General features: G+C 42.1%; 1 protein-coding gene and 1 long non-coding RNA gene across 3 annotated transcripts; one reads left to right on the top strand and one right to left on the bottom strand.

Moving 5' to 3' along the window:
- Positions 1 to 11,229: 11,229 nt before the first annotated feature.
- Positions 11,230 to 12,854, top strand: LOC112250023. The gene is made up of 3 exons (XR_002953473.2): positions 11,230 to 11,345; positions 11,635 to 11,777; positions 12,624 to 12,854. It is a non-coding gene; the product is annotated as an uncharacterized LOC112250023 (long non-coding RNA).
- A 315-nt stretch (positions 12,855 to 13,169) lies between these two features.
- Positions 13,170 to 57,901, bottom strand: LOC112250024 (beta-1,4-galactosyltransferase 6-like). Of its 2 annotated transcripts, XM_042320814.1 has the most exons (9): positions 57,098 to 57,900; positions 40,238 to 40,354; positions 31,489 to 31,602; positions 28,042 to 28,166; positions 26,485 to 26,601; positions 23,156 to 23,343; positions 22,357 to 22,479; positions 22,158 to 22,259; positions 13,170 to 18,810 (listed from the first exon to the last, which is right to left on the bottom strand). In XM_042320814.1, exons 1-9 carry the CDS (start codon positions 57,210 to 57,212, stop codon positions 18,663 to 18,665), a joined length of 1,149 nt encoding a protein of 382 aa, XP_042176748.1. In that variant the 5' UTR covers positions 57,213 to 57,900; the 3' UTR covers positions 13,170 to 18,662. The 2 variants fall into 2 exon arrangements, with proteins under 2 accessions (XP_042176748.1, XP_042176749.1); XM_042320815.1 differs by lacking the exon at positions 40,238 to 40,354 and having other exon boundaries at positions 57,098 to 57,901.
- Between the last annotated feature and the right edge of the window lie 3,047 nt (positions 57,902 to 60,948).

Below are 60,948 nucleotides of genomic sequence, written 5' to 3' on the forward strand. Positions count from 1 at the left end.
GTGTTTACCGAAGTGTGTATGCCCGTTCTACTGTGTGTGTGTGTGTGTGTTTACAACATTATTAGCATTCTAAGGTATGTGGTTGTTTAGGGAATAATCCACTTAATCAGCAAATCTTTCAGTGTTATATCTACACTGAGAGTAAAATATTTAACACTGGTCCAGTGTCTATATGGGTCCACACTTTTCAGTGATAAATAAACACTGCTCAGTGTAAAGCCTTATTTCCATATTTCCAAGAGTTCCTTGTGGAGTTACCACCCATGACAGCATTTGCTAGTGACAGAGACATGGTTGTTGCATTTATCAATATCTTTCCCCAAGTGAGATCATAACTAAATTCAAATGAAATTATTTGACTTTATTTTGAGGGACTATTTTTACCCTAATACAGTGGCCTGACACTCATGGTTTACAGGCCACATCAGGCCTGCCAGTCACATTATGCTGGTTGGCAAAGTGATGTGTAATTCCTATTGGAATCCAGCCAGTGTGGGGATATCCAACATTTTCATTTTTATTCATCCACAACCTGCATTTAGGTTAGGAAGACTAAAATATGAGAATACCTAAACCATGTAAACTGGAACAACTATTTTAGTAACGGGTGCAAGTAACAAATTGGATTAGTTTAGAAAAATGTATGCTATTTATATTTGCGCAGCATAAGACTGCTTGATTATTATTATTTTTTAACTAGGCAAGTCAGTTAAGAACAAATTCTTATTTTCAATGACAGCCTAGGAACAGTGGGTTAACTGCCTGTTCAGGGGCAGAACTGATTTGTACCTTGTCAGCTTGGGGGTTTGAACTTGCAACCTTCCGGTTACTAGTCCAACGCTCTAACCACTAGGCTACCCTGCCGCCCCATTAATCAAGCAATGTACTTGCAAAAAATGTATATTAAACAAACAATTATAAAAATCTACCTGCAATAAAGCATGCTTAGAAATATGCTAACGATGGGCTTGGTTTTGGTTTAACACTGGTTACTAACACCAACAATGGGGATTATTTTACACCAATGAGACACATGAAACAACACTATAAATGTTACATTACAGTTACATACAGAAAAATCAACACTAGGTAACACTGGCCAATTGCTGTGTATTTATTAACTCTGCCACTAAATGGAGGTTGACATTTTCTGTGTGCTGCCTGACATTTAGTTTGACATTTCACTTCTTTGAGGCTGCAGAAGTCTGGCTAGGGCTGATACACACACACAGAGGTCTGGCTCTGGCTACGTCTCAAAAGCCACCCTATTCGCTATATGGACTGAACGAAAATATAAACGCAACATGCAAAAATGTAAGAGACTTTACTGAGTTACAGATAATATAAGGACATCAGTCAATTGAAACATATACCTTAAAAAAGGTAGGGGCATGAATCAGAATATGAGTCAGGATCTGGTGTGACCACCTTTTGCCTCATGCAGCGCGACACATCTCCTTCGCATAGAGTTGATCAGGATGTGGATCTCCTTCGCATTGAGTTGATCAGGATGTGGATTGTGGCCTGTGGAATGATGTCCCACTCCTCTTCAAAGGCTGTGCAAAGTTACTGGATATTGGCTGGAACTGGAAGACCCTGTCGTGCACGTCAATCCAGAGCATCCCAAACATGCTCAATGGGTGACATGTCTGGAGAGTATGCAGGCCAGAACTGAGACATGCAGAACTGGGACATTTTCAGCTTCCAGGAATTGTGTACTGATCCTTGCGACATGGGGCCTTGCATTATCATGCTGAAACATGAGGTGATGGAGGCGGATGAATGGCAAAAATCTGTGCATTCAATCTCTGTGCATTCAAATTGCCATCAATAAAATGCAATTGTGTTCATTGTCCGTAGCTTATGCCTGCCCTTACCATAAACCCACCGCCATATGGGGCACTCTATTCACAACGTTGATATCAGCAAACCGCTCGCCCACTTGACGCCATAATTCCTGCCATCTGCCTGGTACAGTTGAAACCGGGATTCACTCCAGTGTGCCAATGGCCATCAAAGGTGAGCATTTGCCCACTGAAATTGGTACGATACAGAACTGCATTTAGGTTAAGACCCTGGTGAAGACGACAAGCACGCAGATGAGTTTCCCTGAGACGGTTTCTGACAGTTAATGCAGAAATTCTTCAGTTGTGCAAACCCACAGTTTAATGAGTTGTCCGGGTGGCTGGTCTCAGATGATCCCGCAGGTGAAGAAGCGGGATATGGAGGTCCTGGTTTGGCATTGTTACACGTGGTCTGTGGTTGTCATTTAACACCCACCTACTAGAGAGCAGAGACACACTATGACCAGCTAATGATAACTACCACGCTCACTTATCATTGCTGTAACTTAGACAGACATGCACACGCAGGCACACACACACACACACACACACACACGAGAGAGAGAGACAAGTCTGCCAAGACAAATTCCACACTCAGCTTTCCAAAGAGCTGCCTCTGAATTATAACAGTGTGAGCATATTATATTGGCATCATTAATCTTTCTGTCAGTGTCTCAGCCAGTATCTCAGTCTGTAGTGCTCTCTCACTGTAGCAGTATTTTTGTTTGTGTCAGTCGAGTAAAAGACAAGAATTGACACCCAAAAAAGTGTTGACTAACGGAGTAATAGCATACCCATTAAATAATTGGGAACATACACTATAAACACAAAAGTAGTGGATTCGACTGCGTCAGTCACACCAGTTTCTGACAGGTGTATAAAATCGAGCACACAGCCATGTAATCTCCATAGACAAGCATTGTCAGTAGAATCGCCTTACTGAAGAGCTCAGTGACGTTCAACGTGGCACCGTCCTTGCCACCATTCCAACAAGTCAGTTTGTCAAATTTCTAACCTGCTAGAGCTGCCCCGGTCAACTGTAAGTGCTGTTATTGTGAAGTGGAAATGTCTAGGAGCAACAACGGCTCAGCCACAGATATGTGAACATTTTCATATTTGATTGTAAAACCTTAGAGATAAATTATTGCAATTCAAGATAATCCATAGGATTTACTACAATCCTGCCAGAATGCATGCAGTGCACCCAGAAATGTCACATCTCTGTTGGAGATGCAAAAAAATATAAAAAGAACTCTATTACATATGCTGTGGTCCTGTGACAAACTGACACCATTTCCATATGGCACATTGCTAATGGTGGCCAATATCAACGTTTTGTAACTTAGGTCTAATTGCTGCAAAATAATGTATAGCTATCAATTGGAAAGCATTGTACTCACCGTCAATAACAAACTGGAGGGCTGAACTACATAGTTACGTTCCAATACATTCTGTGTTTTATAAAATTAAGCACAACAAATTATGTTTGATATAATCTGGAAACCTTACATTGACCATCTTGAGGAGGTTGACATTTTCCCAACAGATCAATAATCAGGTTAGAATTTGATTTGTACACTGTGTGTACAAAACATTAGGAACACCTGCTCTTTCCATGACATAAACTGACCAGGTGAAAGCTCTGATGACTTATTGATGTCACCTGTTAAATCCACTTCAATCAGTGTAGCTGAAGGGGAGGAGATTGGTTAAAGAAGTAGGATTGTGTATGCGTACCATTGAACGGAGTATGGTAGTAGGTCCCAGCCACAATAGTATTGTGTGTGTATCAAGAATGGGCCACCACCCAAAGGACATCCAGCCAACTTGAAACAATTGTGGGAAGCATTGTAGTCAACATGGACCAGCAAGCGTGGAACGCTTTCGACACCTTGTAGAGTCCATGCCCCGGTGAATTGAAGCTGTTCTGAGGGAAAAGGGGGGTGCAACTCAATATTAGGAAGGTGGTCCTAATGTTTTGTACAGTCAGTGTACATGTGTATTGAGAAGAGAGGCAACAGTGTGTTTTTGTGTGTTCATGGACAAGTGGAGGCATGTTGTGGTGTGTGTCAGGTGTGGTGGTTGTGTTGTTTTTGTGTTAAGTTCTTTTTTTATCAATAAAAGTAAGCAATACAACATGTTGTAGTCCTTTGTAGCTCAGTTGGTAGAGCATGGCAGTATAGTGGATTCGATTCCTGGGACCACCCTTGTGTAAAAAAAAAAATGTATGACTAAATCGTTTTAGATAAAGCATCTGCTAACTGGCATATGTTGTATAATTTTAAAGCAATACAGAATAATTGAGCAAACAATTATCTGAATACTTTGAATTTCGCCTCCATATAGAAGGCATCATTTGATGTGGCAATCAACAGTAGAAACAATAACAAAGTGTCCGGTTCGGTTCAGTAAAAAGCTGAGGGATGGGGCCTGGAGACATATAACCACTCTCATATTCATAGACAGAGCTATGGATGCAGGGACTGAGCATCCATGATATCAACATTTGTTTACATTTGATCTGTTCACAAATATTGGAATTATATTTTGGGTTCTGATGGGATAAGACAGTTGAACTAACCTCATGAGGCATTTATAAGTTAAGTTAAATTCTTCAAGAATCAATGAGTACATACCATTAACTGCTGATTGCCCCTTTAAGCGATAGTTCACCCAAATTACAAAATGACAATTCCATAGTTCATAGACTGCTTAAGGGCAAGGAAACCAACATGTCATTTGTGTGAACTTTAACTTTAATTTTGTGGGTTTTAAAACTTCCCATTAGTGCGGCATGAAAGTGTCCCTTTTGCACTTGTTTTTAAGAACACAGCTCAATATTGCCACACCTCCCTCAGCGCAAGCAAGCGGATATAAGACAGGTAAATTGACAAACCTGTCGTTAGGGCTGGAATATGCCAGAGATGGGATCAAGTCACTATTATTTGAGTCACAAGCAAGTCTCAATTCATAAGGGCCGATTCTCAAGTCGAGTCCCAAGTAGAACGGGTCAAGACTCGAGTCAAGTCCAAGTTGTGCAAGTCAAAACTCAAGCACAGTAAAAGAAAAGAAAAAATGATACATGCAGTGCCTTGTTCAACTACAAATCTTTGTCTATTTATTGAGGCTACCGACAGACCTTTTCATTATTTTGTCTACAACAGATTTCGATTAGCCTATGTAATTGCAAAATAGGGACCTTGTAGCAGTCGTAAGGGCATGAAATCAGCAGAAGGCCAGGCAGGTTGATGGGCTCAGAGTGTAGATTTATTTACAGGTCTTGGTGATCCAATGGTGAAAGCGTCATATCATACAAAACATACAAGTAGGTTTACCAAATATGCAAGGTCCTCTGTATCGGGCTTAACCTGTCCAATCTGAACGGACAAAGGTAGAGGGCAAGACAGTGCAGCCTCCCATTGAGAAACCAAATCGAATCTATCCAACAGGAGCTCAAACAGGTAGGCCTACATTAATATACTGTAAGCACTTGGCCCCCAGGACCATACAATTACCCAAAGTTTTTTTTTTTTTTTTTTATGTATTTAACCCTTGCGTTGTCTTAAAAGGTCGAAAATGACCCGCCACTATGTTTAACAGCAGAGAAAACACTCAAAATTATGTTTTTTCAACTTGAAATTTGATGACTTTTCCTAGAGTGACCCCAACATTAGAAAAAGAGAAATATCGCCTTTGTTCATATTTCCATGAAAGCTGTACACCACCAGGTTACATAGATTGTCTTCGGGTCATTTTTGACCCGGCATTTATAAAATAATTTACACACCACAAAAACAACAAAGACACAAAAACCACAAAGACACACACACACACACACACACACACACAATGAGAAATAAAGATGATGTGTGCTACTGATTGAACTCAGACAAAACTAAAACTTTCTTGTGCATGTGCAGTATCTTTCCTCCACGACCCCAGACATGTGACTCAAGTTCACAGACAAAGTAAACACAATTTCAGACAAAATAAACATTTCTTGAAAGCATTGTTTACTAATGGGAAATGCAGTCCGATGCTATAAAGGTGCTGCAGAAGACAGCCCCCCCAGTTCTCTCTTTGCTGAAGCCATGAGTGCACGTTTCAGTGCCCAACAGGTCGTAGATCAGATTTTTTTCAGATGTCCAGGAGGAACAAGAGAACGATTTAGAAGAGGAGGGAGGTATCTGAAGAAGATGTTGGGGAAGTATACAACCCAGAGCATGATGTGTCATCTTCTGATGAAGAAGAAATCCCCCAAGCTGAAAGAGAGACATTTTTGTCAAAGAACAGTAAAATAACATGGCGCTTGTTACTGTATGCCAGCAGCATACCACCCTGCATCCCACTGCTGGCTTGCTTCTGAAGCTAAGCAGGGTTAGTCCTGGTTGTTGTTCCCTAGATGGGAGACCCGATGCTGCTGGAAGTGGTGTTGGAGGGCCAATAGGAGGCCCTATTTCCTCAGGTCTAAAGAAAAATATATATATATCCCAGGCGACTGACCTGTGTATGGTGCAGTCTTTCAGATGGGATGTTAATAAACAGGTGTCCTGACTCTCTGTGGTCACTAAAGAGCCCATGGAACTTATTGTAAGAGTAGGGGTGTTAACCCTGGTGTCCTGGCTAAATTCCCAAGCTGTCCCTCACGCCACCTAATCATCCCCATCTTCCAATTGGCTATTCCTCTCCCCTGTAACTATTTCCCAGGTCATTGCTCCCACAGTTGATTTCTTCAAACCAAGCTGCTTACCTATTGCAGATTCAGTCTTCCCAGCCTGGTGCAGGTCTACAATTTTGTTTCTGGTGTCCTTTGACAGCTCTTTGGTCTTGGCCATAGTGGAGTTTGGAGTGTGACTGTTTGAGGTTGTGGACAGGTGTATCTTACACTGATAACAAGTTCAAACAGGTGCCATTAATACAGGTAACGAGTGGAGGACAGAGGAGCATCTTAAAGAAGAAGTTACAGGTCTGTGAGAGCCAGAAATTTTGCTTGTTTGTAGGTGACCAAATACTTATTTTCCACCATAATTTGCAAATAAATTCATTAAAAATCCTACAATGTGATTTTCTGGATTTTTTTTCTTCTCATTTTGTCTGTCATAGTTGAAGTGTACCTATGATGAAAATTACAGGCCTCTCTCATATTTTTAAGTGGGAGAACTTGGACAATTGGTGTCTGACTAAATACTTTTTTGCCCCACTGTATATTGTACAACAGCTGATGAAACTAACCCTATAAAAGTATGAACACATTTGATCAGTGTTATTTCCTGATAGTTGCTAGTTGAAAATACAATCTACACAGACACTTCAAATCAGCAGGTTTGCATGAGTGGGAGTTTTGGCGTTCCACGGTGACATCACCATGCAGAAAATTGGTTAATAGACCAATAACAAAGTGAGTTCCAGACCTCTCTGCCAGTAACAGTTGGTTTCAGTTCCCTATCAGTCGGTCAACTTGGTACAACTACTATGCGGAACTGGAGCGGTAGCACCCTTTCTTGAAGAACCTTAGAATCACTCATGACAAGGCCAATGAACACTGTGCCTCACCCGGAAGCCCCACCTTCCACAGGTTATGAACCAGAGGCACAGATGAATTCCTTCCACTCTTCACCTTGAGCGGAGTAGAAAAATGTTAAGCATTCTTTCAAATAAGCATCGGAATGCAAAACCTATCAGACTTTACTCCAACTTAACCGTTCCACTTAATGAGGGTGTGTTCATCCTTCTGCATGTTGTGTGTTGGTGAGTGGTTTTGTGAGTTTCCTGCTGAATATGTTAGTTAGACTTCTGCCTATTCAGCCTGGCTAACTGGCTGAGTAACATGGCTAACACAACCAAAACAAAAAACGGTAACACGCCGGGTTCGGGTTCGAGACCATGCCCAAATAAATTAAAAGCTACTCAGGTTTTGTCGGCGCGGTGCATGCTCCAGCTGCCCCCACTCAGGTCAGCTTGTGTGCGGGATGAGTAATGTGTGTGTGTCAGTAACAGTGGCTTGCCCACGGCTGGCACTGGGCAATTCCACTCTTCTGTGGACTGCGGCAGGTACTGTAGTGGTTAAGAGTGTTGGGCCAGTAACTGCAAGGTTGCTGGTTCAAATCCTCAATCCGACTTGGTGAAAAATGTGTCAATGTGCCCTTCAGAAAGACCCTGTTTGCTCATAAAGTCGCTCTGGATAAGTGTCTGCTAAATCTCCCTAAAAATAGGGAGGTGCAGAGTTGTCATAAAAGGTCATGGCTGTCAAAAGAGAAGCAGTAAAAGAAACACACAGAGACCTGCAGTAACTTCACACACTCACCACAAAACATGTCATGAGTCAAGACAATAGCACATTGTGACGGCCCTGAATTTTTCTGAACCGTCTCAGTGTTTCTCCTTCCAATAGGGCGCTTTCCCTTTAATTCCCAATTAAATAGCCAGCATCAGCTGCGCAAAAGTGGGGGTTGTGATGGAGACGTGAATGAGGATGTGTTCAACACTCAGTTCCGAAGCTTCTCTATTCCGGTTGTTTTGTAGCCTAATAGAGTTTACCCAGGATCGGATCCACTCTTTGCGTCCGTGGACTACACCTCTCTGTTCTTCGTGGCCTTTCCTTTTGTTGGCGGATTGGATTGTCTGACTGACCACAACCTTTTTGTATAATTTGTTTTGATGTATACTGTGATGATTTATGTAGTTAGTTGTAGTTGAGGACTTAGTAAGAGTTGATACGCTTTTAAGATCTGTGGTAAAATAATTGTTATATTGATTGTATGATTAATATTGGGTTTACGCTACACTTGAATGAACGGACAAACATTGCGTGACAAAGGTCACTGGAGTTCCCCGAACTCCTTTACCGGGCTGGACTCTTTTTAGGCCCGAGGTACAGGACATTTCTGGAGGAATCAGAACTCATTGTGTTATATTATATGTGTGTGTAGTCATTTATGTTGGTAATACAACCCACGCAAAAGAATAGTTGTTTTTGAAGTTCTTTCCAATGTTTTAAGGGTTTATGAAAAGTTTATTTCCATCCTGACTTTTACATAAGTTTTTTGTATTGGTGTAGACTTAACGGACCAGATGGGACTCATTCCCTCCCAAACCAAAAGGAGAAACCAATGTTTTCTCTGGTAGGCACAACCTACCTAGCACCCCTATAAATAATTACCTCAAGTCAAAACCGTTACAACATGCACCTGTTTTATTTGCAAATACTCTGATTCATTACTTCACACCTTCTTTTCCAGTTTGTTCTTTAATTTGTCCTCCAGCATTTCCTACTATTACAGCTCATCTAGTGGTTAAGACATGTCATGACAGGTTGAAGAGGCCAAATGTATCTATACTGAACAAAAATATAATTGCAATATGCAACAATTTCAAAGATTTGACTGAGTTACAGTTCATAGAAGGACATCAGTCAATTTTAAATAAATTCATTAGGCCCTGATCTATGGATTTCACATGACTCGGCCAGGGCGCAGCCCTGGGAGGGCATAGGCCCAACCACCCACTGGGGAGCCAGGTCCAACCAATCGGAATGTGTTGTTTTCCCCACAAACAAGCTTTATTACAGACAGAAATACTCCTCAGCACCCACCCCCACCCACCTCAGACAATCCCGCAGGTGAAGAAGCTAGATGTGGAGGTCCTGGGCTGGGGTTGTCACACGTGGTCTGCTGTTGTGAGGCCGGTTGGACATACTGCCAAATTAACATTAAATTCTCTGGCAACATTTCTGTTTCTGCAGTCAGCATGCCAATTGAACACTCCCTCAAAACTTGAGACATCTGTGGCATTGTGTTGTGTGAAAAAACGGCACATTTTAGTGGCCTTTTATTGTCCCCAGCACACCTATGTAATGACAATACCGTTTAATCAGCTTCTTGACATGCACACCAGTCCGGTGGATGGATTACCTTGGCAAAGGAGAAATGCTCACTAAACAGCGATTTAAACAAATTTGTGCACAACATTTGAGAGAAATAAGCTTTTTGTGCTTATGGAACATTTCAGTGATCTTTTATTTCAACTCTTGAAAAATGGTACCACTCCTTTACATGATGCGTTCATATTTTTGTTCAGTACATTTTCAGTGTTCCGCAGAGTAGTGAACAGTCAAAATTACTGCTTTATGAGCCAACATTCAGAACTTGGCAAATGGGGAATAGAGATCAGTGTCTGAATATAAGTCTACCCTCGGTGGTTTATGACTAACCAACATGAGCTATACTGTACATGCTTTGGCTCCATCTTCAGGCTAAATGTAGGATACCCAAACCTGCATCTCACATATCGTATTACAGTAGGTTGGCACACTAAAATGCAGTAAGCCTCTATCAATAGCCAAGAGGAGATGAATTATTAGAACAGGACAATTTTATGAACTCAAATAGATCTCTGAAGAGTCAACAGTTACCTAGGGCCTTGAATGAATTCTAGAGGAGCCAATCTGTCAATTACATATTTAGGAGGGGGGGAATCATAACTTCAATTGATTAAGGTGTTATTTATTTATATACGCTACTGGACCCATCCATTGTTGTTCCAGATCAGACTAATCTGTACTCTGAGAAGTCAGGTACACACACGTAATCATTTCATCCTCTTCCTAATCTCATTTTTATAAAATGGCCAGAAAGCGTGGTTTGTGTGCAAGAGTTTCTGATTCCTTCATTAGTCAATAATGGGGGATATAAAGGTACCAGAGAGGGGTGTGTTGCCCAATTCCATGCTAGTCAGTCAGCCTGTCTACAGGGCTGCCCGTGTTAGAGCTGTCAACCAGTTGTCGCTCCAAAATGGACAGATCATTGATCTGTGTGCTACTAGCCACTGCTGTCCTGCTCTGCAACACTGCCCCAGTGATGAGTAAGTGTGTGTCTGTTTTTGTTGGGAGGGGGGGGGCACAGTGCCATTCTGTGTGGGCTTGTCATGGTATGTTGTCAGGGCATATTAAACCAAAGAGGTGTGTACAGACATATGTAAAGGTTGCACTTCACTGATCGTATACAGGTGGTGGACACTGTACTTGTACTGTGTATCCTCCAGAACACAGGTCTAACATGATGTGTGTATAAAGAGCATGCAGGCCAAGGTGCCTATGGGTATTAGAGCAAAAGGGTGTATGACACTAAATGACCTAGAGTTTTGTGTCCTATTTGAGATTGGTATGAGGGAAGTGGCATATATAGTGATATACAGCAGACACTTTTGCTGACATTTTATATTTACGTCACTTAGCAGACACTATCCAGAGCAACTAGGGTTAATTGACAGATTTTTCAGCTCGCGATTCGAAACAGCGACCTTTTGGTTACTGGTCCAACCACTAGGCTATCTGCCGAAATGACTCGGGGGTTGTCTTTCCACTCCATTTTACTTGGGAGCACAGGAACAGACACATTTCCTGTTATTCCTTGCCTAGGCTTACCTACAATTTTCTATCCTCGAAATCCAAAGCTCAGACATGAGAAAACGGCACAGTTGAGAGAGAATGAGAGAATGCATACAGTAGGTTACTTTCATTCTCTAGGACCATGGTTGGTGTGTTGCCATGTCTGTATTTCTGACCTTGATGGCTGCATTGTGTCTGGCATAGCAACATAGATGTGCCAATACTTGGCGCCAACTGATGGTGAAAAGTGTTACTATTTGTCTATATTGGTGGTCAGTTTGTAGTGTTGGTCTTTGTATACCAGGCCCTGTGTTTTGTGTATGGTTGGTTATGACTGTGTTACTGTGTGTGACTGTTCATGGATTGGTATTTTAGTTATATCAATGGCAGTGGTTTGTGGTCCAGAACAGGCACGGTGAGTCAGACGCTCAATGCCCGTTGATGGTGAAGATTTTACATGCGGTGAAGGGTGTACCAGCAGGCTCCATGGCACGAAGTGTCTCCCGACGAGAGACCAATGGAATGATCTGGGCACAGGTTGCTAGTAGGTATGTATGAGGATGCACTACTGTTTGGTGTGTACATGTGAAATGTTGTTCATTACTAATATAAAATGTACATTCTACTATGTGGACATTTTTAAACCAATTGCATTATTAAATGAGATTCTACTAATCTAGAAAAAGTTTTCAAACTGTGACAGCACACTCTCTCCTTCAGAAAGACAGATGTGACAAGTAAATAATTTGATCTCAGAGCAGGACTTCCAGACAGGGGTGTACCGTGTTGTTTGATTCTGAAGCCTACTGGAAGTCTCAGGGAACCACGCATTTTCACAACACTGCCGAATTGAGTACAATCCCTAACCCGCTCAGAGACCTAGTACACAAATGTAGGTTATGTAGCATGATGTAATGCTCGAACTATAACCGGTTTTGTTTTACTAGGGTGTCCCCTTTCCTTATTAACACAGGTTGTACAACTGAATGGTTGTGTGAACATTTTGTGCAGAGAAATTCTGTCAAATCTTGTACATCAGTGCCACTGGAGTGTGTAATAAGCAAGAGTGGACATTTGTAATAAAGGAATGTGCCTAGAGACTAGAGTAGACAAAACATGTAAACATTTGGAACTAAAAAAAAAAGAGAAAAAAAAATATTAGTTGGGTAGAGGGAAAATAAAATGTGACAGTATAAATCGCATGAAAAGTGACTAAATTGCTTATGACCACACACTGGCTTTGATTCAATAGCTTTTTCTTTGCTACTCTACAAATTTGTTTGTCCTCGGTGAAGAGGTCACAGACCTAGTTGGCCAAAGGTTATCTGCCTTCCTGAATGTTGGTCTGTGGGAGTGAGGTGAAAAAGCAGTAAAAACTGATGTGCCGTGTACAGGTGGTGTTCGAGGTCCGCGCGGAGGGACATCGTCACAACACCCTGGCCCTGTTGCGGAGTCCCTTCTCCTACACTACCACGGCTGTCGTGATAATCGCACACACACCTGACCAAGCTTAACAAATAAAGAGCAGGTAAACGACTGAGTGAGCCTTTTGTTTAACGAACACTGCCACACACACACATTACTACGTAAAGTGGGACAATTGTCTGCACTGGCCAGTTAAGGGATGAGCGTCTCGGAGTAACACAAACTCCTGGGAAGAGAACACACATGAATGATTTAGCTCAGCTCCCTTCTATAGGCTACTGTGTAGGTTTACTAGTGATAAAAGTGGTTCATTGTAGGGAAGGTGAATCCATGGGTAGCATATACCTGAAGCCTACAGGTAATGTATAATGTAACATGTTATACGCATGTATTAGCCTGTAAGATGTCTGTGTTTCATTTGTGTGGGACTATGTATTACTTTTTCAGTGTCCTACTGACAAGAGAAAAGTTGCTATAAAAAGCAATGGCGAGAGATGCAGAAAAAAGACGTGATGTTTCAGAGGTGTTTCCCAGAACATGGCAATGAATGTGTTTTATTAATATTTTGTTGACAAAAAAAACAAAACTTTACAAAGTCCAACAGTTCAACTCTAGTCTTTTACTGGCTGTTATACCAAAGATTTTGGAAGATTGACAAGATGGCTAACCGTTCAGCTTCACCATGTAGAACGTTGTCTGCGTTGTCAGGGGGGGGGGCAGGAACTCTAGCAAAATGAAATTGCTAAACTAGACACAAGAGGCGCATTAGTAGGCGCTACATCGAATTAAGCTAGTTTTTTGGGGCCAAATCGACAGTGTCTACAGTTCATATTTCTATAAATGCATCTTCCGAACAATCTAGTACAAACCCATAAAGTCAAATGAATATGCCTGACATTGAACGAGCAAATATATTATTTGTATACCAGATTTGACACTTCATTCCCATAGATTCAAAAGTCACTGCTTCCTGTCTGTCATCCTCCACTTCCTGATGGATGGTAGTAATGCAAGAGTCTGCACTCAGGCTCCAGCTATGACTCTGTTTCAGACAGAGCAGAGAATAGTGAGAACCGGAGAGCTGAGGATCCAAGAGGATTGTACATGTCATGGTCCAAGCAGCCAGAGTAGAACAGGCCTCTGATTGGACAGCAGGAAAATTTTAATACAGCCAATCATTGATACAATAGACAGACACTTGAGTAGGAATCCTTCTGGAAACCTACACAGCCTGTTGTCATGGAAACTTTGTGCCAGAGCTCCATTCTAGTTGGAAAATAAAAAAGCAAATACACTAACTTCAGTTTAAAAACAATCCAAACCTTTACTGTATCTTTCAACCAAGAATGCAAAGTGAAAACAGTTTGGAAAAAATAAAAATAATAACTCAAGGCACAAATATGAATACTGCAAAAACGTCATACTATACATTACAAATTATGTAATGGTGATTATACTCATTAGAAAAATTGTATATCTATTTTTGGATATTCGTACAACCAACAGAGGCAGTAGGAGGGGAGAGTAGGGGGGTCCCTTGCCCCCTCCCAATTGGGCTGGGGGTGTAAACCAAACCACTAGCGACCGGGTGTAGCCAGCACACTGCCCAGCCGCCCCCTAAACTACCCTTCCTTCCATACCTCGCCCCCTACTCCTCTCAGAGGCAATAACAATATGTACAACTCTGAGTTATGTCCCAAATGGCACCCTATTCTCTATATAGTGTACTACTTCTGACCAGAGCCAGTAGTGCATTATATAGGGAATAGGGTTCCATTTGGGACACAGAAAATAATGACCCTAGATAATCTTCAGTGATGGGTGCTTTCTCTAATTCATCTCTTTAATACTCGTCACACTGTTCCCTGAACAGATTGAAAGACAGACACTATGACAGGGAGAGAGAATATAAAGAAGCGGAATCCCTTCCAGCGAGTGAGATGCCGGGATCCAGTAAAAGAAGCTACTGACTCAGAGTGCATCTCTCTGCTACAGTAACTGATAGTGCCCTCAAGTGGGGGGACAGCTTGGCTGCCCATAACTTCTACAGTGTATATAAAAACAATGACAGCGGTTATCCTCTTATGCAAAATCTGTTACTGGGCAAAAGGCATAGCAAAAGAGAAACCCCCCAACCCAGTCCCTAACACTGACCTATACCCAGAGACATATACAGAGATATATAGGTAACTACCAAAATAAAATAAACACTTGACTAAATGAGGGCTACAAAGTATAGAAAGCAGATGCTTCCATGCAGGTGTGGTTCCTGAGTTAATTAAGCAATTAACATCCCATCAATGTTAGGGTCATGTATAAAAATGCCCAGTTGCCCATTATCAGACACTTGTAGAATCTATACCAAGGCGCATTGAAGCTGTTCTGGCGGCCCAACGCCCTATTAAGACACTATGTTGGTGTTTCCTTTATTTTAGTCGTTACCTGTATGTTGTGTATATGGCTCTTTTAACACTTTCACCCAGATGCCTACTATCAACACTAGTCTATCTGGATGCTGAAACACCATAGTGGAGCTCATGGGAGGAGAATTAATTTTAAAAAAGGGAAGGAAGGAAAGACAAGCAGAGAGAAGAAGTGTAGAAGAGGCAGGTGGAAGAATTAGGATGGGTAGGTATCAGAAGTGGAACTTTGGCACAGTTGACCACCTCCAACAGAATGTCTCATCACTACCGTGTTTTCTTTGATTCCGTCTCACCTCACCCGATTGGTCAGAAATACACCATTGAGGTCTTATGTAACCGTAGCAAATGCCTGTTAACCAAAACAGACAGCCTGGCACTTTGTTAGCCACTTTAGCTTTGGAGCGAAAGTGACTGTAAACATCTTCAGGCCGCTCCTCCACAGCACTACAAGAGTGACGGGACAGAGAGAGCTAGGCTACGTTCCAAATTACCCTACTCCCAATATAGTGTACTACTTTGACAAGGACGCATAGGACTCCAGTCAAAAGTAGTGCACTATATAGGACTCAGGATGCCATTTTGGACAAACCCCATGTTTGGATCCGGACAGGAGGTTCCCAATACTGCAATACTGTGATGGAGAAAACATGGGTAGTTTGAATAGAGCAGTTCTACTTGAGACATACATTTGATAAATCAACATCACTAGCAAAACACCCAGACAATTTAAATATGAACTGTATGGGCAAAATATATCTAGAAGAGAAAACGCTAATCGGTACAAAGGAATTAACTGCTAATCTTTGCAGTGCTCAAAACTTTAACAATTTAAAGTATTCATGGCCCAAATTTCAGTCTGTGCCATTCAAGAACAGGGTTAACTGTAAGCTTTAGCTGCTGTTCTTTCATTCTGGCCCCTAAATACCTCACCAGCCTATTAGGACCATATCAGAGTTCACACAAACACACCAGCCCAAACCACAAGCTCATGCGCATGGTCCACTTACCTAACACACGAGACGCACATGAGCCACAGACACGTCTGAAACATAATCCTGTGCCAAACACGCTATTCACACTGCATACACTCCTCCTCCATAATAGCAAACTACCCACACCAGAGGAAGATAGAATGACATCTCAGCTTACCATTTAGCAGCAACAGTCCTTAGCTCTGGTCCAGGGCGTTAAGTGTGGCTTGCTGTTGAAGGCTCAGCATCAGAAAACTACACATAACACCCTGGACCAGAGCTACGACAGTCCTTTGAACCCTGGCCTCCATCTGTCTCTGTACAGGAACACACTCCATAACGTCCCTTAATCTATTTTCACACTGTGCGCCTCGAAAAAAAAAAAACACTAAAAAAAGGCAAAACTGAAAAAGTTAACATCTTGAAATTATCAAATAAATTATGCTTAAAAAAAACATCTAGTAACAAAATAAATCAAGGCATGCAAAAGATAGTCAACCTAAGAGATTTTTTCATTTTATAGCCAAATGTCCATCTATTGTTACATCTTCCCAGTGAAATGGAAGAACCACTCACTCTGTTAAGTCCTTTAAGTCCTCAGGAAGAAGGTAGCTGCCAAAACAAAATTCAAATCCACTGGAATAATTTAACAGGCTATGAGCGTTTAAAAAGGCCAAATATGTACATACGTGTTCTGTGCTCAAGCTTTTAAGTGGCCAGTATTTACACGTGTTCTGTGCTCAAGCTTTTAAGTGGCCAGTATTTACACGTGTTCTGTGCATCATGCGTGTCGGCAGTGCAGCAAAGAAACAGCAAAACGCTCATCATGTGAAACACAGAGAAGTAGGATCGAGTGATCTAAAACATCCGTTAAAAAAGGGAACAAATAAATACTAAGAAAATAGATCATATCAGAAAATGTACATCACAATAAACACAAGTCGCCCCTCGCTTAGCTCCTCTCCTATTTCCTCCTCTTTAAGGAATATGTTTGAATACATGTTTCATCTTTAAAAAATGACGGTGTAAAAAAAAATTATATAACATGAAGACAAAAATGTCTGTTGGCTCGTAAGGTGATACTGAGACGTTAGAAGTTAAAGCTATGCTGAGAGATAAGGTCAGAGTCCCAAATGGCACCCTATTCCCTATATAGTGCCCTACTTTTGACCAGAGCCCTAAGGCTTTAAATCGAGTTACATATAGCAGTATTATTTTTTTTACGATATCAATACCTGATTCTACGAATCGATTTGTAAAATAACAAAAATATATAACTTTTTCCCTCTCGTAACTGTAGCTAGCGCTAGTCGGCTGTACCTGTGCCAAACCTATTGGATGAAAAATTCCATAGCTTGTTCTCCATCTTTTTAAATAGGGATCCAAAAGGTTTTTAGCACTTTCATTTCCCTGACCGATCAAAACTCGTCTTCTCACGCCCTCTCGTCTCTCTGCAGCAGACGTAGACTGAGTGTACAAATCATTAGGAACACCTGCACATTCCATGACAGAATGACCAGGTGAAAGCTACGATCCCTTATTGATTTCACTTGTTAAATCCACTTCAAAATCAGTGTTGGTGAAGGGAGGAGACATTAAAGAAGGATATTTTAGATCTTAAGACAACTGAGACATGTATTGTGCGGGCCATTCAGAGGGTGAATGGGCAAGACAAAAGATTTAAGTGCCTTTGAACGGGGTATGGTAGTAGGTGCCAGGCGCACCGGTTTGAGTATGTCACTGCAACTCTGCCAGGTTTTTCCACTCTCAACAGTTACCCATGTGTATCAAGAATGGTCCACCACCTAAAAAATATCCAGCCAACTTGACAACTGTGGGCAGCATTGAGTCAACATGGGGTGACATCGCTGTGGACAGCTTGAGACACCTTGTAAGAGTCCATGCCCCCAACGAATTGAGGCTTTTCTGATGACAAAAAGGGGGTGCAACTCAATATTAGGAAGGTGGTCCTAATGTTTTGTACACTCAGTATATAGTGAGCAATATATTTTGAATATCAAATGGCAATAAAAAAAAAAAATCCAATAAAAAATAAACGAAAAAAAATTGCAGTACCGAATAGCAATACATATCGGCACCTAAGTATCGTGACAATATCATATTGTGGGGTCCTTGGCAATTCCAGCCCTATAGGGAATAGGGTACCATTTGGGAGGGTACCATTTGGGAGGCAGCCAGAGAGCCGTGGTTCTGAGGCTGAGCCTGACACTAAGGCGTTGCAGTAAACATCAGATGTGGGGGAAAAAACTAATGCTGTCCTTCCCTCCTCATACTGTATTGTGAAGTAGCTCAGTAGCTAAAGCCGGCATGAACACACTGACATGCAGTGACACACAAACACAAAATGTCAGACACACATCCTTGCAAGCACACACACAATCACAGAAACATACACAATCAATTGTTCGATTAAAACAGACCCTATATGCCCCTTCCTCTTTCATGTTTTTTTTTTTTTTGAGTAAAGTTTCTTGGCAGCGTTACATGGTGTGCCTCCGACTCCCACCCCCAGCCCCTCTTTGCCCAGCTTTGGGGTATTGTTTGATGCTTGAGGGAGTGTGAAGGGTTTAAGGGGTCAGGTGGGAGTCAGAGTTCAGTAGTCTGCGATGGGTGCCAGATCAGGGTGCAGGTCCACGGTGATGTTCTTATACAGGGAGCTCAGGGAGATCTCAGGGGTGTAGTTAAGGTTGTTCAGGCCATCCAGGTGCTGCCTTTCTTTGGAGTACCTCAGAAGCTTGTACCTGCAGAGAGAGGAAAGGAAGGAGGATTAGCTAGCAGTTCGCATTCATACCAGCAGTCACAGCTCAAAATGCCCTGATCAAAAGTAGGTCACTGTGCAGGAAATAGGGTGCCATTTCAGGTGCAGTCACAGGGAGAGGAGGATAAGCTAGTAGTTGGCATTTATACCTGGAGTCACAGTGACGAGATGAAAGGGGATTAGCCTAGTTAGCGGTTAGCATTGACAGTAATGAATCCAATTATACACACCACCACAGGGATCCTTAGTTAGCGCTAATGACATTCGAGAGATCCATAGTTAGCATTTGCATAATGAAACCAGGAGGATCCTTTAGTTAGTGTAAGCTGATTCATTAGCGTTAAAAGCTGTCTGGGGGAGCTTGTGCTCTAGTTGCAGATGGAAAACCTTTACCCAAAGAGAGAAACTCTTCTGCCCCCCTCTCCTCCTCTGTCCCTCCCTCCTCTGTCCCTCCCTGATCTCTGAACATAGCCCTCTAGTGCAGAGTTACGATGAGGACTGTAATGCGGATGAGACCTGGTTGACTTGTGTTAAAAAGGGACTGTCAACTGTCAACACGGCGAAAGGGACTTGGCCAATGAATGGGGAGTTAACAACTCAATGCTGGCACAGAAAACACCCACGCACATACAGTAGCACAAACCACTGACACTTGGCCTGGAAGGGTAAGCAACTCTTATTCTATCAATCATAACTCTGTGGTTGCACCAACGCTAGAGTGAACACAGAATTGTGTTTAAATAAATATTTAAAAAATAAAAATGTATTCCAGTACCTGGGATACGTCCCAAATGACATTCATTACATATATAGACCACTGCTTTAAGTACATAAAATGTACTTAAATGTTCCTTCGTTTGGCCCTCTCCGGGGGTATCATCGGAAGGGGCCACAGTGTCTCCTGACCCCTCCGGTCTCAGCCTCCAGTATTTATGCCGCAGTAGTTTGTGTCGGGGGGCTAAGGTCAGTTTGTTATATCTGGAGTACTTCTCCTGTCTTGTCCGGTGTCCTGTGTGAATTTAAGTATGCTCTCTCTAATTCTCTCTCTTGGAGGACCTGAGCCCTAGGACCATGCCTCAGGACTACCTGGCATGATGAATCCCTGCTGTCCCCAGTCCACCTGGCCGTGCTGCTCCAGTTTCAACTGTTCTGCCTGCGGCTATGGAACCCTGACCTGTTCACCGGATGTGCTACCTGCCCCAGACCTGCTGTTTTCAACTCTAGAGACAGCAGGAGCGGTATAGATACTCCTAATGATCGACCTTGAAAAGCCAACTGACATTTACTCCTGAGGTGCTGACTTGCTGCACCCTCGACAACTACCGTGATTATTATTATTTGACCATGCTGGTAATTTCGGAACATTTGAACATCTTGGCCATGTTCTGTTATAATCTCCACCCGGCACAGCCAGAAGAGGACTGGCCACCCCTCATAGCCTGGTTCCTCTCTAGGTTTCTTCCTAGGTTTTGGCCTTTCTATGTAGTTTTTCCTAGCCACCGTGCTTCTATAGCGGCATTGCTTGCTGTTTGGGGTTTTAGGCTGGGTTTCTTTACAGCACTTTCAGATATCAGCTATATAAATAAATTTGATAAAATGTGAAGTAAAACATGCGTGCAGATGGCTGGATACAGCGAAAAGTTAAAGGTACTGAAATAAAATAGAAATGAAGTTACTTACTCCTGCCCGCAAAGGTGCATGCTATTCAATCAATCACTGCCCGCACCTGCTCGCCCGTCCAGCATCACTACTCTGGACGGCTCGGACTTAGAATACGTGGACAACTACAAATACCTGGGTGTCTGGTTAGACTGTAAACTCTCCTTCCAGACTCACATTAAGCATCTCCAATCCAAAATTAAATCTAGAATCGGCTTTCTATATCGCAACAAAGCATCCCTCACTCATGCTGCCAAACATACCCTCGTAAAACTGACTATCCTACTGATCCTCGAATTCGGTGATGTCATCTATAAAATAGCCTCCAACACTCTACTCAACAAACTGGATGAAGTCTATCACAGTGCCATCCGTTCTGTCACCAAAGCCCCATACACTACCTGTACGCTCTTGTTGGTTGGCCCTCGCTTCATACTCGTCGCCAAAACCACTGGCTACAGTTTATCTACAAGTCTCTGCTCAGTAAAGCCCCGCCTTATCTCAGCTCACTGGTCACCATAGTAGCATGCGCTCCAGTAGATATATCTCACTGGTCACCCCCAAAGCAAATTCCTCCTTTGGTCATCTTTCCTTCCAGTTCTCTGCTGCCCATGACTGGAACGAATTGCAAAAATCTCTGAAGCTGGAGACTCACATCTCCCTCACTAGCTTTAAGCACCAGCTGTCAGAGCAGCTTACAGATCACTGACCCTGTACATAGCCCATCTAAACAGCCCATCCAACTCATCCCCAAACTGGTATTTATTTATTTTGCTCCCCAGTATCTCTACCTGCACATTCATATTCTGCCGATCTACCACCATTCCAGTGTTTAATTGCTATATTGTAATTACTTCGCCACCATGGCCTATTTATTTCCTTCACTTACCTCATTTGCACTCCCTGTATATAGACTTTTTGTTTTCTTTTATTCTACTGTATTATTGACTATGTTTTGTTTATTCCATGTGTAACTCTGTGTTGTTGTATGTGTCGAATTGCTACGCTTTATCTTGGCCAAGTCGCAGTTGCAAATGAGAACACCCCTTCAAATTAGTGGATTTGGCTATTTCAGCCACACCTGTTGCTCACAGGAGTATAAAAATCAAGCACACAGCCATGCAAGCTCCATAGACAGTGCCTTTACCTCCCTTATCTCACCTAATTTGCTCACATTGTATATAGACTTATTTTTCGACTGTATGTTTGTTTTACTCCATGTGTAACTCTGTTGTTGTATGGCCAACTCCATATTAATGCCCATGATTTTGGAATGAGATGTTCAATTCGGGGTGGGAAATTCCAGTCCTCGGGAGCCTGATTGGGGCCACATTTTTGCCCTAGCCCCAACTAACAAACCTGACTCCAATAATCACCTAATCATGATCTTCAGTTTAGAATGTAATTTGATTAAATCAGCTGTTTGCTAGGGATGGAGAAAAAGTCTGACACCAATCAGGCCCCTGAGAACTGGAGTTTCCCACCCCTGCAAGGTGTCCACATACCGTTGGTCATGTAGTGTATTTTCATGAATACCACATATAACGAGGACTTCCTGGAGCAACGCTGTATTGAGAGCTAAGCTAATGTGATGTTTGAGGTTAAGTTAGGTAAACATTCTTTGACATGGTTACGGAGCCTGCTATGGACTGCTAGCATGCATGTACTGACCTGCCCAGGAACTGCACCTCTCCCCGGTGGTGGTGTGGGATGGACTTGTATTTACCCATTTCTCCCTCCGGCCTTGTGATGTTCAGACCAGCATAATGTACTCTATGAGAGAGAGAGGGACAAACAAAGCCTTTCAATAAGTTACCCAATCAGATAACCGATTTGTCTCTTTCAAACACACAGACGCACACTGACTGACCTGTTCCAGAGGTCGTCGTCCTCTCCTCCCCAGCCCCAGAACGCATTGGGAAAGCCATTAATCTTGCGGAACTGTTCCACTGTGAGTCCACTCACGCCCCCAAAGAACTCACTATATGGTAGTCTGTGGACAACACACACAGCGTTACACACACCTGTAACACGCGCAACACACTTTCAACACGGACAGAGGGACAGACACAGACAACATAGCCTAGCTTTGCCTGGGGAAAGACTGAGTTTTCAACAAAACGACAGAAAGGGAAAAAAGAAAAAGGGAGAGACCTTACCAGTCAGTATCACAGGAAAGCAAACAGGTAACAAAGAATGAGTTTGGCTGTGATACAACACACAGACACACAATTATGTTTTCAGACAATTTACCATTCAGTCTGCAAATTTAGACGAGACACACATAGGCAGACTGGAAACTCTGTTCATAAATTAAGCCTTAGTCCGGGACCAGTGTTTCCACTGTATTCATTTAGCAGCAGCAAGACCAAAAAACGAAAAGTAATTATAATTTTTAGAAATACATTTTTGGGATTGTAAAAACACTAAGTGTAAACTTAAATGACTAAAGAGGATTACTGATGGTGCATGCAGGGTACATGTCCAGAGGTCCCAATTTATAGAAGAAAAAAAAATTGTGTAAGAACAAACCAACCATGACAAAAAAAAAAAAAAAAAAAGAATTCTCTAAGCTACATTGAGAAATATATAGAATTGTAGGAAATTAGCTGAAAAACAGCATTTTGCCATTTTCCGCCAATTCCGGACTGATTTAAGCCGTGACTTACAGGTACATGTACTTGTCCAGTTTGGCTGCGAAGTGGCGTGGCATCTGACCACAGCCGTAGTAGTTACGGTCGTTCTCTGGGATGTGGTCGACATCGTGGAACACCAGACAGTCCCAGTCCAGATCCTTCATGGCTTCCAGGAAACCCACATTAAACAACATTGCTCTGTTGAACGGCTGGGTACCAGACTGATGGAGGGAGAAAGAGGAGTTAGACTAACCCCAACCCAAGTTAAACAACATGGCCCTATTGAAGGGCTGGTCCAGTGTTGCATTTCGTCAACAAAAATAGTGACAGAACTGACAAGACTAGAAAACAGACTTAAAGAGACCCAGAAAAAAAAGACTAAACAAAAATTATTTTTCACTTTGCTTGAGGATAATGAGACAAGACTAAAGTATGTCTGTGACTAAAATCTGCCTAGTAAGTGAGAGTTTTTGGAGAGCTGTTCAGTGTCCTTTGTTTTGTCCAATCAAAAGCATGCATGACATAAGCAGAATTGTAAGGCTTTCTTATCGCAATGCGGTAGAAAATAAATACCATGCCCAGGTCATTCATGAGTCACCTCTCTGCCCAGCAACCGTTCTCCAATCTGGCGGCAACAAATCATTGATGCAAATAAGGCACACGCCATGGCTACTCTCCCGATGGTATAAGCTCCCGGTAGAAAAAGGGGCAATGTTTGCGAGTGACTTTACTTATGTTTATTCAAACAAGACCTAATGCAATGTTTCCATGGGAGAAAAGACAGTGCTTGCACCTACAAGATGACGGGAAAAAAAATACTACCAACCTCACTAGACATCTGAAAGCACATTATTCCAACATATACGCTCAGGAAATAAGAGATCGATAATCCTAGCTAATTATCTTGCTGCAACCTATCAGACCACTACTTATGACAGAACTTGAATTAGAATATAGCTACAGTATGTCAAGGGGCAGGGCTCCACACCGCAACCATTGTCACATTTTGCAACCCTTTGACTTAGCTGTGCGAGTTACATCTTTTATTGATCGCTTCAGTGCGAGCTGAAAATTCATTACATGGTCATCTCACAAAAAAAAAAAAATAGTCTCCTGTCTGGTGTACCAAGAAAGTCATTGGTCATGCTGCAGCATGGGTACTGACCTAGACCAGACAGAGAGCAGCACACATTACACCGGTTTTAAGGTCTCTACACTGGCTGCCTGTGAGTTTTAGAATTAATTTTAAGATTTTTCTATTGGTTTTTAAATCAATCCATGATTGTGCACCGAAATACATGTCAGACATGCTTTTAATTTATGTACGCAGCAGGTCCCTCGGGTCCTCTGGCAGTGGCCTTTTAACTAACTACTCCAAAGCCTAGGACCAAGAGGCATGGAGAGGCAGCCTTTAGTTATTACGCCCACAGCCTCTGGAACAGCCTGCCAGAGAACCTGAGGGGGCCGAAACTGTGGACATAATTAAAATATATATTTTCCTGAGGGTGCTTCTTCATAACTTTTCTTCTGTGAATAACACATACAGAATCATGTAGTAAATCAAAAAGTGTTAAACATATCAAAATATATTTTAGATTCCTCGGATTCCACCCTTTGCCTTAACAGCTTTGTACACTCTTGGCATTCTCTCAATCAGCTTCATGAGGAATGCTTTTCCAACAGTCTTGAAGGAGTTCCCACATATGCTGAGCACTTGTTGGCTGCTTTTCCTTCAATCTGCAGTCCAACTCATCCCAAACAATCTCAATTGGGTTGATGTCATGTGATTGTGGAGGCCAATTCATCTGATACAGCACTTCATCACTCTTGGTCAAAATAGCCCTGACACAGTCTGGCGGTGTGTTGGGTCATTGTCCTGTTGAAAAACAAATGAAAGTGCAGCTAAGCACAAACCAGATGGGATGGCGTATCGCTGCAGAATGCTGTGTTAGCCATGCTGGTTAAGTGTGCCTTGAATTCTAAATAAATCACTGAGTGTCACCAGCAAAGCACCCCCACACAATCACACCTCCATGCTTCACGGTGGGAACCACATGCGGAGATCATCTGTTCACCTACCCTGTGTCTCACAATGACAGGGCGTTTGGAACCAAAAATGACACATTTGGACTCATCAGACCAAAGGACAGATTTCCACTGGTTTAACGTCTATTGTTCGTGTTTCTTGGCCCAAGCAAGTATTTTCTTATCGGTGTCCTTTAGTAGTGGTTTCTTTGTAGCAATTCGACCATAAAGGCCTGATTCACACAGCCTTCTTTGAACAGTTGATGTTGAGATGCGTGTGTTACTTCAACTCCGTGAAGCATTTATTTGGGCTGCAATCTGAGGTGCAGTTAACTCTAATGAACTTATCCTCTGCAGCAGAGAAGTCATGAGAGCCATTTTCATCATAGCGCTTGATGTTTTTTGCGACTGCACTTGAAGAAACTTTCAAAGTTCTTGAAATTTTCCGCATTGACTGACCTTCATGTCTTAAAGTAACGATGCAGCTGTTCTTTCCATGATATGGACTTTTACCAAATAGAGCTAGCTTCTGTATACCACCCCTACAAAGGAACCTTTAACAAGGCACACCTGTAATTTAAATACATTCCAGTTGACTACCCCGTGAAGATGGTTGAGAGAATGCCAAGAGTGTGCAAAGCTATCATGGCAAATGGTGGCTATTTGAAAAATCTCAAATATATTTTATATTTTGATTTGTTTAACACTTTTTCAGTTACTACATGATTCCATATGTGTTATTTCATAGTTTTGATGTCTTCACTATTATTCTGCGATGTAGAAAATGGTAAAAAAAAAATGTAAAACTGGAATGAGTAGATGTGTCCAGACTGATTTTAAAGCTGCTGCGGAACAATGTGTTCTTCTGCCAATTTGGCTTTTGGGAAGAGAATCATGCATGATGTTATGCCCGAAAAATATATTTTGGTAGGACAAGGCTATCTATGTTTGTGCACATCGAAGTCAGTGATTTATGTTAACTATAAGTTAATGAGGCAATAAAAATGTGATGACTAAAAATGTGACTAATAAGACATTTCGTTAACTTAAATGTCATTTTGACAATAACTAGACTAAATCAGTATTCAAATAATAAAAATGTGACTAAGACTAGACAAAAAAAGTGCCAAAATTAACACTGGCTGGGTCCCAAACTGATAGGGGGGGGTCGAAGAAAGCCCAATGTTGTGAGCTAATCTGTCTACAGCTCATCTTCATCATAGATTCTACATTTCTCACCACTGGGTGGCAGAGTTGACAAAGTAGTGAGGCCGAATAGGGTGAAGGGAGACTAAATGTGTGCAATAATAACAGAACTTGTTTAAAAGCGGTGTTACCTGCTCGATGACGTAATAAGCAAACTGCAGCCTCTGTCTCTGCAGCATGGGGGTGAGGTGCTGGAACAGGATGGGAAGGTGCTCGTAGCGGTTACGGAACGGGATCAGGATGGCCACCTACACAGGGAGCAGGACAGAGGAGTGGACAGTCAGACCCACAGCATTTAGGGAGCAGGACAGAGGAGCGGACAGTCAGACCCACAGCATTTAGGGAGCAGACAGAGGAGCGGACAGTCAGACCCACAGTATTTAGGGAGCAGGACAGAGGAGTGGACAGTCAGACCCACAGCATTTAGGGAGCAGGACAGAGGAGCGGACAGTCAGACCCACAGCATTTAGGGAGCAGACAGAGGAGCGGACAGTCAGACCCACAGCATTTAGGGAGCAGGACAGAGGAGCGGACAGTCAGACCCACAGCATTTAGGGAGCAGGACAGAGGAGCGGACAGTCAGACCCACAGCATTTAGGGAGCAGGACAGAGGAGCGGACAGTCAGACCCACAGCATTTAGGGAGCAGGACAGAGGAGCGGACAGTCCGACACACAGCATTTAGGGAGCAGGACAGAGGAGCGGACAGTCCGACACACAGCATTTAGGGAGCAGGACAGAGGAGCGGACAGTCCGACACACAGCATTTAGGGAGCAGGACAGAGGAGCGGACAGTCAGACCCACAGCATTTAGGGAGCAGGACAGAGGAGCGGACAGTCCGACACACAGCATTTAGGGAGCAGGACAGAGGAGCGGACAGTCCGACACACAGCATTTAGGGAGCAGGACAGAGGAGCGGACAGTCCGACACACAGCATTTAGGGAGCAGGACAGAGGAGCGGACAGTTTAGGGAGCCAGAGGAGCACACAGCATTTAGGGAGCAGGACAGAGGAGCGGACAGTCCGACACACAGCATTTAGGGAGCAGGACAGAGGAGCGGACAGTCCGACACACAGCATTTAGGGAGCAGGACAGAGGAGCGGACAGTCCGACACACAGCATTTAGGGAGCAGGACAGAGGAGCGGACAGTCCGACACACAGCATTTAGGGAGCAGGACAGAGGAGCGGACAGTCCGACACACAGCATTTAGGGAGCAGGACAGAGGAGCGGACAGTCCGACACACAGCATTTAGGGAGCAGGACAGAGGAGCGGACAGTCCGACACACAGCATTTAGGGAGCAGGACAGAGGAGCGGACAGTCCGACACACAGCATTTAGGGAGCAGGACAGAGGAGCGGACAGTCCGACACACAGCATTTAGGGAGCAGGACAGAGGAGTGGACAGTCAGACCCACAGCATTTAGGGAGCAGGACAGAGGAGTGGACAGTCCGACACACAGCATTTAGGGAGCAGGACAGAGGAGTGGACATTCCGACACACAGCATTTAGGAAACAGACAGACCAGAAGTAGAAACTCAAATGCTTCTAATAGAGGAAAGACACTGGTGTATACAAATATGGCTTACAGTTCAATTTCATTTTCTAATAGAGAGGAGAATAAAAGTAGTAAAATAACTGAACCGCACACATATTTCCTCAGTCATACATGTCAACAGTCATTACCTTCCAGCGTGGTTTACAGTCCTTGGGTCTCCAGTGTCCTCCAAAGTGAACATCCAGATACTTCGAGAACTTCAGATCAATCTCCTCCATAGGGATCTGAGTCATGTTGACGTCCATAGGACCCTCTGAGAACGTACACATAAACCTTCAGTAAACACACACTGTGGGATTTTAGTCAGTCCATCCAGGATGCATTGCTTTAAAAAGAAAATAGTTGCAGGCAAAAATGCAGGATTTTTCTGCAGCATTTCTGACATTTTGCATGGCCTGTTTTTCAATGTTTTTGTCCAATTTGCCACAAAAATGCACTTACGTAGAAAAATATTTTTGACATGTGGCTTGATTGAACCATATTATGCGGTAAAAGTGTGATGAATAGTTCATTACGAGCTCTTTTTCTATTGCAGTGATTTGACAGTTTAATGCGGAAATATATCTTTGATTGAACTGTTTTATATAGAAACAAGTGCAGTGATGGTAATTTTGAGTAATATGGGGGAATTGTTGATTTTGCCCCCAAAAAGTTGAGCAGTCAAAAAATCCTGGAGGGACTGTTTAAATAAAATAAAAAATCCACATTAATCAACACACAATACCCCATAACGACAAAGCTAAAACCAGGTTTAGAAATATAAGCAAATGTATTAATAAAAAATAAAAAAACAGAAATACCATATTTACATAAGTATTCAGACCATTTGCTATGAGACTCGAAATTGAGCACCGGTGCATCCTGTTTCCATTGATCATCTTTGAGATGTTTCTACAACTTGTTTGGAGTCCACCTGTGGTAAATTCAATTGATCGGACATGATTTGGAAAGGCACACACCCGTCTATATAAGGTCCCACAGTTGACAGTGCATGTCAAAGCAAAAACCAAGCCATGAGGTCGAAGGAATTGTCAGTAGAGCACAGGGACAGGATTGTGTCGAGGCACAGATCTGGGGAAGGATACCAAAAAAAATGTCTGCAGCATTGAAGGTCCCTGGTTGGGGGTCACCTTGGGGTCATGATAGGGGCTGCACCAAATGATTGATGTATTATAATTGATTATGCTTATGTTGTATTAATAGATGGGGACGGGCTATAAGACACTCCCCCACTACATGTATAGGGTCCTGGACCACAGATTAGCAATATATGCATTATAAAGGTTTAATACGGTTCCACAGTTCTTTTCTAGTCTCTGCCTCTTATAGAAACGGTCTGAGCAGAAGTGTGAGCAATTGCGGTCAAAACAGGTTGTGTGTGAGAAAGCTTCTCAAGGCTAAAAGAGACAAGACACGTGCAGGGGAGTAAATAGATAAGAGACAAGTCAGACATACCAATCAATGTAAGCCACACGTGAATGGAAAATGACTGCTGAGCCCTTAGAAAACACTGGACCATTGTTCTCCTGCAAGTTTGTATATGTGGATAAGCATGGGCTTGGTCTCATGAGTAGAAGGTGTTGACGTAGGCAGTTACACCACTAGGGGTTGACTGCAAGTATATTCAAGCAACTTTTACTGGTTTTATTTTGCGGGACTTACTCTGAAACATACGTGCTGTGTTACCATTGTCAACTTCTGCCTGCGATTGCATTAATAAAGGTTTGATTGATTTACTTGAAGGTATTGTCTGACTGCTGATTTCACCATTAAGCCAATGATTGACAACAAACCTACCCCGGCATCCCCAAGAACAGTGGCTTCCGTCATTCTTAAATGGAAGAAGTTTGGAACCACCAAGACTCTTCCTAGAGCTGGCCGGCCTGCCAAACAGAACAATCAGAGGAGAAGGGCCTAGGTCAGGGAGGTGACCAAGAACTGGATGGTCACTCTTGACAGAGCTCCAAAGTTCCTCTGTGGAGATGGGAGAATGTTCCAAAAGGACAGCCATCTCTGCAGCACTCCACCAATCAAGCCTTTATGGTAGAGTGGCCAGATGACAGCCACTCCTCAATAAAAAGATACATAACAGCCTGCTTGGAATTTGCCAAAAGGCACCTAAAGGACTCAGACCATGAGCAACAAGATCCTCTGGTCTGATGAAACCAAGATTGAACAATATTGCCTGAATGCCAAACGTCACATCTGGAGGAAACCTGGCACCATCCCTACGGTGAAGCATGGTGGTGGCAGCATCATGCTGTGGGGATGGTTTTCAGCAGCAGGGACTGTGAAATTAGTCAGGATCGAGGAAAATATGAATGTGGCAAAGTAGAGAGAGATCCTTGAGGAAAATATGCTCCAGAGCTCTCAGGTCCTCAGACTGGGAAGAAGGTTCACCTTCCATTAAGACAATGACCCTAAGCACACAGCCAAGACGAAGCAGAAGTGGCTTCAGGGACAAGTCTATGAATGTCCAAGTGGCCAGAGCCCGGATGTGAACCCGATCAAACATCTCTGGAGAGACCTGAAAATAGCTGTGCAGCAACAATCCCCATCCAACCTGACAGATCTTGAGAGGATCTGCAAAGAAGAATAGGAGAAACTCTCCAAATATAGGTGTGCCAAGCTTGTAGTGTCATACGCAAGAAGACTCGAGGCTGTAATCGCTGCCAAAGGTGCTTCAATAAAGTACTGAGTAAAGGGTCTGAATACGTATGTGAATGTGATATCAGTTTTGTTTTTCATACATTTGCAAACATTCCTAAAAACCTGTTTTTGCTTCGTCATTATAGGGTATTGTGTGTAGATTGATGAGGAAAAAATAACAATTTAATCATTTTTAGAATGTGGGGATCTGAATAGTTTCCGAATACACTGCGTGTCATGGAACTCTCCTAACATTTATCTTCAGATTTCAATGATAACAGAGGGGAAATGGGTAATGCAATAAGTTTGACTAGCTAAAGTGCCTATGTAGATATAACCGGCATGATAAGCCACACACATCCTACAGGGAGAGACAGTGTGACAGAATGAGGAGCGAGAGAAATAGTAAGAGAAAGAGGGCACACAGAGACAGCAAAGAGTAGCTTATCTCACGAGTTACATAATAACATGACCTGATCATAGAAAAATTAAAGATCGGCAGGAACTGCTTCTCACGATGTTAGCTAGCAAAGCTCATGCGCAGAAACACGTCATTGGGTCTAATGGTCGTGTCGAGCAGAACTGAGCATGTGCAAGCCTGTCAAATCAAAAAGGCACCTGCTCGATATAAAGTTGTTTTTGACAATTTTAACATGTCCATTTTGTCACTTTCAGAAGGTTGTAGTAATGACAGTTTCAGCTACTTAAGACATTGGCTCAAATCTGTGTTGTCTCTAGTTTGGGGGAAGAAAATACTACTAAGGACACATTTTTCACTCCTCCCAGCGACTTGCCAAACCCCAGCCTGGTCTGTCGAGTCTGCTTCGCAATGCATTCCCGTAAATATCATGCGTTTGAAAACCCAGTGGTAAAATCCTCTCAGTAGGCAAACTGATGGTTTGAAGACAAGCATTCTGGTTACTTACTCATAGAAGGTAAGCGTTCTGGGCAGGGGAGGTTCTGGGCGTATGTGAAGTTCTCAGGGAGGTATGCGGTTGGCTGGGACATGTATTCACTGGAGTTACTGCCATCTGGGTAATCTACAGGAACACACAAAAGATATTCATTTATTTTTTTGATTGATTGTATAAAATTACTTTTCTATATTCCCCTTGTAGGGAGCTTAGAGCTGGATCATGCTGATTAATAGGTAGTGGAGGGGAGTAGACTGTGTCTCAACCAACATGTGTCGAAGTAAAGCCAAAAGTCAGAAAAACATATCGGAAGAAAAATAGGCCTAAGCCTGACCGACTCTAGCAGCTAGTGAGGGTCATTCTTGGGGTGTTTGGCTGCCCATCTCATATTGGTTGAAGCACTGCCTACTCCCTCCACCACCTACTAAAATCAGCAAGATCCCACTCTCTCTTAACCTGAAAGGGAGATGATTGAGATGTCATTTATACACTCCCCTACATAAATATTTGGGCAATGAAGCTACAACTTTTAATTTGGCTATACAAAATGTTTCATAAGGCGACAGTATATCATGCAACATTTTCATAGATATGTTTTAAAGTTTAAAAATTGGGCGATTTATGTATCTAGTCCCCCCTTGTCAAACAGTGCACTACGGAATTTTTGCACCCTAGGTAAATATGAACAAAAAAAAGGCTGGGAAAAAATGTCATATGAATCTTACCTTTTATTTAAAATTGTTCAAAAACAGTCAGTAGGAAAAAAATATGTTGTTAAAAAAACATGCATTGTCCGTGTGGCTCAGTTGGTAGAGCATGGTGCTTGCAACACCACGTTTGTGGGTTCGATTCCCACGGTGATCCAGTATGAAAAGAAAACAAATATGAACACGTATGCGCTCACTACTGTAAAATCGCCAGATAAATAACTATTTTTAAAAATGTAAATAAGACTTATTGGCACCCCAGCATTTAGTACTTTGTGCACCCTCCCTTTGCCAAGATAACAGCTCTGAGTCGTCTCCTATAATGTTTGATGAGGTGGGAGAACACATAGGAAGATATTTCAGACCATTCCTCCATACAGAAACTCTACAGGTCCTCACTTGTAGACTCTCCTCTTCAGTTCACCGGGATTGGCCATTGCAAAAGCTTGATTCTATGGTCAGTGAACCATTTGTGTGTGGATTTGGAGGTATGCTTCGGATCGTTATCCTGCTGGAAGATCCAACAACGGCCCAGTTTTAGCCTGCTGGCAGAGGCTGATGGGGTTTGGCCTAAAATCTCCTGGTATTTGATGGAGTCCATGATCCTATGTATCCTAACAAGGTTCCCAGGGCCTTTGGAAGTAAAACAGCCCCACAACGTCACAGATCCACCACCATAATTCACAGTGGGGATTAGGTCATTTTCTGCATGACTATGGCTCTTTTTACACCAATCCCACCTCATGTGTTTGTTGCCAAAAAGCTCTATTTCAGTCTCATCAGACAATAGAACCTTGTTCCAATCCAAGTTCCAATGCCCTTTAGCAAACTCCAGGCACTTACATTTGTGGTTTGGTGACAGCAGAGGCTTTCTGGCAACCCATCCAAATAACTTGCTGGCATGGAGGTGGCATCTAATTGTAGTTTGAGACTTTGTGACCCCAAGATGTAACCAACTTCTGCAATTCTCCAACTGTAATCAGAGATTTTCCTGCCACTTCAACCATCCTTCTCACTGTGCGTGGGGGAAAAAATACACTTGCGTTCTCTTCCAGGCAAGTTCATCACAGCTCCAGGTTTTTTTTTACATTTCTTAATTATTGCCCTAATAGTGAAGATGGGTAGTTTCAGGCATGAAGCGATCTTTTTATAGCCATTGCCTGACTTGTGAAGGTCAACAAACTATTGTCTAATTTCATGCGTTTGTTCTCTGGCCTTTTCCGTGTTGATGGATGACTAAGGGAGTTTAGCCTGTGTGTCAACTCATATTTATACCCCAGTGAAACAGGAAGTCATGGTTGACCACTTAAGAGCTCCCAAAGAATTTAAAAAAGGTAAAATCATCAATCGGTATATACATCAATTCGATTTTGTTCATCGGAATTTCTAGGGGTGCCAACAAGTGACACGCATGTTTTTGAATAAAATATATATATTTTTTAACCATTTTAACTCAAAAGGTGAGATTCATATGATATTTTGAGTACAAGATCAAGCTGATAAGGCTGTGAAAAAATTTAGTTTATTTTTCATATTTACCTATGGTGCCAATAATTCAGGAGGACGCTAAGTATTTGGACAACTAAAACTATTCATTGCCTATGGAAGGTATTCAGACCCCTTGACTTCTTCCACATTTTGTTTGATTAAATCAATTTTAGAATAAGGCTGTAATCTATCTTCAAACAATACCCCATAATGACAAAGCAAAAACCGGTTTGTAGAAAGTTACTAATTTATAAAAAATAAAACAAAATTTAAAAAACCTTTGGCAGCGATTATAGCCTCGAGACTTCTTGGGTATGACGCTACAAGCTTGGCACACCTGTATTTGGAGAGTTCCTCCCATTCTTCTCTGCAGATCCTCTCAAGCTCTGTCAGGTTGGATGAGGAGCGTTGCTGCACAGCTATTTTCATGGTTCTCCAGAGATGTTTGATCGGGATCAAGTCTGGGTTCTAGCTGGGCCACTCAAAGATATTCAGACTTGTCCCGAAGCCACTCCTGCATTGTCTTGGCTGTGTGCTTAGGGGTCATTATCCTGTTGGAAGGTGAACCTTCACCCCAGACTGAGGTCCTGAGCGCTCTGGAGCATGTTTTCCGCAAGGATCTCTGTAATTTGTGCCGTTCATCTTTGCCTCGATCCTGACCAGTCTTCCAGTCCCTGCCGCTGAAAAACACCCCATGCTGCCAGCACCATGCTTCACCATGCTTCACCGTAGGGATGGTGACAGGTTTCCTCCAGAAGTGACGCTTGGCATTCAAGTTAAAGAGGTCAATCTTGGTTTCATCAGACCAGAGAATCTTGTTTCTTTAGGTGCCTTATGGCAATCACCAAGCAGGCTGTCATGTAACTTACTGCGGACTGGCATCCGTCTGGCCACTCTACCATAAAGGTCTAGTTGGTAGAGTGCTGCAGAGAGAGTTTTCCATCTTGAAGGTTCTCCCATCTCTACAGAGGAACTCTGGAGCCCTGTCAGAGTGACCATTGGGTTCTTGGTCACCTCCCTGACCAAGGCCCTTCTCCCCCGATTGCTCAGTTTGGCCTGCCAGCCAGCTCAAGGAAGACTCTTGGTGGTTCCAAACTTCTTCCATTTAAGAATGATGGAGGCCACTGTGTTCTTGGGGACCATCAATGCTACAGAAATGTTTTGGTACCCTTGCCCAGATCAGTGCCTCGACACAGTCTAGTCTCGGAGCTCTACAGACAATTCCTTTGACTTCGAGGCTTTGTTTTTGCTCTGATATGCACAGTCAACTGTGGGACCTTATAGACAGGTGTGTGCCTTTCCAAATCATGTCCAACCAATATAATTTACAACAGGTGGACTACAATTTGTAAAAACATCAAGGATGATTAATATAAACAAGATGCATCCTCAACTCAATTTTGAGTCTCATAAGAAAGGGTCTGAATACTTTTGTAAATAAAGTATAATTTTTTTATCGTTAATACATTTGCAAAAATGTCTAAAAACCAGTTTTAGCTTTGTCATTATGGGGTATTGTGTGTAGATTGATGAGGAAACATGTTAACTTAACCCATTTTAGAACAAGGCTAGAACGTAACAAGTTGAAAAAGTCAAGGAGTCTGAATACTTTCCGAAGGCACTGTTTGTGTGTTTTAAGAAGTCAAAAGTTTTGTATTTGATCCCAAATACCTAGCACAATGATTACATCAAGCTGGTGACTCTACAATCTTGTTGGGTGCATTTACAGATTGTATTTCAGATTATGTTGTGGCCAATAGAAATGACTGTTAAATCGTGTATTTTGTAATTTTGGAGTCATTTATATTGTAAATAAGAATATGTTTCTGAACATTTCTACATTCATGTGGATGCTACCAAGATTACATATAATCTTGAATGATGAGTGAGAAAGTTAGAGGCACAAAGATCATACTGCCCCAAGACATCTTAACATCTCACGATTACCAATAACATGGGAGTGTATTCTATTTATGCCTCTGACTTTCTCACTCCATTATTCACAATTCATTCATGATTATCATGCGAGCATCCACAATATACAGTGGGGAGAACAAGTATTTGATAACCTGCAAAATCGGCAGTGTTTCCTACTTACAAAGCATGTAGAGGTTTGTATTTTTTTTAATCATAGGTACACTTCAACTGTGAGAGACAGAAACTAAAAATCCAGAAAATCACATTGTATGATTTGTAAGTAATTAATTTGGATTTTATTGCATGACATAAGTATTTGATGCATCAGAAAAGCAGAACTTAATATTTGGTATAGAGACCTAAGTTTGCAATTACAGAGATCATACGTTCCCTGTAGTTCTTGACCAGGTTTGCACACACTGCAGCAGGGATTTTTTGCCCACTCCTCAATACAGAGCTTCTCCAGATCCTTCAGGTTTCGGTGCTGTCGCTGGGCAATACGGACTTTCAGCTCCCTCCAAAGATTCTCTATTGGGTTCAGGTCTGGAGACTGGCTAGGCCACTCCAGGACCTTGAGAAGCTCTCTTACAGAGCCACTCCTTAGTTCCCCTGGCTGTGTGTTTCGGGTCGCTGTCATGCTGGAAGACCCAGCCACGACCCATCTTCAATGCTCTTACTGATGGAAGGAGGTTGTTGGCCAAGATCCTGTGATACATGGCCCCATCCCATCCTCCCCTCAATACGGTGCAGTCGTCCTGTTCCCTTTGCAGAAAAGCATCCCCAAAGACTGATGTTTCCACCTCCATGCTTCACGGTTGGGATGGTGTTCTTGGAGTTGTATTCATGCTTCTTCCTCCAAACACGGCAAGTGGAGTTTAGACCAAAAAGCTCTATTTTTGTCTCATCAGACCACATGACCTTCTCCCATTCCTCCTCTGGATCATCCAGATGGTCATTGGCAAACTTCAGACGGGCCTGGACATGCGCTGGCTTGAGCAGGGGGACCTTACGTGCGCTGCAGGATTTGAATTCCTGATGGCGTAGTGTGTTACTAATGGTTTTCTTTGAGACTGTGGTCCCAGTTCTCTTCAGGTTATTGACCAGGTCCTGCCGTGTAGTTCTGGGCTGATCCCTCACCTTCCTCATTATCATTGATGCCCCACGAGGTGAGATCTTGCATGGAGCCCTAGACCGAGGGTGATTGACCTTCATCTTGAACTTCATCCATTTTCTAATAATTGCGCCAACAGTTGTTGCCTTCTCACCAAGCTGCTTGCCTATTGTCCTGTATCCCATCCCAGCCTTGTGCAGGTCTACAATTTTATCCCTGATGTCCTTACACAGCTCTCTAGTCTTGGCCATTGTGGAGAGGTTGGAGTCTGTTTGATTGAGTGTGTGGACAGGTGTCTTTTAGACAGGTAACGAGTTCAAACAGGTGCAGTTAACACAGGTAATGAGTGGAGAACAGGAGGGCTTCTTAAAGAAAAACTAACAGGTCTGTGAGAGCCGGAATTCTTACTGGTTGGTAGGTGATCAAATACTTATGTCATGCAATAAAATGCTAATTACTTACTTAAAAATCATAATGTGATTTTCTGGATTTTTGTTTTAGATTCCGTCTCACAGTTGAAGTGTACCTGTGATAAAAAATTACAGACCTCTACATGCTTTGTAAGTAGGGAAACCTACAAAATCGGCTGTGTGTCAAATACTTGTTCTCCCCACTGTAGGAAGTGCTCAGAAACATATTCTATACTTATTTACAATAACAGTGTCTCCAAAATGACAATATATTATATTGCTCCCAAGTGGGGCAGTGGTCTAAGACACTGCATCTCAGTGCAAGAGGCTTCACTGCAGTACCTGGTTCGAATCCAGGGTGTATCACCGTGATTGGGAGTCCCACAGGGCAGCGCACAATTGGTCCAGGTTAGTCTGGGTTTGGCCCTCATTGTAAATAAGAATTAGCTCTTAACTGATTTGCCTAGTTAAATAAAAATATTTGCATCCAACAAGCTTGATGTGCCTACAGAGGAGTATTTTTCTGTAATAAAGCCCTTTTGTGGCTGGGCCTGGCTCCCCAGTGGATGGGCCTATGCCCTATAAGGGCCACCCATGGCTGCACCCCTACCCAGTCATGTGAAATCCATAGATTAGGGCCAAATTAATTTATTTCAATTGATTGACTTTTTTGGGGGGGGGTAGATAGTGCTTTCATTTCTAAAACGGTAAAACAGATATGTATGAAAATACCCTCAAATTAAAAGGTGACATTATGTACTGTTGCCTCACATGAAACATTCAATCTGAAATCCAAAATGCTGGAGTATAGAGCCAAATTAAAAGTTAACTTCACTGTCTGAAAAAATTAGTAGGGTATTTAATGGACATTGACTTTCCTTTTTTTGGTAAGAGAGTAATGCTGGTTAAGACAGGAGGTGGAGGGGAGTGGACAGCAGTTAGACCAACGTGACAAAGTCCAGCCAAAAATCACAAGAACCTCAGAAGGAAAATAGTAGCAACAGCAGTCCCTTTAGTACTTGGCAAGATGGCGCCGACAGAGATGGTCACCTCGCTTCGAGTCCTTAGGAAATTATGCAGTAGTGTTTATGTATTATTTCCTACATTTTTAGCCCAGAAAATCTTACGTGCTATTACATACAGCCAGGATGAACTATTGGATATAAGAGCGACGTCAACTTACCAACTTTACGCCCAGGAATACGACTTTCCCGGAGCAGATCCTTTGTTCGGACCTCCACTCTGGAAATTGGATCTAATCCCAGAAGGCGACCCAAAACAACATCGCCGCAGAAGTAGACGGAGCAGCCTCCTGGTCAGACTTCGAAAGCGTGCACACCACCCAACGCTTCCGTATATTACTCGCCAATGTCCAGACTCCAGGCAACAAGGTGGACGAAATTAGGACAAGGGTTGCCTTCCAGAGAGACAGAGATTGTAGCATTCTCCGTTTCATGGAAACATGGCTCTCTTTGGATGTTGTTGGAGTCAGTACAGCCACCGGGTTTCTTCCATGCGTCACGCCAACAGAAATAAACATCTCTCTGGTAAGAAGAAGGGCGGGGGTGTGTGCTTCATGATTAACGACTCATGGTGTAATCATAAACTGCCTTAATTTTGCTGGACCCCAGGAAGAGTAGCTGCTGCTTTGGCAGAAGCTAATGGGGATCCATAGTAAATACAAATAACATACAGGAACTAAAGAATCCCTGTCCACCACACCTATAATTCCTTGAAAATCAAATGCCGACCATATTATCACCAAGGAGAATTATTGTCAGTTATAATCCCAGCTGTGCATATCCCCCACTCAAGCAGATACCACAACGGCCCTCAAGGAACTTCACTGGAAAACATATATCCTGAGGCTGCATTTATTGTAGCTTGGGATTTTAACAAAGCAAACTTGAGAACAAGGCTACCTAAATTCTATCAACATAATGATTGCAGCACTCCTGTGGGCAGTGCACTGGACCACTACCACCCTAACTTCCGCAATGCATACAAGGCCCTCCCCCGCTCTCTGCAGACAACACCACAGTAGTGGGCTTGACTACCATCAACGAGACAACCTATAGGGAGGAGGTGAGGGCACACTGAGTGCGGTGTCAGGAAAACATCCTCTCACTCAACGGCAACAAAACAAAGGAGATGGCAGAGGAAGCACCTCACTATCCACAGTTCCTCAGCATACACATTACAGACAAACGGTCCACTCACAGACTGTGTTGAAGAAGGTGCAACAGCACCTCTTCAACCTCAGAAGGCTGAAGAAATTTGGCTTGTCACTTAAAAACACAAAACTTTGACAGACGCACAATTGAACATCCTGTCGGGCTGTAGCACAGCCTGGTACGGCAACTGCACCTCCCTCAACTGCAAGGCTCTCCAGAGGTTGGTGCGGTCTGCACAACGCATCAGGAGGGGCAAACTACCTGCCTTCCAGGACACCTACAGCACCCGATGTCATAGGAAGGCCAAAAAGATCATCAAGGACAACAGCCACCCGAGCCACTCCCTGTTCACCCCGCTACCATCCAGAAGGCGAGGTCAGTACAGGTGCATCAAAGCTGGGACCGAGAGTCTGAAAAACAGCTTCCATCTCAAGGGCATCAGACTGTTAAACAGCAATCACTAACTCAGAGGCTGCTGCCTACACACACTCAAATCATTGGCCACTTTAATAAATGGATCACTAGTCATTTTAAATAATGCCACTTTAACAATGCATCTTACATTGCTCATCTGTATATGAGTATATACAGTATCTTATACCATCTATTACATCTTGCCTACGGCGCTCAGCCATCACTCATTCATATATGTACATATTCTTATTTCATCCCTTTAGATGTGTGTATTAGGTAGTTGTTGTGGAATTGTTAAGATGACTTGTTAGATATTAATGCACTGTCGGAACTAGAAGCACAAGCATTTTGCTACACTCATTAACATCTGCTAACCATGTGTATGTGAACAATAACATTTTATTTGATTTTCAGAATTTGAGCAAGGGCCAATCTTGTGATTTTTGGCTGCCCATCGTGTCATGTTGGTTAAAGTGCTGTCTTGTCTACTACCCTCCTAAGATTGGAGACCCCGTCTGGCTCACCTCCTACCAAACTCACCTGTGCCGTTGAGAGTACTGTTCTTATTGGTGTAGAGTCTGATCATCTGACCAATGGTCCTCACATTATCCCTCAACATGATGCCCTGGGCCTGCACCATGAAGAAGTAGGTGTTGGCTGGAGAGAGTGATTGAGACAGGGAGAGCGGGAGGGTGAGGAAAAGGAGGGAGAGAGACATAGGAAAGAGAGTGCAATCACTTTAGTCTGACTGGTTCAATTACACCCCCCTCACGTACCAGTCCACAACAGTAAATTTGCTGACTGCTCATGTCGTCAGCGTAAAAGCTTTCCCTCCCCCAGTCTCTTGGCCATAAAGGAACAACCTCAGCTGACACCCAATGCCACTGTTTAACTCCGTCCTAGCAGCTAACAGTGATGAGACACAGGGAGGCGAGATAAGCGGCAGGAAATCCCGGTCTCTGGCTACGTCCTAAATAGAGACCTATTCCTTATATAGCGCACCTCACCCTATAGGCCCCAGTCAAAAGTTGTCTATTCAGGACGCAGTCCTCAGTCCCACTCCCAGCCTAGAGGCTGCTAGGGGCTCGGATTAATTTAACATTTACCACTACTGCAGCAAAACAGCCAGGGCACACACACTTCATCAGCTAAAGTTACACACCTCATCAGTTTACACACTCACGCATCTCATCAACTCACACACCCATCTCATCAATGACGAACACAGGCACCAAATAAAATTACACAAACTCACACACAGACACCACACACTCCCAGCCCCGCACACCATCTGATCTATCAACCATTACAGAGGACCGGTCAAGCACTTAAGAGTCCATTACACTGAAACACCAACTAACAGGTCTGGGCAGTACACCGTATTTTCCAATATACCGGTACTGACGCACGTACCGGTATGAGTTTTTACTTTACTTTCTATAATGGTATTTCAATGTTTGCTTTGTTAAATGTGATGTGCAACTCCGGCGTGTAGAATATCATTTTTTACCCCATTTTCTACTGAGTCATATCTCTCCCTATCCTCCTGCATGCTGCTAACCACACCAAGCCCTGACTCTCAAGGAGATAGTAGTTGCTTGACAACTTGCCGTTCATTCTGAATGGTCAGATGGATGCAACAATGTTGGTGACATGCTGCTTCCACAAGTCTTACATAATTACACTATTCATTTGTGTAACTACTGTCTGCTAGTTTTGTTTTTTTCTTAGCAATGTGTTGCTAAAATTACTTAGCCGCTAATGCTAATCGCTAGCTAGCTGGCTTGCTAAATGTACTAAGAGTCAGAGTAGCCGTAACTAGCTAGCTAAAACTGCCTGGTACCATTGCCTAGATAAGATACAGTTGCACAAACATGCTTATCAGAGAGGAATAGGCTAAGCATGATTATGTTGTTTAGCTAGCGAGCCAACAAAACTTGTGATCTAATATCTAATTAGGGTCCCCTGGAAACACTGACCAACACTTTGGTTCCTACTCTGTCAATAATTCCTCCCTGGCTTATTAATTCATTGTCATGTCAAACAACAATGTATTCTAGGTCCTGCCTACTATATAATTAGAATTGTTATATTTCCAAGATTCCAAAAGTTCACCAATTAATTAAACTAGGACTAGATTTGGCCCATATCATGACGCGTGGCACAGTGTGGAAATAAGAAAATTATTTTTGTTGGGAGTATAAATGGAGAAAGCCCCCATTGAAATCACATAATGTGTGTGTTGCCACCCTTGGGTCATGAACTACTCAAGGCATATTTAGAAATTTTATTATTTAACAACTAAATAGTCATACTGTCAAATGTATTAAAAAAATAAATAGTAATATATTTTGTCCATATTGTCCAGCTCTACCAACTAATACATTCACAGAAGCCTAGTTTTGAGAAGCCTTCTGAGGCTAAATAACCAGATTCCAACCAACATATCTGACTAGCCTGTATCCCAGCAACAGCATAAAGCCAATATCCCCTTGTTACTGTTATTAGAGACCGAATCAGATTTAACAATAGAGTATTACAATAAAATTATTAGATTGGACAGGTAGGCCAATCTCAGAGTCTGAATCACCTAACATTTGCATATCAGGGTCAGTGCTGTGCCCTTTCACCACAACTTGGGTGGTACCACACTGCTTTTGCATTGCTTTACATAACAGTCCACTGTCACACAGACACACACTCCCGATGAGAAGTTGTGTGTGTGTCATCATACACCACGCTCTCTGTGCTGACCATATCTGACTAATAATGACTGACCAAATCTGACTAATAATGACTGACCAATTGACCATATAATCCAGCATTATCATCTTGTTAGCCTACATAGTGACACTGTCTCAGATACTGGACATACACATCTGATATTAAAAAACAGATACTCAGGAATAATATGGGATATTAAATAGAGGATAACCTATGGGACTTCCACAGGATATGAAAAAGAAAGCTGGTGTTCGACAGCTCAGAGGATGAAAACGCATTCTCCAGACCTTCTCAGATATTACTAGACCTATATTAAATGGTATTTTCCCATGTCTGTCTACTATACTACACATATAGCTGGCAGTGGTTTACCTTTTTGATGTTACCAAAAACAAAACAATCTAGTCCTAATCTTTCTAGTACTGGTTGAAGGACATACATTTGAAATTTGTTTTTGTTCTCAGACAGTTGTGTCACATAGCTACGCTGTGGAGATGTGGAGGGCGAGATGCCTTGAGCGACAGGTAACTGCCAAAATAAGGGAAACACTTGAGTAAATGAGGGATACAAAGTATATTGAAAGCAGGTGCTTCACACAGGTGTGGTTCCTGAGTAAATTAACATCCCATCATGCTTAGGGTCATGTATAAAATGCTCGGCAGGCCATTATTTTGGTTATAGTGGCTATACCCCCGTAGGATGACAATGCCCCCATCCACAGGGCACAAGTGGTCAATGAACGGTTTGATGAGCATAAAAATGATGTAAACCATATGCAATGGCCGTCTCAGTCCCCAGATATCAACCCAATTAAACTTATGGGAGAATCTGGAGCCGTCAACAAAAACACCAAATGATGGAATTTCTTGTGGAAGAATGGTGTCGGATCCCTCCAATAGAGATCCAGACATGTAGAATCTATGCCATGGTGCATTGAAGCGGTTCTCGCTCGTGGTGGCCCAATACCCTATTCAGACATAACGTTGGTGTTTCCTTTATTTTGGTAGGTCTGTACCTGCCCACGCCCAGAAGACCTGATCTGGCTGCTCAGCTCCCCCTGTTGACCACCTGAACCTCCCTCTGCTCAAGCCTTGTGCTTGACTGTCTCGCCATCTGTTAGAGGATCGCACTACTCAAAACTTCTTAAGTTCAAACCTATACTCATGTCGTTCATACTTTAATTAATGTTTGTTTTGCTTTTCAAGCACTTTAAAATGTGTTTATTTGTACAGTGGGTATTCACCCCCTGGATTTTTTTCACATTTTGTTGTATTACAAAGTCAGATTGAAATAAGATTGTCATTTTGTCATTGGTCTACACAAAATGCTCCATAATGTCAAAGTGAAATGAAAAGCCTACAAATGTTTACTAATAAATAAACCTTTTATAAAATAGTTGTTGCATAACTCTACGCATTTGAACAGGACTGTTTTGAACAAACAAAACATCTTTACTGGAAGAACTGTGCAGATGCAAAGTCTGGTAACAGAATTATGGTAAAATAATTTGAGATCACATTTTCCAAAGAATATCTGCTCCGAATTAAGATTCAACGATATCTGAAAAAAGAATGTGGTGTCAGCTATGACGTGACACCTTGAGTTAAAAAAAATATATATATTATATATATATATATATATATTCTGGTTATTGAACTACAGTATATGAAGTGGACTTAGATACAGTAACATAATTATGGTTACGGAATAACATCATGGGTCCCTGATCAATACTATAGAGAAAACATTATTATGGATATGAATAAAAATGTTCTTCATTGTGATGTATATTTCTACCTTTGTAACTATTCAGGATACAAGAGACCACATTTGGTTGGTCTGGACCAGACCAAATCTGAACCCAATCACGGACATCTATGTTTCACAAGTTTGAACACAGAGTACAGCACAGTACAGTGCATTATACTGCACTCGTGTGCTTTACTCTACTGTTCTGTACTCTACTGTATTGTACTTTCCAAACTTGCGAAACAGACATAGATGATTGGTTCAGATTTGGTCCTGCCAGGGCGGAGTGACCAAATTTCAACATCCATGGACGTTGAGTATCCTGACTGGTTGCATCACTGCCTTGTATGGCAACTGCTCGGCCTCCGACCGCAAGGCACTACAGAGGGCAGTGCGAACGTTACTGGGGCCAAACTTCCTGCCACACAGGACCTCTACACCAGGCAGTGTCAGAGGAAGGATTTAAAAATGGTCAACTTTTATTGCCCACGCCCCCTCTTTTACACCACTGCTACTCTGTTGTTATCATCTATGCAGTCACTTTAATAACTCCACCTACATGTATATATTACCTCAACTAACCGATGCCTCCACACATTGACTCTGTACCGGTACCCCCCTGTATATAGTCTCACTATTGTTATTTTACTACGGCTCTTTAATTACCTGTTACTTCTTTTTCTTATTCGTATGTTGTTGTTTTTTAAATTAACTGCATTGTTGGTTAGGGGCTCGTAAGTAAGCATTTCACTGTAAGGTCTACACCGGTTGTATTCCGCGCATGTGACTAATATCATTTGATGTTGGTCAGTGCTCAGTGGGTGAGGATGCTTGTTACAGTAAATGGAAAAAGGATAGGTGGTACGCGTCATGGTAGGTGTTAGTAAGAGACATTCGAGAGAGAGAGCGTCAGAGCGAGAGGAAGCCTGAGAGGTTGTCCAGACTATTTCAGTCTTGCTTTGAACAAAAAAACATTATGAGCTGAACATAAGTGTGCTATAGTGGAAGGCAGGACAGTAGCAGGTGACCCAACTGTGTTTTGTCAGTACTAGGATTTCCCATTGTAGCTTAATTGCCGTAATTACATTACACATTTTTCCATAATTCAATTACGGTAACAGAATTACAGGTTTTAATCACTTCTGTGAACTTTCAGTATCGTCCCTCACGACGAAGAGAAGAGAAAATATCATAAAGATTCGTGGTCTTTTGGTAACGGAATTACAAGGCAATGTTATTTCAACTTAGAACGCAAATAAATGTCTGTTCCAGTACTCAAAACAACATTTTTAACCAGAGATGGAAAAAAAAATGAAAATACAGTAAAACTACTTGGTAGATGTGCTTTGTGGCTTGTCCCGAAAAAGAAAAAAAGTTTTGTTCCATTGCATGTGCTTTTGCGGGGCACAACAAAAAAGAAACCAAGCATCACTTTTCCCCAAATTCCCTTCCTCCTCAATGCCACACTCACTAATATGTGTTCTGACCGCTCCCTCTACACACCCGTGCTGAGTACACACACAAGCTCCTGTTAGACCTACAGAAATAACAGACTAGAAAAAACGGTGGGATACACAATTTACATTCCTTGCAAAATGACGAGTTTTATCACAAATTCAAAATGGACTGATTGAAGTAGGAAAATACATGTTCCAACAATGAGCTGCAGTTTTGGAATAATTGCGTCCAGTCTACTATTCGCCTAAGCTACTTTGCGAACTGCTAGTGCCGTTTAAAAGTGGTTAGACTAGCCTATCACCCCCCTAAACAGAAAGGTTCCAAACTGAAAATATGAACACAAAAAAAACAGTCTCAAAGTCAACAGTGGAGAGGCAACTACGGGATGCTGGCCTTCTAGGCAGAGATCCTCTGTCCAGTGTCTGTTCTTTTGCCCATCTTAATGTTTTCTTTTTATTGGACAGTCCGACATATGGCTTTTTCTTTGAAACTCCGCCTAGAAGGCCAGCATCCCGGAGTCGCCTTTTCACTGTTGACGTTGAGACTGGTGTTTTACGGGTACTATTTAAGGAAGCTGCCAGTTGAGGACTCAAAATAGACACTAATGTACTTGTCCTCTTGCTCAGGTGTGTACTGGGGCCTCCCAATCTTTCTATTCTGGTTAGAGCCAGTACGCGCAGTTCTGTAAAGGAAGTAGTACACAGTGTTGTACGAGATCTTCAATTTCATGCATGGTATAGCCTTCATTTCTCAAAACAAGAATAGACTGACGAGTTTCAGAAGAAAGTGCTTTGTTTCTGGCCACGTTTCTTTTTTTTGCTAAGATAGAGATACATATACAGTTGAAGTCGGAAGTTTACATAGTTTTGGAGTCAGTAAAACTCATTTTTCAACCACAACAAATGTATTGTTAAACTCACAGACATGATTCAAACAGTTTTAGAAACTTCAGAGTGTTTTCTATCCAAATCTACTAATAATACGCATATCTTATATTATTGGCATGAGTAGCAGGAAGTTGAAATTGGGCACGCTATTTATACAAAAGTGAAAATACTGCCCCCTATACCTTAAGTTAAAATCAATCCTTCGGTTGTTTTTGTCATAAATAAATCAATAATATTTCAACCGGACAAAAGCTTCGTCAATAGGCCTTTCAAAATAACAGCCTTTCAAAATAATAGTACTTCCTGGTTGGATTTTCACCTGCCATATCAGTTCTGTTATACTCACAGACATTATTTTAACAGTTTTGGGAACTTCAGAGCGTTCTCTATCCAAATCTACTAATTATATACATATTCTATCTTCTGGGACTGAGTAGCAGGCAGTTTAATTTGAGCACGCTTTTCATCCAAAATCTGAATGCTGCCCCCTACCCGAGTGAAGTTAAGGACAGCAAAGTCAAGGTATTGGAGTGGCCATCACAAAGCCCTTACCTCAATCCCATAGAAAATGTGTGGGCAGAACTGAAAAAGCATGTGCGAGCAAAGAGGCCTACAATCCTGACTCAGTTACATCAGCTCTATCAGGAGGAATGGGCCAAAATTCACCAAAGTTATTAAAGGCAACGCTATCAAATACTAATTGAGTGTATGTAAACTTCTGACCCACTGGGAATGTGATTAAATAAATAAATCATTCTCTCTACTATTATTCTGATATTTCACATTCTTAAAATAAAGTGGCGATCCTAACTGACCTAAGACAGGGAATTTTTACTAGGATTAAATGTCAGGAATTGTGAAACTGAGTTTAAAGGTATTTAGCTAAGGTATATGTAAACTTCCGCCTTCAACTGTATACACACACACACGTGTAATTAAGTCTCATTAAAGTGTGGATTTTCAGGCACATTCTTCATGTCAGCATCGGCTATAACTTACACCTCGACATGTAGGCCAATTATTTATGTACATTCACATATACTTGTGTTTTCCCTTAAGAGAATTGCTTGTTTTCGAGTTTTCAAATCCATTTAAAAATGGCCTATTTTGGTTAATGGACTTAGTGCACAAGCAAGATGGCCTTGGAGCCCTGGCAGATTGGGCAGTTCTAAAAGGCCAAATGGCCATGCCCTCAAATCACGAAATTTCAGGCCTGGCTGCAACAGAGATTCACTGTACAGAGAAAGTTCAAGGGGCTGCGCTTTGCGGCCAGGCTGGGGACATTTCGGAGAAGCCCCAGAGCCATGTTTTCTTTGGAGGGGTGGATTGTGGATTTTGCTCAATTGGAACGTTTATTCTGTGATCTTAGGATCAATGTTGTCACAGTTGCTTCTTGTTGGTGATGCAGCTGCTAACCTTAGCTTGCTATATAGCTAGCGATCCCTCTTCCTTTCTGAATTAATGTGGCAATTTCTTTCTAGCTAGCAAAGTAAGTAAACTAGATTGATTTTGTTTGTGTATGTTGATAGCATACAGTACCTTCAGAAAGTAGTCACACTTCTCCACATTGCGTTGTGTTACAGCTTGCATTTTAAAATGGATTAAATTGAGATGTTGTGGTCTCCACACAATAGCCCACAATGTCAAAGTGGTATTTTGAATTTGACTAATCAATTAAAAAGCTGAACTATCTTGAATGTGTAAGTATTCAACCCCTTGGGTATTGCAAGCCTAAATAAGTTCAGGAGTAAAAATGTGCTTACCAAGTCACATAAGTTGCATGGACTCACTGTGTGCAACAATAGTCTTTAACATGATTTTTGAATGACTACCTCATTTCTGTACCGTACACATACAGAAAATTGTAAGGCCCTTTTAGTCAAGCACTGAATTTAAAAACACAGATTCGACCACAAAAACCAGGGAAGTTTTCTATTGCCTCGCAAAGAAGGGAATCTATTGGTAGAGCGGGAAAAAATGAAGTCTTTGAGGGTGGAGAAGTTATTCATTACACGTGGATGGTGTATGAATACCTAAATAAAAAGAAGCAAGCCTGACCAGAACACATTCATCCTGTTTGCAATGAGGCGCTAAAGTGAAACTGCTAAAAATGTGACAAATAAAAAAATGGCATCATGTCCTGAACTCAAAGCATTATGTTTGAGGCTAATCCAACCACACATCACTGAGTACCACTTCATATTTTCAAGCACGGTGGTGGCTGAATCATGTTATGGTTATGCTGGTCATAGGCAAGGACTAGGGAGTTTTTTTGTATATATATATATATATATATATATATAAATAAATAATGGGGCTAAGCACAGGCAAAATTCTAGAGGAAAACCTGGTCCAGTCTGCTTTCCGACAGACAATGGGAGACCAATTCACTTTTCAGCAGGACAATAACCTAAAACATATGGCCAAATATATATATTGAATATTCCTGAGTGGTCTAGTAAATTTAGACTTAAATCTACTTGAAAATCTATGGCAAGACTTGAAAATGGCTGTCTAGCAATTATCAACAACCAACTTGACAGAGCTTGAAGAATGTTGAAAAGAATAAATGGAAAAAACTGGAGTGGCTGAGTTGGAAGGTAGGCCTTGAAATACATCCACAGGTACACCTCCAATTGACAAATTATGCCAATTAGCCTAACAGAAGCTTCTAAAGCCATGACATCATTTTCTGGAATTTTCCAAGCTGTTTAAAGGCACAGTCAACTTAGTGTATGTAAACTTCTGACCCACACGAATTGTGATACAATGATTTAGAAGTAAAATAATCTGTAAACAATTGTTGGAAAAATTACTTGTGTCATGCAAAGTAGATGTCCTAACCGACTTGCCAAAACGATAGTTTGATAACAAGAAATTTGTGGAGTGGTTGAAAAATGAGTATTAATGACTAACATAAGTGTATGTAAACTTCCGACTTCAACTGTATATCCGTACCTGTTGGATGCAGTGATCACAATATAGTGGCTATATCCAGGAAAGCCAAAGTTCCAACAGCTGGGCCTAAAAGTGTACAAGAGATCATACAAAAGATTTTGCTGCGACTCTTACGTGGATGATGTTAAAAATATTTGTTGGTCTGATGTGATTAATGAGGAGCATCCAGAAGCTGCAAGGGTTGAATTTATGAAATTGCTTCTTCCAATTATTAATAAACATGCACCTGTTAAGAAACTGATTGTTGGAACTTAAGGCTCCATGGATTTATGAGGAACTGAAAAACTGTATGGTTGAAAGAGATGGGGCAAAATGATTGGCTAATAAGCCTGGCTGTACATCTGACTGGCTTACTTAATGCAAATTGAGAAATTATATGACTAAACTCCACAAAAAGAAGAAACTTTATTATGAAGCCAAGATCAATGATATCAAGAATAATGGAGAAAAAAACAAAAAAAATAGTAGTTTAAATTAAAATGATGGGCAGAAAGACAAATTCAATTCCATCTTTCATCGAATCAGATGGATTATTCATCACAAAACCATTTGATGTTGCCAATTATTTGAATGATTATTTCAGTGGCAAAGTGGGCAAACGGTGGTGGCTGACTCTACAGCCACTCCCATCTGTCATATTTTCATCTGAGCCTAGAGAAAAGTCTTTATCCTCAGGCCTGGAGGGAAGCCAAAGTAATGATGCTACCCAAGAGTGGTAAAGCGGCCTTTACTGGTTCTAACAGCAGACCTTTAAGCTTGCAGCCAACTCTTAGCACACTGTTGGGAAAATGTGTTTCACCAAATAAAATGTTATTTCTCTGTAACCAAATTAACAACAATTTCAGCGTGCTTTTCGAGAAGGGCACTCAACATGTACTGCACAGACACAAATGACTAATGATTGGTTGAAATAAATTGATAGTAAGAAGATTGTGGGAGCTGTACTGTTAGATTTCAGTCCAGCCTTTGATATTATTGACCATAAACTGCTGTTGAAAAAAAAACATGTTATGGCTTTTCAACCTCTACCATATCGTGGATTCAGAGCTATCCATCAAATAGAACACAAAAGGGTTTTCTTTAATGGAAGCGTCTCGAATGTCAAACATGTAAAGTGTGGTGTACCCGAGGGCAGCTCTCTAGGCCCTCTTTTCTATTTTTACCAACGACCTGCCACTGGCATTAAACAAAGCATGATTATTGTCCATTCGTGTGGTCCAGTGCTGCAAGGAACGACCTAGTTAAGCTGCAGCGGGCCCAGAACAGAGTAGCACGTTTTGCTTTTCATTATAATCAGAGGGCTGATATTAATACGATGCATACCAGTCTCTCTTGGCTAAGAGTTGAGGAGAAACTGACTGCAAGAAACATTAATATGTTGAAAATCCCAAATCGTTTGCATAGTCAACTTACACACAGCTCTGACACAGACACTTAACCCACCAGACATGCCACCAGGGGTCTTTTCATAGTCCCCAAGTCTAGAACAAATTCAAGAAAAACGTACAGCGTTATATAGAGCCCTTATTGCATGGAACTTCCTTCTATCTCATATTGCTCAAATAAACAGAAAACCTGGATTCAAAAAACAGAGAAAGCAACACCTCGCAGCACAACGCCTCTCCCCTATTTGACCTAGATAGTTTGCGTGTATGCGTTGGTATGTAGGCTACGTGTGCCTTTTTCAAAATTAATGTAGTTCTGTCCTTGAGCTGTTCTTGTCTAATGATATTCTGTATTAATGTCATTCTGTATTATTTTTCATGTTTTGTGTGGACCCCAGGAAGAATAACTGCTGCTTTACCAACAGCTAATGGGGATCCTAATAAAATACCAGCAAAACAATCCAATCCAAACCTATTCATTTCACTTACTTGCCGTTTCATTGTTAATTTGTTCCGTCGTTTCATTCTCAACCAAGATTTCATCACACCTGTCAAGCAGTGAAGTTTCAGTCTGTCCGTGGCCTCTCTTCCTCGGTGCCCACTGTCACTGTGTCCGTTTCCATCTTGTCCAGTTGTGTCTGTAACATTTCACGTAAACCCTGTTTCTTGTCTGCATCGAAGTAGCGGTCCTTGTACCTAGCATCGAGCACAGTAAAGAGGCTCAGAGAGAACACCACCGAATCGCTTGTTCACAGCATCGAGTACATTTCTAAGTTGCGGCAGTTTTGTTGAGCAGGCGTTTCAATGCATTGACAAACGGAATAAAGCCTGCTGCAGATGCAGTTGATTAGCTTATTTCTCAAGTCAGTTGTTCGAATGGCGCTAGGAGTGTGTTCATGTCTCCAAGTTTCAAACATGTTCTCAAAATGCCATTGAAATGGCAGCAGTGGTATGAGAACCAGCACATTCTTGAGCATGCAATATGGCTTTCCTCAGTATGTAATCCTTGTCACACACTGTGCCATCATACTCAGAATGCTCATGGGGCTGACGTCGCTGGTCCAAATGTCGGTCGTGACGCCCATAGCATAATGAATTCCTTTATCTTGGCGTTAATGGGTTTCGCATTTGAGTTGTCTTGCTGAAATGTTCTTACTCTTTCAAATGACTGCTCAACTTGTTTAGTTGTTGGAAGAGTGCGCTTAGTAATTCTGCTTTTGTTCTTTATAGTGCTGTATTTTTAGTGGCGTCATCACTTACGTTATATACAGTGGGGCAAAATAGTATTTAGTCAGCCACCAATTGTGCAAGTTCTCCCACTTAAAAAGATGAGAGAGGCCTGTAATTTTCATCATAGGTACACTTCAACTATGACAGACAAAATTAGGAATTTTTTTTTTTTTAAATCAAGAAAAAAAGCACATTGTAGGATTTTTAATGAATTTATTTGCAAATTATGGTGACCTGGACTAAAGCATCCGCCAACTCCTGGACAGTATGTGGTGCACCGTGGCGTTGGTGGATGGAGCGAGGCATGATGTCCCAGATGTGCCCAATTGGATTCAGGTCTGGGGAACAGGCAGGCCAGTCCATAGCATTAATGCCTTCCTCTTGCAAGAACTGCTGACACACTCCAGCCACATGAGGTCTAGCATTGTCTTGCATTAGGAGGAACCCAGGGCCAACCGCACCAGCATATGGTCTCACAAGGGGTCTGAGGATCTCATCTCGGTACCTAATGGCAGTCAGGCTACCTCTGGCGAGCACATGGGGGGCTGTGAAGACAAAGAAATGCCACCCCACACCATAACTGACCCACCGCCAAACCGGTCATGCTGGAGGATGTGCAGGCAGCAGAACGTTCTCCACGGCGTCTCCAGACTCTCATGTCTGTCATGTGCTCAGTGTGAACCTGCTTTCATCTGTGAAGAGCACAGGGCGCCAGTGGCACAGGGCACCAGTGTTGTTCTCTGGCAAATGCCAAACGTCCTGCACGGTGTTGGGCTGTAAGCACAAACCCCACCTGTGGACGTCGGGCCCTCATACCACCCACATGGAGTCTGTTTCTGACCGTTTGAGCAGACACATGCGCATTTGTGGCCTGCTGGAGGTCATTTTGCAGGGCTCTGGCAGTGCTCCTCCTGCTCCTCCTTACACAAAGGCGGAGGTAGCGGTCCTGCTGCTGGGTTGTTGCCCTCCTACGGCCTCCTCCACGTCTCCTGATGTACTGGCCTGTCTCCTGGTAGCGCCTCCATGCTCTGGACACTACGCTGACAGACACAGCAAACCTTCTTGCCACATCTCGCATTGATGTTCCATCCTGGATGAGCTGCACTACCTGAGCCACTTGTGTGGGTTGTAGACTCCGTCTCATGCTACCACTAGAGTGAAAGCACCGCCAGCATTCAAACGTGACCAAAACATCAGCCAGGAAGCATAGGAACTGAGAAGTGGTCTGTGGTCACCACCTGCAGGACCACTCCTTTATTGGGGGTGTCTTGCTAATTGCCTATAATTTCCACCTGTTGTCTATTCCATTTGCACAACAGCATGTGAAATGTATTGCCAATCAGTGTTGCTTCCTAAGTGGACAGTTTGATTTCCCAGAAGTGTGATTGACTTGGAGTTACATTGTGTTGTTTAAGTGTTCCCTTTATTTTTTTGAGCAGTGTATATTAGGTAATACACAGCACCAACTACATAAATACACTACAAGACCAAAAGTATGTGGACACGTGTTAGCCGAACATCTCATAATTTTTTTAAATAATGGCCATTAATATGGAGTTGGTCCCCACTTTGGTGCTATAACAGCGACTACTCTTCTGGGAGGCTTTCCACTGGATGTTGGAACATTGCTGCAGGGACTTCCTTCCATTCAGCCACAACAGCATTAGTGTGGTCGAGCAATCAGGCCTGGCTCGCAGTCGGCTTTCCAATTCATCCCAAAGGTGTTCGATTGGGTTGAGGTCAGGGCTTTGTGCAGGCCAGGCAAGTTCTTCCACACAGATCTAGACAAACCATTTCTGTATGGACCTCACACAGGGGTATCGCCATGCAGAAACAGGAAAGGGCTTTCTGCAAACTGTTGCCACAAAAGTTGGAAGCACAGAATCGTTTAAAATGACATTGTATGCTGTAGCGTTAAGATTTCCCTACACTGGAACTAAAGGGCCTAGCCCGAACCATGAAAAACAGCTCCAGACTTTTATTCCTCCACTAAACTTCTCAGTTGACACGATGCATTCAGACAGGTAGCATTCTCCAAACCCAGATTCGTCCGTCGGACTGCCAAATTGTGAAGCGTGACTCATCACTCTAGAGAAATTGTTTCCAATGAGCCAGAGTCCAATGGCAGCGAGCTTTACACCACTCCAGCCAACGCTTGGCATTGTGTATGGTGATCTTAGGCTTGTGTGCAGCTACTCGGCCATCGAAACCCATTTCATGAAGATCCCAATTAACAGGCAGAAATGTGACGAACTGACTTGTTGGAAAGGAGGCATCCTATGACGGTGCCACGGTGAAAGTCACTGAGCTCTTCAGTAAGGCCTCTCTACAGCAAATCTTTGTCGATGGAGATTGCATGGCGGTGTGTTCGATTTCATACACCTGTCAGCAATGGAAGTGGCTCAAATAGCCCAATCCACTAATTTACAGGGGTGTCCACATACTATTGTATATACAGTAGTCAATTGTTTGGTCGTTAGGCATTTGGTCAACATAGTTTTTTTTGGAGCAGTGGAAAATATATAAAAATGATTTATGGCACACGAGACACTTGTCTGATTCACACCTGTCTGAGTGGACTAATCCATTGCAGAGGCCGTGGGGATGTTAACACCAGTATTACCAGCAGTACATTTACTGTTGGTAAACATGATTTCTAATATACAATGTCTGTTCGGTAACGGTAATTTCTGTTAATGCATTCAATAAATTATTATTACAGTCTTACCGTTATTATTGTAGGACATTGGCTGAACAGAACAAACAAATCTGGGACCAGGATAATCACCTGGCTGTCTTGTGTTGTCCTGTTCAAAATAGTGCTGCAGAATATTGTATATTATATCAGCACTAGTGGCAGCTGGTGGGAGGAGCTATCGGAGGACTTCCTCATTGTAATGGCTGGACAAAAATTAATGGAACCGAGTGAAACATGTGGTTTACATGTATTTGATGAGTTTGACACAGTTCCACTGATCCAGCCATTACAATGAGCCCATCCTCCTATAACTCCTCCCACCAGCCTCCTTTGAACAGCACTATGTCCATAGCATGATCCTTATGGTCTAGCAGTAGCCAAAACACTGTACCATTCACAGTGACAGTGTTGTAACTACAGATATAAGCCTAACAGCTGGTTAACCATGTGTAAATAAAAGCTAACACCCTTTTCCTGTGTTGCTTCAGACAAAAGGCCCAATTAATTTTAGCTGCTGATATGCTGTAGGGATTTTACCCCTGGGACTACTAATATGCTCAGCAAAGAAACAAACTGTTTCAAGACACGACTTACTTGGGAAAAGCTGGCATATTTGCCATCTTACTAAACATTGGCTGATTGGATTAATGGCATAAACATGGATCTTAATCTAGGTTACCTTGCTCACTCGGTTAATGTGAATATACATATAGGCCTATCAGATGTACACTACCTAGCTACTAAACCACACAACTAGATGGTTATCAGTGTTGATTATATGGCTCTACTTGCTGGCTCTGTCAGCAACTCCATATCCCTTCCCACCATGGCATGGTTCAACAGCATGGCAGATATTCATACGAGATTGCTGCTTGTGTAAAGTTACTAAATTAGACCTAGTGAATAATCAGTTAAATCCTTTCCTTTCTGAAATCCGTGTAAGAAAATGAATAACTCAATTAGTTAAACTAGCTTGTTTACTACATTATTAGTAGATGGCTCGTTTCTGAGCAAGGACACACTTTGTAGAAGAGACAGCGCATGATTGTTCAATGTTGACTAACGTTACAGCAACCAGATGGCAGCTCAATATAACGTCACGTTTTTAAAAATAAAAACAAACATGATATCACCTTTATTTAACCAGGTAGGCTAGTTGAGAACAAGTTCTCATTTACAACTGCAACCTGGCCAAGATAAAGCAAAGCAGTGCGACAAACAACACAGAGTTACACATGGAATAAACAAGGGTACAGTCAATAACACAATAGAGAAAAAAAAGTATATACACATTGTGTGCAAATGGCATGAGGTGGCAATAAATAGGCCATAGTAGCAAGTACTTACAATGTAGCAAATTAACACTGGAGTGATAGATGTGCAGATGATGTGCAAGTAGAAATACTGGTTTGCAAAAGAGCAGAAAAGTAAATAAAACAATATGGGGATGAAGTAGTAATATTGGATGGGCTATTTACAGATGGGCTATGTACAGCTGCAGCGATCGGTTAGATGCTCGGGTAGCATATGTTTAAAGTTAGTGAGGGAAATACAAGTCTCCAGCTTCAGCGATTTTTGCAATTCGTTCCAGTCATTGGCAGCGGAGAACTGGAAGGAAAGGCGGCCAAAGTAGGTCATTTATCATGCAATCATCCAAATGATTATCTAGCTATATATCGAGATGATAAATAATCGGTTCACTAGTTAAGCCTAATAAATTGTAAACGGATCCCTGGACGATTAGCTAGCTTATCTAGCTAGCCAGCAGATCCGACCGGCTTCCTTACAGCTTAACTAGAGTCGGATAACATTCCGGTGTATATTAAGACACCGGGGACACGATGCGAGATATGGCTTGTAGAACAAACCTACCTCAACCCAGGGATGATAAATACGTTGTACTCCGAATTGTCCCATTATCACAACTGTTACACCACGAAGACTGAAAGACTGCTAGTTAAATTAGTCGTTCAATCTAATCAGTGTGACAGTTGATGTAATGGGACAGTTCGAGTACAAGGAATTTCTCATCCCTGGATTGAGGTACGTTTTCCGAGCCATATCTCCCGCCGGCTCCGCTGTGTCTTAATATACACAGGAATACTGCTGTAGGCATGCGGATCTGATGGCTAACGTTAAATGGCTAACATAACTAGGCTAGCAGGAAGCTACAGTAGTATTAACTGGCAGAAAGCATCCCCAGTTTCACTGTACTGTCTATGGCATCCCTGTTGATGTCAATGTAGCTTGCTTGGCACAAGCTTGGATAACAACACAAAATGAGGTGTTTATGTTAAGATAATAAACTCACCTATTCCAGGAGCCACATATATGAAGTAGAGACCAGTCGTAGACATGGAGAAGAAAAAAATGAAGGCCAAAAATGAGCGGTTCGACACCCGCAGCAGCCGCTTCCAATTCACCATATTTGCTTCGAATTTACCGATAATCCCATAAAAATGTACCGTTTGGATAAAAATAAAATGCTATGCTAAAAGTAGATGATATGATCATCCAAAATCAATGCAACGACACAACACGCATCATTTGAGTCGGGGATGCAGCGAAAAAGGCTAATGCTAGGAAGTCATGAAATCCCGTATGGGCGGCTTTCCCCAGTCAAGAAATTTCCAGATAGAAAAAAAGCAGGCCTGCAATCAGGCACTGTCAAGCTTCAACGAAACCATCGATCGGGCATACTGAAACCGTTAACTACTGTAGTTACTGACATGAGTAGACAAATAATACTGGCTAATTTCTTAAGAATACTCGTGATACTGATCCATGTTTAGCTTGCTAGTTAGATATGTATTTTCTCGCCCGGCGACGAAGGTTTTAAAAAAGACCATGGGAAACGAACGGGTCTGCACCGCTGCCTCCTCTCATACAAACCTCAACGATGTTTCTAACACACTCACACTTGGCTACCTACTTCACTAAATCGCTGAACGGAATCCAATAACGGCGAGAGGTTTAGCAGGTATATCGGGCGATTCTCATTGCACCAAATATACATTTGTGCGAGAATTTTAGAGTGATCACATAAATAAATTTGGATTCGTTCAATTTCATTTCTGCTGGTGCTGCAGACATGGTTTCCGGTGGGTGTAAGTAGTCTCTTTCCGTCCGCCCAACCCCCTTATTTTTTGTCGCCATGGACACCGTGGGGCTGCAGTAAGGGCCTTTGGGTTCATGGGGTCGCTGCTTCTCTCAAATCATTTCTTATGTGTGTGTCTGAAAGCAGGTGGGTCAACAGAAGTGGGAGGATCAACAGCGATAGGTGTTACACCCGCGCTCTGTAATTGGTTAAACGGTTTTGATTGAGCTTGTTGTTTTTAATTTCTTATCACGTTTTTGTTGTTAAATTCCCTACTGTGTGAAATAAGACAGTGCTAAAAGCACTAGCTCAGGTCTTGATAGAGAATCACACTGTGCCATTTGAATGTTAACAAAACACACAAACAACTCACTTATAGCCTAAATATGAAAGTAAAGTAATTTCGACCTACCTAATAGTCTACCACATTTTTTTTATTACCAATGAATCATCATTATTAGGCCTATAACCATTAACACTAAGCTCCAGGGTGCGATGCCCCCCCAGGACTGCTGCACAGAAGAAATATCAGTGTGTGCAGACAAGCACGAGATTGAACTTCACTCACCTATCTAGAGTTTTCCCCATTAGTTAACACTATCAATGTTTAAATTTATTGTGAGAGTCGTGATCAAATCAATACCATATTAGCCACTTTAAATGCAACATACTGAAACAAAACTATGCAAGACCTAGTATGCAAAACTAACCATGCAAGAGATTTTGTTGTATTTTTTATTTTATTTAACTAGGCAAGTCAGTTAAGAACCAATTCTTATTTACAATGACAGTCTACTCCAGCCAAACGATGCTGGGCCAATTGTGCACCACGCTATGGGACCAGGCACTATAGCAACACCTCCTGCACTGAGATGCAGTGCCTTAGACCTCTGCGCCACGAGGGAGAACACATCAGACTAGTATTCTATTGCATTGACAGGCACCACTCAGGCCCATACTCCACACAAACCTGTGCAGCATAACCAATCAGAGCTGCAGTAGGCCTATATGCAAATATACCATTGCCATATAAAGATCTGTGCCATTCACTTTGAACTGGCCTGTTTTTACAGCATGAGCAGTCCTGACTAGAGGCACTTGTTTTGAGATCAAACCTGGAGCTACATGTAGTGAGTTGTGCACATTTTTACATTTGTTTTGCTAGATATTGAGTTGTTAGCCCAGTTATAGATAATTTGTAGTCAGCAATGCAGGAGTGATTGCTTCCTACAAAATGTGTGCATTTCCAGACATCTTTGAAAAGCGAGTCAGGTAAAATAGCCCCTTTTGGACAAAAAAAAGCTGTTGTATTTTGAATCATCTAAGTAGCCAATAGGCAGAGGATAGCATAATTTGTCTGATTCTCTGTAATAATGGTATGGGAATAATATTGCATTTTATTTTATGAAGTGGTTTCTTGCATCAAATAACACACCATTTTCAGTCACCTTCTTGTCTGAAGTGTATAAACAGGTTAATGTCAAGCTCTGCACGTTTTTTAAAAAGTCTGGAATGTAGACCTACATTGAACACCACACATTGGCTGCTACTGTAGGCTGAATGATAGAACAGCTATTTCCATTTTCTCCATAGTTTTTGATGGTAGGCCACTCTGGTAGGCCTACAATATGATCATTTTGCCTCAGTAGCCTACTTGGCCACTGTTAAAACTAACTTAAAGCCGGTACAGCCTCAGTGTTAACAGTAAATGTGTGCCGAAAGTTGCACAGAATTTTCACAACATTCAAGTTTGCGCGCAGCAGACCTGACATTTTCTCAGTGATTAAAAACATTTGAGGGAACATTGCCTATAACTCATGACGTCTCTTCGGCTATCATCTGATGTTTAAAATAAAAGTGTGTTTTGTGAATAAGGCTAATTATAATTGCGGCCCAATTATACAACAGTAAACAGCCTACCGATTTTTCATTTACCAATACATCTATGTTTGATTATTATAACTCGTGACATCTATTTGACTATCATCAGATGATGACAAAAATTGAGTTTGGTTCAATATAATTACTCTTGTAGAATTGGGCAGCAAACCAGCTTAGAATTACGAGTATTCAAGGACAAGGGTTAACAATAAAATCCATCCCTAATATGACTCCCACCAGAAAACCACCGTACACAACAGACAAAGACAATGGCAAATTAACTTAATGACTTCTACATTAAGTTTGACTGACATTATTTCTCTGCCAAGTGTGTTAACAAGTTAGAATTTAACCCTAGAGGCCACAAGAGTCTTTAAGCAAACTGGCAACAGGCCACGATGACATCTATGCTTTGTGTATAGGAACTTACACCAGACTGGGTCCCTGTCAGCGGTCTGTGCATTCCCAATCATCACCCCTCTTCCCCAAATCCTTCTCCTGAAGAAAACAAAGACTGTAAACATGTTGCTCTGACCTCCATTATAATGATGTGTCTTGAAAAGATCATTGTGCGAAAGCTTCAATCAGCCTAAACACACTGTTGGACCCCTATCAGTTTGCTTCCAAATACAAATGTGGCATTGAAGAAGCAATCCTCACCATAGTGCATCTCATCCTGAAAAATCTGGAGAACCCCAAGGCCTATGCTCCACTGCTATTTGTGAATTTTTGTTCAGCATTTGACATCTTGCTGCCATACATCCTCATCAGCTCAGAAAGTCAAACCCTACCATTAGGTGCCTTGATGCATTTCTGACCAACAGGAACCAGCAGGTCCAAGTGAACGAGACCCGGACTGAGTTTAAGGTCACTAAGGTGCTCCATAAGCTGATAGTTCACCAATCATGTTCACCCGTCATATTCACACTATAAACAAATGAATGCACAAGTAGACACCCTGCTAACTATATAGTTTTCCGATGATACTGCCCTTAAACTTTTCACAAATTGTGTTGTGTTACAGCCTGAATTTAAAATTGATATGACATTTTTTGTCACTTGCTTACTCACACACACACACACACACACACACACACACACACACACACACACACACACACACACACACACACTACCCATTAAGGTCAAAGTGGAATTATGTTAGAGATGTGAGAATACAAAAA

Source organism: Oncorhynchus tshawytscha, linkage group LG01 (genome assembly GCF_018296145.1).
Source record: "Oncorhynchus tshawytscha isolate Ot180627B linkage group LG01, Otsh_v2.0, whole genome shotgun sequence".
Lineage (NCBI taxonomy): Eukaryota > Metazoa > Chordata > Actinopteri > Salmoniformes > Salmonidae > Oncorhynchus > Oncorhynchus tshawytscha.

Bases quoted from the DNA above. Each gene is read 5' to 3' on its own strand.
- LOC112250024 (XM_042320814.1), bottom strand. From the start codon at position 57,212: ATGGTGAATTGGAAGCGGCTGCTGCGGGTGTCGAACCGCTCATTTTTG. The intron at 28,167-31,488 runs GTAAGTAACCAG...GTACGTTCTCAG, and splicing joins AGAACGCTTACCTTCTATGA to AGGGTCCTATGGACGTCAAC. The intron at 22,480-23,155 runs GTAAGTCACGGC...TGTTGTCCACAG, and splicing joins CTGGACAAGTACATGTACCT to ACTACCATATAGTGAGTTCT.